Raw genomic sequence first — 72,089 nt, 5'->3', positions numbered from 1 at the left:
AAAAATTCGATTTTCAAAAGTCGGCAAAAGTCTGCACAACAAAAAATGTCAGCTGCACTATGTACCTAATCTGCAAATTTACAGACAAATCTGCAGATCTGGCTTCTCTGTTCTTCACGTTTTGGCTAGAGGAGCTAGGCCAATTAAGAACTCCTACTGGCATTTCCTCCGGAGTATACCAGCTTCTGGTTACCAGTCAGCTCAAGTGGAATCTGCCTAATGAAAATTAAGAATATTTATTTCTCGTGTTACGTGACGGGAGTGCAAATGTCCAAATATTCAAAGTATAACTGCTTCTAGGATAATGCTTATTAAGAGCAAATTCATTCCTCTTTAGCTGTGAAGTCTTATATTTGTATATTTTACTGTAAAATGTGCAGTCTGTAGATTCGCTACCTATTTCTGGAATTACTCAGCATGATGAACAGGACAAAACTTATCATCGTAACAAATTGTGTTGTAAATAAGTTATGTACAATAAACAGTTCATCACTAACAGAATATCACTTAACGGTCGCAGAAAGAATCGATTTCGGGAACCACACGAAATGCTAAAAATAAATGCTTTCGAAGGCTATTTCAACTGAACGGCATGTGTTTCGTTTTCAGTATATTAAATATTTATTACAGATGAGATCTTTTCCAGGATTCCGTGTCCCATAGGGCATTTGTCATATACTCGCGCACAGTCCACTCCATTTCGTCCGTACTTAGAAGCTAGCTTGAATTCTTCAGTCATTTCATCCGTTTCGGAGGGCCTGGAATAAGAAAGGAAATAAAGAAAATTTTCTATATTAGGTGCGTTCAGAGTTGTTTGAAGATATTATTTTGCTAAGTAGGCTGAGATTCAGAGCATATTTGATTCAGCTTTGGAATAATTGCACTTTCATGGAAACTGTCTAACGGTGTGTATCGAATGGAAGATGAATTATACTAGCAGAGTTGAGCAAATGATCAGTATTTGGCCAAATAGCGTAGATGTAGACACAGCAAGGACTTCACTTCGACAAATTATAAGTCAAGTGATTTTAGTCGGACCCTCGAATTATCTGTTTTCTGGAAGTTAGATGATATTTTTTAAATTTCTTCTTCGAATTGATAATGTCGTGCCTCTCGATAACAATTCAAATTCAACTGCAAGTTCAACTTAACCTACTGAATAGATCCGAAGCGCTATGTCATTATGGACGTGTCGAATTGTGATGGTTTGTACCGTATATCGTATCATAACTTGAAAAAACTATTTTTGTATATTTGTATTGAACATACATTAATTCTGTTGTGGCATAATCGTTATTTTCACTTAAAAGTAAATATCTCTATATTTATGCCCTATTGAGCAATTCCTTAAACGGGTATCAAGTCAATTTGCATATTTCGATTTGGTTGAAACTTTTTGCATGTCTTCAGTATCGCTTTCTATGGATGAAGAGAGCAATGCGACTCATGACGGACTTTTGATTTGTGCTGCAGGCACTTCTTTGTTACTCGAGAAGCTTAGAAACGTTATCCAAAATTCACAAGAAACCGATTGTGAACCAACTAAGTTTAATGCATTTTAGAACTTATGTCATTTATGTAGAAATGCAAACAGTTCATCTAATTTTATGTTCTATATTTGAATGGGTTCAGTTATAGCGTTCCTTCAAAAAAATGCACAGATTTAACCACAGGTTTGTCGATTACGTCACCTAACAGTTCGGTTGAAAAGTTCGTATCGTTTAATAGAAACACACATATTTTTGCCAAAATTCGTTTTTATCATTCAACATAATTGCCATCAGAGGCGATACAGCGATTATAGCGATCTTCCAACTTTTCGATACCATTTTTGTAGTACGATTTATCCTTTGCCTCAAAATAGGTCTCAGTTTCAGCGATTACCTCTTCATTGTTTCTAAATTTTTTACCAGCGAGCATTCTTTTGAGGTCTGAGAACAGGAAAAAGTCACTGGGGGCCAAATCTGGAGAATACGGTGGATGAGGGAGCAGTTCGAAGCCCAATTCGTTCAATTTCAGCATGGTTTTCATCGACTTGTGACACGGTGCATTGTCTTGATGAAACAAAACTTTTTTCTTCTTCAAATGAGGCCGTTTTTTTGAAATTTCGTCCTTCAAACGCTCTAATAACGCTATATAATAGTCACTGTTGATGGTTTTTCCCTTTTCAAGGTAGTCGATGAAAATTATACCATGCGAATCCCAAAATACAGACGCCATAACCTTACCGGCCGATTGTTGAGTTTTTCCACGCTTTGGGTTCGGTTCATCGCGTGCAGTCCACTCAGCTGACTGTCAATTGGACTCCGGAGTGAAGTGATGGAGCCATGTTTCGTCCATTGTTATATATCGACGAAAAAAATCGGTTTTATTTCGATATAACAGCTATAAACACTGCTCAGAATCATCAATTCGTTGTTGTTTTTGATCCATTGTGAGCTCACGCGGCACCCATTTTGCACAAAGCTGTCTCATATCCAAATATTCGTGAATAATATGCCCAACACGTTCCTTTGATATCTTTAGGGTGTCAGCTATCTCGATCAACTTCACTTTACAGTCATTGAAAATCATTTTGTGTTTTTTTTTTTCACGTTTTCATCGGTAACAGCCTCTTTTGGACGTCCACTGCGTTCATCGTCTTCGGTGCTCATATGACCACTACGAAATTTTGCAAACCACTTACGAATTGTTGCTTCGCCCGGTGCAGAGTCTGGATAACACTCGTCAAGCAATTTTTTGGTATCGGCGGCACTTTTTTTCATCAAAAAGTAGTGTTTCATCAACACACGAAATTCCCTTTTTTCCATTTTTTTCACAATAACAAAAGTAGCTCCACTCAAAATGCAATATCTCACAAACTAATAATCAAACAGCTGTCAAATTTATACACGTATCTTTTGAAGGTTGGTACTAACTGAAAATGGTATGGATTTAATTCTAGTGGCGCCCTCTCATAGAAACGATACGAACTTTTCAGCCGATCTGTTATCCTTTTGAAATATAATCAATCCACCGTTTCCGTATTAGTTGTGCACTGATTAATGTTTTTATTCTTGGACAAATGAAATTCACACCGATTTCATCGGTAATACATAAAATATCTCGGATAACAAGATCAATACTGGTTCGAATTATTTCCACATCAGATACTCACTTAAATATGAAATCGAAGAGTTCCCCGATCAGTCCATTGTGCTTCAGTGGAGTATCCGCCACTTCACAGATCATCCTTAGTAAACAAACCCGACTGTTGGGACTCCAAGAAGCCATCATTTTTTCCAACAAAACATACAACTGCTCTCGGCTGTGATCAACGAAATTCTCACTCAATTCACGATTTTTAAAGTAACTCTCCGGTGTCGGGTAAATGATTTTCGCCGGAATGGGATAATTCGCTTGAACATTAATGGCCAAGCTCACACTTCGCTTCAGCCGATGGTGAAATCTGACAGGCGCCACGAAAGAGAATAAGATTTTGCAAACTCCTCCGTATGGCAAAAATGAGATAAGCCGTTTCTGTCGTAGATGCACTTCCTGCCAAGGCTCGGTTTCGTTTGAACTGCACGCAGCGACATAAACTCTGTGAATTACGAGAACCATAAACGTGAACAGCAAGCAGCGATGAAACCGGTGTTGGTGAAGATTCATTTTGGTTTACTGCGTGCATAATTGATCGAACTGTCTTTTATAGATTTTCCGGAGAAATTTGACACCTTTTTGGTGCGTGAGTTTTCGGCATATTCAAAGTTTGTAAGTTTCAAACCCTGCCGTGAAAGGGTGTGGGAACGTAAAATTGGTAGTCACGACACTCGTAAAAGCGTTATTTCTAATTAACAAGATAATCCCATCTATGCCCTTGTAACGTGCTCACAATATGTCAAAACTATCGAACTATCAAAACTATCGGAGCAATTCCAGAAACTAGAAGGAGAAATAGTGTCAAAAACAAGTCGATTTTTTTTTATTTTGATCGAAACATTGCACACGTATATGGAATGGTAAACCATTTGTTTGGTACGGATGAAGAGACCGATTCAACTCAAGACAGGTATTCAGAAAGGGCGTATGTATTTTGGCATGCACTTTCTACAAATTGTGATAATTCGGAAATTGTAGATTGTACAAAAATTGTTTTCAAGACGAAATTGTAGAAAATCGATTGGACAATATGTGCAAAATATACACTGTTAGAAAAACTGGAGATGAAACTCATATGATCTCTTTCTCCACCTTCGCATTTTTTGTACCAACAGATTGTTCACATCCAAATGATACATAGGTATATCATGGACTTAAACAATACGTAGAACAATCCACTTTCACTTTAAAGCTAACACTAATTCTAAGGTCAATCTGACAAGTGAATTAGAAACAATCGTTTAATTGCACTACGAGGAAATCGAAGGCATTGAAGCAGTTATTAAATGTTCGGTTGAGAGGTTATAATCGTACTTAACCCATTATAACCCGGGTGTTTTAAAATTTGAATCAAATGAACTGATATCATCAGTACCATCATATTATGTGTTGAAGATTATAGGAAACGCAAAACCACTGTTAGAAATCTTTTCTATACGAAATTATTCCACCGCATGATATATCATACACACAAATGTTGACATCAAATTTAACATTATTTTACACATTATTTGGGATTTTTTCATAGATATAACCTTTTCAGACCCTCTGTTCATTTTTTCTCACAAGATATAAGTATTAGCGCATAATTTGACAAAAAAATAGAAAGAAATATATAACTTACTTTTGCACTGCCATTTCTAGTCGTTAGTAGGACAAAGGTCAAGGATCAAAATACAATTAAATTTTGAAAAACAAACAGCAGATTTAACACACAAAGAAGTTGCGTAGTGTAGTTTATCTGTTTTTGTTATCGTGAAGCTGTGGGGTAGTGCAGTTCCACAGTAAACATTTTTTGAAAAATAGATATTTCTGCGTATGATATATCATACGCTAGAACATAATGGGTTAATAAGCGAGTGTTTGCGAGTAAATGACAAGACTGAACACTTTGATGCATTTGAAACCATCCTATTGTCATGGCTCCAGTTCGAGAATAAGTCCAGCTGAGACTGCAAAAATGTAATGTCATCCAATTTTTTCACTAGGTAATATATTTGAAATCGTCCGCGAAAGATAGCTTTTGCCATTTTAATGAATAGTTGAAATCGTCAAGGTAGAGTAAAAATATTAATGGTCCTAAGTGACTGCCTTGAGGGACTCCAAAGTAGACTGCGAAAAGTGTTGTAATGCAGTCTCCGATTTTTACTCTAATTTTACGACCAATTAGATAAGACTGTAGCCATTTAAGTAGTGATCCGCCGAATCCAAGTCTATTGAGATCAAATATCAAATAACAAATATGTTTTTCTTTTGTCAAAAGCAGCAGAGAAATCAGTATGTATAGTGTCAACTTGTAGACGTGCTTGTAGACATCGAAAAATGAAGGATGTGTAAGATACCAAAGTATTGTTTAATTTAGCAGAACTCGTAATCGGAGAACTGAGAGTTTCGAAGCGTACAGTCATGCAAAATGATTAGTGAAAATCATAAGGGAAATCTTATGGTGCATCAAAAATCACCAAAATCTCCATTTAAAAGATTAACATGAAAAACATGCCTCTATTGTAATGTTTAAGACTCTGCAATAAGCATCTCATTCATCACTATTATAGTTTTCATTCGAACTAACTAATGAATTCCACAGTAAATTTATAAGGCTTCTTATTGAAATTCCAATTTTCGTGACTTCATAAAACGGTCTTATGATTCGCATACGATATTCTTGTGACAAAAAGCCATACTATATAATTATGTAATTCTACATATTTTTTACCTGAGTGTAAGGCTGATTTGAATACCATCTCAACCAATTTAAGAATCGCTCGTAAAAACAATCAGTTCAAGAAATTTTCTAAAAAAAAAAATCAGCGACTGAAAAAATCACTTCCGAGATTCACAAAACTCGGACCCACGAAGTTCACAAGTGATTTTTTGTGTCTGCGAAACTTAGTGAAGTATTTTCACTCACAAAAATGTCACTAAAGAGATCGAGATCTAAAGGGAGAAGATGATATTTCGATGCTGAATTTTCCTTTACGCTTCAGTTCGACACCGAAGTGAATCGTGCAAGATCTAATTATAAGACGAAGCGATAAGTTGCGCTCCTGTTACATAGATAAAAATATTTTGTGAATTTACATCTATTTTCATGCACATATTTGGAGCAGGCAATTAAACATAAAGTTACATCACAATTCTGTAGGTTTCAATGTAATTCTATCACAAAACTAATCGTTAATTGAAAGATAGAGTTATATTCATTGAAAATTCAATGCAATCCAATTTAGTTTTGCATCGATGAAGGTTTTCAATCAAAATTTTGATTTAAGCCATATCTATTCCATGTTACTATTGATTTACATGTCGTGTAAATTTCATTATTTTTTTCTGTGTACTTCTGCGTACGAAAGGATTAGTTTTTGTTCATCGGCGAATTAATCCATGTTGAATCTTCTGTTCGAGAATGATATCAGATATATTCAATGTACGAACTTTTCTCTTAAATATCACCGAACAGAATGTTCGTTGGTGAACTTTCCACAACGTATTTTTTGCCAAGTAAAATCAATTTCAGTTAGAATCGCGTTTGCATAGAATCGAACTTTTCTGCGGTGAGTTTTCTGATCGATGATTTTTTGTCTGGAAATCACTTCTAGAAAAATTCAATTGCGATTTTCAAAATTTTGATTGTTACCCAACAATAATACATACCATTTTGTTGTGAATACGACTTACTTTACTATGGGACGCATTTTCAAAATCTACCCTCTGATAGAGTGATAAGTTTTCGATCGTGAATATCTCTTGTTGTATTCAACATATCAACATAGTTTTTGCTACATGCCATCGGAAATATCAATTTATGATAAAACTACAAGGATCAGCCCCATGTGGTTGTTCGAGCCATTGATGTGGAACAAGGCAACCAAAATTTCTAATGATCTACAATCAAATAGTTCAATCAATCGTCACACTTTTGAATCCGCTATTGCACGAGAGTTTGCCTAGATTTATCTCGATTAGGAACCAACACCGAAAATTGTTTGTTTTATAGCCGACGAAATTTCACCAATATCCCAAATGTATGCAAATATATCTTTGAACATACTTGCGATACGATTTTGATAGCTTCTCTTCGTCAAGCTTGTGTTCAAGTTTTGTATGCAAGCAGTGATTTTATATCGTTAAGTTTCTCTACCATTCTGCGATTTCGGTTGAAGCGATAAATAGTTTCTCATTTTCAATAGAGTTCATCTTATATAAATTAGAAATTATTCTTACGCACTCAAAATTTCAAATCGTTTTATGGCACTTTTTGTCTTTCTGTCTAGCAACAACCTAACTCTAGCATGCTACGCGTAGGACTGAAACGTTAGCTATAATTTCGGTTCTATTTATAGATTCGCGTGCTTCCAACAGCTTCGCTTTTGCATCGATTGACCAATCAGAGCGATGCTTTCCCTTTGATATATCGCTTACCCCCTCAAAACCGTCGTCTATGGCAGGGAAATCCGATATGCCGGATATTTTTAGCAGACAAAATAGGACACTGCTCGCTACTAATCAAAATTTCAATCATTAATAATTGAAAATACGTGGCTTGATACATTCAAATCGAATCTTAGAAATATTTTCAATCAAATAATGAAATAATATTAATAATTTATACAAAATATACTGAGCTGTAAGTGTTTAAAACCTAACCACATTTCTTGAGTTTCTAATAAATATAGAAAATAAAGATGTGTTCCACATCAAAATTTTCAGTTGTATGACATAATCACAAATAATTCAAAGTTAAAGTTTTCTTAAATTTTTGGTGTCAACGAGTATCAAAGAAGAAAACTCCTGATGCCTTTCTCGTACCTGAGTTTGTAAGAAAGATTTACATATTCTACATCTCGTTCATTTTTGCCTAAACAGTTGACTAAGCAGGAAGTAAAGCAAGTGCATCAATCCGGTTGGCTCAATTCCAGAGCTCAGTTCCAGTATCAAGAGTTCAGTTCAGTATTGAATCAATTGCGGGACGATCGCAGAGCTAGTTTCCTTTCAGAGAATTGCGTCGGATTGCGTCCTCCTGCTGTTGGTCGTTTGCATTGGAGCACAATACTACGAAAAGTAGACATGTGCAAAATAAACCCTTCTAAAGGCTCCGAATTTTATCTAAAGAGCTATAAAAATTGCTTCTTTGCAAATCGAAGAAAAAGAAAACGATTATCATTTTTATTCGCATTAACGTCATCCAGTTATTTCTCTGACATTATTTTCTCGCTTTTTCAAATAGCTAACAGTGTGGCATATAAAATTGTATATTTCATTTAGAATATCTGTTTTAATATGTTAAGAACTACGTTTGACTTGTTGAAACGGCGCAAATCAACAAAAAAAAAAACGAGTTCTTTCACTTTCATGTCCATATATCCCGAACACGGCTGCTTCTGATTTCTTCTAATTTGTATTCTGATGTCTAAATGATTATTTTTTATCTAAAACTTGAAGTTTTGAAATTGTTGGTAAATTGTTCTAGCTGTAACTTCGTCATTTTTCAATTCATACTAATACTTTGGTTTACACCAAAATGTGGGCTCTAAGTTAAAGTTTAAAATACAATTGTTTCAAAAAATATTAAACCCGACTTTTTACCTTTTTTATATATATATAAAAAATAGCTATAGAATTCGCTCAAACTTTCGAAAAATTTTCCGAGGCCCGGAGGGCCGAATGTCATATACCAATCGATTCAGCTCGACGAACTGAGCAAATGTCTGTGTGTGTGTGTGTATGTGTGTGTGTCTGTATGTGTGTTGTCAACTAAGAGGTCGAGATCTCAGAGATGGCTGGACCGATTTTGATCAAACTAGTCGCAAATGAAAGGTCTCCCCGTCACCCAGAACGCTATTGAATGGTTTTGAGATCGGATGTTTACTTTTTGAGTTATACGAAGTTTTATGTCAAAATTTTCAGTTTTTTGACAGTATCTGTCACAATTGACCTTGAAAACAGAATATGTTTTCAGACTTAGATTCCGCACGGAAATAGCTATCCAACAAGCCATAGATTGTTAAAATCCGTCCATTTTTAACGGAGATATCGAATTTTTTGTGTAAGCGACTTTTCCCCCATATTCCAGCAGTAGAAGTTCTGAGCGCTGTATGGCAAAGAAAGGCTTGGGAGCAACGTAAAGCACTATTTTTCATGCTGTTACATACAATAGTTTCTAAGTACCAAAAAGACTGTGAACAGCATTATTTTTCATGACATTTTGCCTCGGACCAATTTTAGCACGGTTCGTTTTTGGCAACATAATCGTTCGAATATGACATATTGGAAAGATGGCAGTACTTCCGAATTCTGAACAATTTCATAATTATATTGATTTAAACTGCTTACAGCAATAAATGCTGGAAGAACAAAACACCCATATACCATTTGAATCAGTTCGTCGAGATCAGCAAATGCGTATGTGACAAATAATTTCACTCAATTTTGTCGTGAATACGACTTACTTTACTATGGGGTGCCTTTTCAAAATTAGCCATATGGAAGAATGGGCAGAACTTAATCGTAGATATCTCGACTTGTATTAATGGCAGCAACATAATTCTTTCACCATTTCATCAAAAATATGATCAGGAATTTAGGATAATATTTTGAATAGTGTGAGATAACCACAAACAACTCAAATATTAAGTTTTCTCAAATTTTGAAAACTACGCGGGAAACTCTACTTTTGCTTGGCTTTTTCGCGCAAGGACGACGATTTTGAGGTAGTCCGGCACATATCTTCAACAAACTGCGTATAAAAGGGGAACCGTGGTCGAAATTCGATCATTTCTTCTTGTGCGTTGGATGCAAGCAGACGTCGTGGGACCAGCAGCTTCGGAGAGTGCACCTTCTGCGTGGTTAAAAACCTCAAACGCTCAGGTCTCGTCTCTTATTTGGACTTCAGTCGTCAGGTGGAGCAGTCGGCAATGAAAGCAGACCTTTTGCGTGGTACAAAGCCTCAAACGCTTAGGTCGTGCTTACATTTGGACATCAATCGTCGGGAGCAGCGGTCGTCAATAATGAGAGCAGACCTTTTTCGTGGTGCCAAACCTCAAACGCTCAGGTCGTGCTCTCATTTGGACGTCAATCGTCAGGTGGAGCAGTCGTCAATGAAAGCAGAACTTCTGTTCTTGTTTCTAAATTTAGTTCTTGAGCTCAGGTCCAGTTCCTTATTCTAGAATTCAATTCGGTTCTTTTTAGAACCATAATAATATTCTCAAACAATTATGCGAAATTTTGCTTTACTGTACTTTATACAACCCATTTTGATGGTCGAGGCGAAAAACCGTCTTCAAGTTTCAGAGCTTAGATCCGGGTTTAGAATTCAGAGCCTGTGTGCTGAACTGGATTCAGGAAAAAGATTTCGGAACTGATTTCAGTTTCGAAATTGTAATTCTAGAACTAAAATCCAACTGAATTCTGAGTCTGTTCTAAGTTCTGAATTTAGTTCTTGAGCTCAGGTCCAGTTCCTAATTCCAGAATTCTTCAAATCGGTTCTTTTTAGAACCATAATAATACTCCTAAAGAATTATGCGAAATTTTACTGTACTGTACTCTATACGGCCTATTTTTATTATAAAGAACTATCTAGTTATTTCATTACATTTAATTGCGTTTCAGAATGTTTAATGTAACTGATCTGTAATTTAGTCTAGGCGCATCGTTTACAATTCTAGTAGTGAAAAAGGGGAAAGTTGCACAATTCACACAATCGATCAACTACCAGTTCGGATTCGGAAGTATAAAGAAAGTGTGTCAGTTTTATTCGTATTCACGACATCCAGTTATGTCTCTGACATTACACACCCGTACCGTTTTCTACAAACTCAGATTCATATGAAAATTCGTATGCTCCTAAACAAGGTTCCTGAATTATGTTTGGATCCGACTTCTGGTTCCGGAACTACAGGATGATATGTGAAACGAAATTAAAATTGTGTAACTTATTTTCCTCGTAGATGGCTGAACCGATCTAAGATCCAAATGATATCTAAGAATCATCTAAGATTTGCTGATTTGAATAGTCGACAACCAAATAAACTTATTTCAGTTTTAGTGGTATTCAGTTTTCGATTTGGAAGGCACCCAACAATTCAACTCGTACTACGATTTCTCAAAGATGTCTGATGTCTGATACTGATTTTTAAACATATTGAAACAAATGTAAACTAATCAGATGAATTTGTCTGACTTCGGCTACACCGATTTTCGAATTCCGGCTCCAGTATCGAATCGTTTCTCAAAGCTCAATCGTTTTCTCAAATAAAGCCAAATCGAATTTCAGAAAAAAATTCAAATTAAAATAAACTAAAATAATTAATTTTATTCAATGCTGACTTCCGATTCTGGAATTACAGGAGGATGAATTTTTAAAATTCAAACCGATATAGAAGATGATAATCCCGAAAAGCTTGAAAGTTGGACTCAAAACTATTGCAATTTATTCGTCATATGGCCATACGAATCGGTTTGGTTTATGCTGGTTCCTGAATACCGGCTCTGGAAGTACCTTAAATTACCGTAAATTCTAAAGTGGAGCTCACTTCGACATATCATGAAAAGTTTAATCGATTGTAACCTTTTTAGATAAAGCAATGAGTGATTAAAATCTCAAATTGCAGCTTAAAACGACGGTCATTAAAATAATGTCATGAAAACCAAAGAATATTCATGAAAAAAACACATGCGGATTGATAAAAAAAGGTATCATCTCACTGATAGGTGGATTAAGCACGTTTTTTTTTTTCTAATAATGGCTATTCGGTTGGTTTTCTAATTTCTTAAAAAGTATTCAACATTTTTGCAGTGCATGTTTTTTTTGGAGTGTCCAATCGATTTTCTTCAACTTCTTGGGCGTCATTTTTGTACAATTTATAGTTTTAGAGGTGTCACAATTTGAATAAAGTGCATGAAAAAAGGCATACGACCTTTCCAAAACATCAGCCTTGAATCGAATTGGTCTCTCTATCGCACCACCAAAAGTCAAATAAAAAGTTTGCCGTACTGAAGACCTGTGCCTAGTTTAATTCAATTCGAAGCAAGTGGCTCTTGATTTCATTTCCTTTTGGTGGATGGCTTTCTTCAGTTTATTTTACTCTTTAAGTTAATGTGTAGCGGAATGCGCGAATCGCGTTTTTGATCAATTATTCAAAAACTAGATCGATTTTCGAAAAATCAAAAACACATCAAACACAGTTTTCGAAATCAAATTCATCACAACTAAGCATTCTTAGAATTTTGAAATTTTGCTTTGCCGAGCCGTAATTGGTTTTTTTTATTCAATTATGTAATTTTTAAGGCACACTGCTTACGCTCTAAGATGCCAAGGGCTTTTTCTAATTTTAATTAACAAATAACTTAAAACTAAGATAGTATATTTAGATAATGTTCATAATTGGTTTTTGAAATGTATAAACGGTTACTGTTTTGTTCCACGGTTACTGTTTTGTTCCACGGGGATGGTTTAAGAACTAAAGGGTAGTGTTTGTAGCAGAATTTCACAAAGAATTAGAAAATGCAACTCAAAATTATAAAACTTTAGCCAAAACAACCGTAATTTGAAAATCACTAACAATAACGATTGAATTAGCATATTTCCAAAGTTTGAAGGATTCAAAAATCCATTACGTCCAGTCTTTTTTACAAGCCAATATAACGATGGATAAGCCCACTGCGCTCAATCATTGAAAAAAAAAATTTGTTTCTATGTGTACGTTTTTCTTGGTATCCATTGTGCGACGGTTCGTTCAACTGAAGCGCATTTTATGACGCTACATTTCACCGTAAGGGCTGAGACCAGTAGGTCGCGTAAAACAATGTGGCTCGCTGTGCGTATTACATTTCTTTCCATGCTCTCTCGCAAATGTGCAAAATGATTCTCGATGTGGCCGGGTGGCCAAGAAAGTTTTGATATTTTCGGTTACAAGTTTGACTACATTACATAAAATCCAATAAAGCTACCGCTTGTTTGGCAGCCTTGTTGAGCCGATTTTATTTCTCTCTCATGTTTCGTTACGTTACCAGGATACAAGAGCTGAAAAAAATGGTGCCGGAAATGGACTTGACATTACAAAACAAAAATTCACTTAATTTTTATCGGGACAAGAAATGTGTTTTTATGCACTAATCGCATCTAAATTAAATGATCTAGGCATTGTGAGGATAGATTTTTGATCCATGCTTTTGAAGGCGAGATATTCAATGAACAAGTTGCCGTTTTCAGCTATGCAATTCTTCCTTCAGAAAAAAGACTTTCCCGACCGCTAAAGTCAAACAATCATTCTGAAATTTTCACAGAATAATAATCTAAATTAATTGTCTAAGAGATTGTCAGTTGGGTTTTTTGATATTCGTCACCGTTTCTGAGAAAATCAGATTTGAAGCGTGAAAATAGCCCTTTAAAACGCCATAAAACACACTGGCCTCAGCCCTTCTGATATATGTGTTACTTCATGTCTTAAGGAATAAAAAAAAAGTTACAATAAGCTGTTACTAAAAAGTACAAATTGTCGACCAACAAATGATAGCAATTCTAGGAGTGCTGAAAGAGTAAAGCTATAATGTTGTATAATCTGTGTTCAGCAAACACGGTAAACAACGAAAAAAAAAATCAAAACGGTTATGTGCCCTAAGCACAAAATTAGGCTAACGCCTGTATGACGATAAAAAAAACTCTTAGAAGTTCAAATAGAAGTACCGTGCAGACAGTTTGAAAGTGAATTGGATCAATGGTATGAATCACCTTCCAGCTGGCTGACGTAGATCGGATTTATAAGACTATTACGAGGAACAAACATATTCCCTTCTAGTGTTTCTGTCGAATTTAGTTGGAAATCCGCTACGAACATATATTTAATTCCTCCGCTAAACAACAGATGCATTCGCTCGTAGCATTTAGGTCATGACCAAGGCACTAGTGCATTTGGAACATATCTAGTTGGTTTTATGTGTAAAATCGATTAACACCTTTCAAATAACGATATATTTGAGTATGCCGCAGAGGAATTCCATGTGAGTCAATGAAAGTTTCGAAAGCATAGTAACACTTCATGAATCGTTATCATTAAAAGTGAAAATACGTGTGTAATAGAGAAAATATTACACGAAGAAGAACTTCGATGCAACTGCAAAGTTGTGTCGTTTACTCTAGAGTTTAACTTTACTTCCGTTTTACGGTACTGCTAAGTTGTTCTATCAAGTTAATATAACTTGATACCGCACGGCTGAGTTAACGCGCGATTAGCACAAATTTGCTCGATTTATTCGAAAGACATTCTCAATGAAGTTTTTGAAACTTTACCTAATATAACACAAGTTGGGAAGGTAATCGGTCTAATTAATAATTTAGTCTATCAAAGAAAAACCCTTTCGGCACTGTTTTTTTTAAACGCAAACGAAAATGTTTTCATTAATTCCTTATAAACTGCCTTTTTAGGAAAAGTAACAAAATTTGGTTACAGGTGATCTTAACTAAAATTTAAAAAAATTGAAAGTACTCACGTAAAAATTACATCGAAGAGTTCCCCGATCAGTCCATTGTGCTTCAGCGGAGTATCCGCCACTTCGCATATCATTCTCAGTAGACAAGCTCGACTGTTCGGGCTCCAGGACCCAATCATTTTCTCCAGCAGGACATATAACTGTTCTCGGCTGCGATCAACAAAGTTCTCACTCAATCCGCGATTTTTGAAGTAACTCTCCGGTGTCGGGTAAATGATTTTCGCCGGAATGGGATAATTCGCTTGAACATTAATGGCCAAGTTCACACTTCGCTTCAGCCGATGGTGGAATCTGACAGGCGCCACGAAAGAGAATAAGATTTTGCAAACTCCTCCGTATGGCAAAAATGAGAGAAACCGTTTCTGTCTCAGGTGCACTTCCTGCCAAGGCTCGGTTTCATTTGAACTGCACGCATCGATACCAAGAAAACAAACTACAATAATAACTAAAACGATCGGTAAAATACCGGACCTCCGGTAACGTCTAGTACACATTTTGGTTCAACGATCGACTGAAAATTTTTTTGCTCTAATGTCTTTTTATATTTTTGCCCCTGCAAACAGCTTCACAGTTTTACTTTTCTTAGGAGAAAAGTAAGCTAAATTCTTGTTTATGAATTTTCGGTCTAACCAATCCTTTGCAGTGCAAGAAGATGAATACAATGTTTTCAACGGTATTAAAGAAATGAGACATGTCATGTTCCACAGTGTAACGTAATACATTGGTTTCACTTTCTGCTATTGACACCGTTAATTGGAGCAGTTTAGCACCCAAAAATACTACGTGCGTATTTGGTAAACTGATTATATTCTGCTTTGTTTGCCATAAACGTTAGACAACGGATACAGATTTCAGACCAGTTAGGGTAAGGAGTTAAATTAAGTTGTTGGGTGGAGATTGTCAGCGCAAAAAAAACAAACACAGTTTCTTTCGGTAATTTGTAATTATAAGTTAATATCATGATATTCTAGGAAACCGCTGCCTTTTATTAGAATAGCTCAATAAACGTGCAAACAATTCTCAAATGTGGTTAGATTGGAACCTCATGTAGTCATATTTTCAAAGAATTTGATGTTGGTGAATGATAACATTATAGAAACCAATGAAAAGATTCACTTGTTCCAACGTCTAAGACCTCTAATTATTGTGAGCTTCACCATTCAAAATAGGACACATTCAGTAATTCAAAGTGAAAACCAATAATTCAAAGCTCCATTAGACTAAGCGTCCAACAGATCATGAGTCAAATCAGAGTTTTCATCAAACTAGGAAACGGATTCTGAATAGCACAAGTCAAAATTCTTACAGATCAAATGTACTGCTGAACTGAAGTTAAACGGACCAAGATTCCAACAGACCAAGATTCCAACAGACCAAGAGTAAAATAGACTGATCTAGATTCCAACAAACTAAGATTTCTACACCGAGAGTGCCGAGAGTTCCAAGAGTGTCAAGAGTTCAAGGGTCCCAAGAGTCCCAAGAGTCCCAAGAGTCCCAAGAGTCCCAAGAGTCCCAAGAGTCCCAAGAGTCCCAAGAGTCTTTTCTTACTTTTTGCCAAATCTTTCTCCCTATTTTCACGCTAACACGATATCCCAAGGTTTCGCTCCAAATGTTAGTTTAAAATACTTCCTCTAATAGCAAGACACTAATTCAGTAGTTATGATGATTTTGCTCTTGTACCCATAACTACAAAAATCCTGCCAAACTACGTATTATATTGTATACATAACAACACAGTCAAATACTGTCAGCAATGTGTCGTACAGCATATGCGCTTCTGTTTCCCAACTCTTCAGCTTCTCTTGTTTAGGGTCTTCATTCCCTTGAACGCCCTATATCCAGTCGCTTTTTCACATTTTGAATAAACGAATACGATTTTTTAACTTTAACAATTTCATCTCATAGGCATTGCATTCCGCTGAAACTCTAAGTGATTTAGGACACTGCCAAGAATTTAATGGGTGGAACCCAAAACTAGAGTTTACGAAGACATTATATAATATTTTAATGTTAGTGAGTTATTAAGGGCTGAGGCCAGTAGGTCGCGTAAAATCACGTGGCTCGCTGTGTGTATTACATTTCTCTCCATGCTCTCTCGCATATTTGCAAAATGACTCCCGATGTGGCCGGGTGGCCAAGAAAGTTTTGATATTTTCGGTTACAAGTTTGACTACATCACATAATATCCAATAAAGCTATTGCTTGTTTGGCAGCCTTTTTGAGCCGATTTTACGAGGTCTGTTCAAAAAGTTCCCGGAATTTTTTAATTGCGCGCGTCTGGAGAGTCCGGTGGTCAAATTTTTTTTATTATTGTGTTGGTACATATGTCCCTAATGTATGGTGAAATTTTCAGCTGTATTCATTGTTTACATTCTGTCTTGTAGCGGCTGATGTAGACGTGTTTTTTTGAGCTCGGCGATTTTTGTTAGTTTAAACAATGGAAGAATTGAAGAGTCAAAGAATTTGTATTAAATTTTGCATGAAAAATGAAATAAAGTGTAACCAAGTGTGCGAAATGTTACAGAGAGCCTACGGTGAGTCTGCTATGAAAAAAACAAGTGTTTACGAGTGGTATAAGCGTTTCCAAGATGGCCGCGAAGACGTTGAAGACGACGAACGCTCCGATTATGGATGATCACCGAATCACTATTAGAGAAGTTGCTGATGAAGTTGGCATATCAGTTGGCTCATGCCATCATATTTTTTCAAATGTTTTGGGCATGAAACGAGTGGCAGCAAAATTCGTTCCAAAACTGCTGAATTTTGATGGTGATTTTTTGGCTAAAAACAAGACTTTAATCATGCCCCAACCTCCTTATTCACCAGATATCGCTCCGTGTGATTTTTTCCTGTTCCCAAAGTTGAAGAGACCCATGAAAGGACAGCGTTTTTCATCGATTGAAGAGATAAAGGCAGAATCGCTGAGAGTGCTACAGAGCATTAAAAAAAGTGACTATCAGGGGTGTTTCGAAGACTGGAAAAAACGCTGGCATAAGTGTATTATATCTAGGGGGGATTACTTTGAATGGGGCCATATAGATGTAGACGAATAAATAAATATTTTTTTAGAAAAATCAGAATTCCGGATGCTTCGAAGTTTTGTTCTAGTGATGATGGAGAAAAGACCCAAATTTTTCAGTTGAAACCTTGACATTCGACAAGCAAATTGCAGTGTGCAATCAATTATATGTGGTTCGAGTAGAGTCCAGCGATCGACTACAATTCAAGCAATTAGATTAAAAATTATAATCGATTACTGAATAATCGAATAATTCGAGAAATTCCACATCGGTATTCTATTAACCCATTATGTCCTAGCGTATGATATATCATACGTAAAAATCCAATCTTTCAACATAAATTTATTGTATACTAAAAATAAAATACCTAGCAACTGTTGCATTACATCGACTAAAAATACACTTCCGAATCCATTCACAGCCATGAATTTTTGACATTTTATGTTTATACAATTAGTGTATATTACTTTGTTTGGCTCAAAACCAGGAGAACAACCGGGTTATAATGAGTTGATCGAGTGATAACCTAACTAATCAACTAAAATTTATATTTATATTCGATGATTGATTTTTCCGACCTACCTACTACAGTCAAACTGTCAGACTCACGATTAACACAAGCCGATCTGTTAGAGATGCGGTGCACTGACGTATCGATGTTGCAATGCGAAGGAACCAGAAAAATAAACGATGTCTATTTTTTGGAACAGTTCCCCTATATTTAAAGACTCGAAACAAATTCCATACAATCGGTGCTAGCGGCATAGAATATTTCGTACAACTGTGCAGCGTTATTGCATACTTTCCGGTTTTTCGAGTGTTGTTGATGTGATGATTGATGATGAGAGACACCAATATCAAATTTTACACGGTTTAATCCAGTTGAATTTATTATACTGACAGATTAACATTGACACACACTGATCGAATCGGGAAACAATCAACGAGATTGATGATACTAATGTCGTCTTTCGTTGATTCCACGCGGTGCCTGGCCTGCAAGTGTTTTGCAGTGAAACTTGATAAATAGAATGATTTTGAGTACTCGAGGTTTCGTTTGAATGTATGCATATTCTTCCTACGCTTCTGTCCTGTTTAACTTTTCTCAAATTTGACATTTTATTCCACATAGTTTGTTTCATGCGCTAGAAGATTTCATAAATTATTCATTATATTTAGCTCTGCTCGATGATGCAATGCAGGAGTTTCAAAATTCAACCATAAAATGACAAGTTTCTTCGGATTTCAAGATTTCATCTTATGCTGTGTTGATGCTGCCGAGGACGAAGATTTTGATAACTGTGGATTATTATATACGAAGAATTTTTAGCAGGCTGCCACAGAAATAACAAACTGTTCGAGGACTATAAAAATTAAAGAAAAAATTTAAAATTTTGAAAACAGCACCAAACCTCACTTCTTCAAATTAGTTAATTCATCTTACGATTTGTCCATAAATATGAGTCAAATATACCATGGAAAGTTACTGATCAAATGTTAATATTAGATTTACGAGGAAAAAAAAATAACCGTCAGCAATTTTTTTCAAATCGTCCTGAAAATCTGAAAATTATCACCATTGTTTGGTTCAAAGTTCGTCACTTGAGCAGCGCAGTGATCGTGATATCAAACATGGGATCGATGGAAACATATAGAATAGAAAAAAAAGGTCAAGTAGGTATTTCCGAAATTTCATCTAATCAAACCAGTGGAACTCAAAGAACCATTGACCCATATGAGTATGGGATGGTAGCGATCATGCAAACCCACGTTTAATCGTTCCAAAATGACACTTCACTCGGAATAGAATCATGAGAAAACAATCAACTTCAGGAACCTGTCAAGCGTCTCTGCAAGAACGACGAAGGGGTGTATCATAATGTAAGAGAGACCGGGGCTAAATCGGATACTGTTTCGAAATTGAAAAAAAAAACATCCATTACACCTAGGTTGTTATCCAAGTCATCTCTATCGCGTCATCTCTAAGCGCGTTTGCAAAGTCAATCCATGAATCGAAATAATTGAAGGTTTATAAGATATTTAAGAAGTCCTGTTTAACTCCGTGTTCGGTCTAGCACCTGGCCGTAAATGCTGCTGGAAATGAATAATCGTACGTAGGTACATGCCGATTGATTGTGTGAGTTTTGCAAATTTGGTTATTTTTACTATTTTTCCTCTCTGCGTGTACAATGATTAGAAGAAAGTACTAGCAAAAACACATCCTCCCGTTTCTGTTAGTCAGTTTTAGGCCGAATTGGTCAAACGTCGAGTAATTTTACAACCGATGCCGTATGTTTTCTAATAAATGGTTTGTCAAGCTGTAAACATGTGCAAAGTTTCATTCCGATCAGAGTACGTGAATTCTGATGAGTTGCTATCCATTTCGGATCCAAAATGTGATAGGCCCTTCCTAAGGTTATAAAAATAACGTTTTTTTTTAAATAACTATTTATTGGAATATGAGTTAAAATTAAATTATTAAGATTTAAATTGGGTGTTGTTCAGCCACAAGTGGTGACTTTTCAGCCCTATTATATATATATATATATATATATATATATATATATATATATATATATATATATATATATATATATATATATATATGTATATATATTTAAATAAAGAGATGGCTTTTTGGTCAATTGGTTTCTCGTCAAAACATTTATTTTTCGTTAAAGGCCAACGTTTCGAAGGTTATACCTTCATCTTCAGGGCAACTGTAATGTTATGTATTATTTAGTCACAAAAATTTTTTCCACAAAATACAATAATTTTACAAAATGTACTCACAACGACTACAAATATTTTTCGTCAAGTGTGGTGTAACATTTATAATAGTTGATTGAAAAAAGGCTACTCTACACTAAAACACAAAAACGAGACATACGAATTCAATTTGTTTAGAAATTTTGATTCGAATTATTTGTTTTGCCAAGAACTTACACAAGCACTTCCCACGCACATCGACTTCGATTGAGCACTGAAATATTGCAAGCAGCGAATATGGAAGACAGTAGAGCAAAAATTAGAGTGAAACATATGAGAAATGATAGATAGCGAAATCGGAGGCGAGATTGACAGTTAATGTGTGAGAGAGAGCAACAGACCGGAGTATACAGTATGTATTCAAATTATGCGTGTCGGTTCTGAAGTTAATGGTTGAACTGTCAGTAAAAATATGGCACATTTCTAATATTTGTAACGCATTAGTTCTGTTTTCTTGATCGAGAATTCTGGTTTTGTTCAGATCAAAACTGTGTTCATTGTCGATCATATGAACCATCAATGCGGTTTTTTTGAACTCATCTATATTGCTCTCTGTCTTTTCGGAATCCGACAATTTGAATTTTTTATATCGTTGTATTAATGAACGATTTCCAGACAACCGTTGTTTCAGTTGCTGTGTAGTCAGACCAATGTAAGAACTATCGCAATCAATGCAGGGAATGCGATAGATCACATTGCGTCTGATAAGTTTCGGTGTCGGATCCTTCAATTTGGAGAAAAGAGATGCGTTAGTTTTCAAACATTTAAAACCTAAACGCACATTTCTCTGGTTTCGTTTTATAATTTTTGCAAGCGCCGGGGTGAGGGAATCAACGTGATCTATCGCATTCCCTGCATTGATTGCGATAGTTCTTACATTTCCTTTGATTTCATGCATTGAACTCGTCCAGGGTCATCGGTCGTTCGTAACCGGGCTTTCTTTCGATACTTTGATTGTTGTCTAATAGTCAAGATGTTCTATCCGATATACGGTGTCCACAAAGTACCGCACGATGTTTGTTTTCAACGCGACGGGATGCCGTTCTATGAAAGCGCACACTTCTGAACGGCGTTGTTTCAATGTTTTAGCTATCACGGCTAGAGTTCGACTGATAGGGCTGTCAAATTTTGTCTGCTAACTCATGGGTTACTATGATTGATGCGGGATGTTTAGTTTCGTAGCGATGAAAAATCGGCAATTTTTTTCAACTTTTTCAAATGTAAATGTTATGATGATTGGTCCATAGAATGGTGTCGACTAAGTGCTATCATCTTCTGCGTCAGTAGCAGAATGAGAGAATGCGAATGGGTTTGTATGTAATTATTTATTTGAAACGAAAAAAATAGGAATCATTAAAATAGATCAAGTATTTCGGGTTCACGTCCTATTGCTGAAGAGTATTTGAACCCCTTTAATATGATTACAAATCCAATTATTTTAGTACACTTTTTTTGAAAACAACTGTCTTATTCATAGATTAGCATTTCTCATATCATCCTAAAATAATTCGACGTATAAAGCAAAATAGGTTCAATAAGTAAGAGCAACTGTTTGGGTGTAATTGGCTGGTTTCGAAGACTGAATATTTACACTAGAGTATTTGTAAGATAGGAAAATCTAAATCGTATATACAAAATGAAAAAACAAACTAAATACGCGTCGTTTGCTTATTATTTGCAAGGAATTGCAAGTCTTTATGTAATATTCGAATCCATTTGATGCAAACATTGCATTGAGGCGGGGCTGGTCGATGGAACGGAACGGTGATCGGAGTTTGGTTGAGTTGACACCTCCCTGAGTTCCTGACTAAAGTTACTTGCGTGTATAAACAAACATCTTTTTTCTGTGAACCGCTACCAGGCAGTGTGACTTTAGATAGGTAAAACAAATACACACATCATTATTTCTACTGTCCACCAAGTGAAAGACTATATAATTTTTTGTCATTCAGGGTTTTGGAAGTGATCCTACATGAATAAAATCAAATGTTAAATCAAGATCTAATTGACCAAATTTGAATTTCTGCTACATTGAGTTAGAGAATGAATGGCAGTGGAGACACAATAAATTTTCATATAACATAACCCAGCGAAGGGATTGATAAATATTTATGAGCGGAATCAGATATCAAGGGCGAGACTATATATAAGCATAAGACATAGACTAAAATAGAATATTTGATAAAACCGATTAGCTACACAAATAATTATGGGTTTATTTAACTATCCAAAAAACAGCTAGCCGCAAGATCTATACATTGCTACGCCTACAGGTAACTTTTTAAATCATTTGCATGTGAGAAAAAATAAAGATTAAACAGTATACTCACGACTCAGAACGTTATAAATATTAATATATTTTCCATGTTACAAAGGAAAATCTTATATATATAAAGTCCTCCTGTTTGATTTTATTTTTGTTTGGTAACAAAATTGAAATTTTTAGAGTTATATAGTTCGCAGAAACGAACCGAGAGTAGTCATAATTGTTGCCACAGATTACTCCAATAAAATTATAATCATTGTAAACCTGATCATGTTTGTTTTTAGTCTGAAATGCTTATTCGTTTTTAATCTAATGTCTTTCAAAACCTTTGCTAAATATTCGAAAAATCATTTCCCCACCGTTAAGACTATCTGGCTGATTGGTATGACAACTTTTTTTTTTATTTATAACAATTTTTATTCAGGCCAATTTGCGTATAGCTTTACGTTGCCGATTTACCCATGTTTTTGTTACACAATATAATTTTTTTATTGTTGGATCTCGTTGTCACCCTTCTTCTAGGGGGAGAGGAGCTTCCATTACCTTCTAGCGAAGATTGGAGGTCATTTTGTCCGTTGCTTATATCATCCATTGCTACATCGTTGGAATTGTGAGTGGTTTCCGTTTCCTTGTTTTCATTGTTGATCGCAGTCTTGGGTTCATTTGCAGTTGCTGTAGATGCGCTTTGTACATTGATTGCAGTTGAAAGTTGGTTAGATGGTGAAGGTGCTTTTGAAACAGGAGCACTGCATTCACTAGTCTCCGTTGTTGGGTGGTTGTCCTTGTTTTTGTTTGTTTTGTTTGTTTTCGCAGTTTCAGTGCAAGGTTTGCCGTAGTGTGCAGGTTGTTCACAAAACTGACATGTAACCAATTGATTTTCATACGTAATCAACGTTTTACACGGATGTATCCCGTCTTGACCACAAATGATGTAAGATGGAATTGCTTTACGTAGTTGCATACGTACCACTCGCACGCCATTCCGGATACCCGGGAAAAAATTCCGCCATACTTCCTTTTCGATGGAAAGAACTTAACCGTACTGCGACATACATTCCCGAACATACCCCTCGCTGATCTGCGGGGGAAGGTCATGCACGCGTACTTCTATGGCATTGTCCACCATGTACACAGGGATTTTATATTTAATATTGTCATGATCAATACTGTGCACCCCGTTATTAACCGAAGCAAATGCAATTGCATCTTTTTCACGTTTAAACATAATGTACACACAGTTCGACGCCTTGTTGAATTGAATCTCACTTACATCATTAACGTTTAGATGCATTCGTTCCTTAAGCAAGATTTCAATTTCGGATGCTGCAGGTCTAACTTTGCAGCGCTTGAAATCAATACAAATTGAATTTGGCCTTGTAGGCCAAGTTTCAGGCTTTGTTAAATCGTATTTGCCCATTTCGTACACTCTATTGTTCACTGCTCTGTATTGTCTTTATTTCTGTCGTCGCGACCGTAAGAAATTTTCGACTGTGTCGCTTGCGATGCGAGCACGAACTGGTATGACAACTTGAAGAATATATATAATTTGTTACACTGGCGGTTCTTTGTGTTGGATGGCCAAGCCGGTGCTAGTGTCTACTGCCCTGAAATGAAACCAGAGCAATCTTGTCTGTAAATCTGCAGATTGCGTACATAGTGCTGCAGACATTTTTACTTGTGCAGACTTTTGCAGACTTTTGAAAATCGAGTTTTTCGCTGACTTCCGTCAAAATGTACAGACTTTTGAATTTTGATTACTTGCGATAATAAACAATTTTTGAACTGACACCGAAGTGCTCAGTTTATAAAACTCGTTATACATACACCAGATCATACTGATATTACTGGAAATTCTTTGGATTGACCTATTAACTAGAAATGAGCTAACCAGTGACCAGTTTTATTGGTCTCGGAACTGACTTATCATTGTCTGTTAGCTAGATTCATCATTTTTATCAAATACGAATCCTTACATAACACATGGGCTGAAAAGTCCCGGGCCTAACAAGAAAAACACGAGGTTTTTGGTTCAAAATTAACTTTATTCATCAACGTAATCTCCATCAAGAGCAACGCAATTATTCCAGCGCCGCTCTATCATTTCAATTCCACTTTTGCCGAACGATTTATGAAATTTAATTTCATAGAGATCCAACTTCTAGGTCCAAATTACAGAAAAATCTTCTCCACTTTGTGAAAAACTGTTTCAATTCCAAAATTTTGTTAGTTGACTTTTATACTAACTTGTCTCCACCGGTTTTCGGTTCTGGGAGTAGCGGCCAAAATTCCAGTACATAACGTTTACTGCCATGCAATTTCTGTCACACATGTCTAAGAACTTTTAAATGAACATTAATAGAGTACAACAAACCACTAAACTTGTGATGATATATTTTGAGAGGTGGTCCGAGATACCTTCTTATTCTGATTAGTGTAGAATGGGAAACATCTTCTAAATGTGTAGGTCATACTAGTGGATGACCATACAACCATCAATGCACGCTAATACTTTCCATCCATCCCCCTCTAGGTACGTGTCTGGTCAAAACCTTTCCAACCGATTGTAGTGCTTTCGGACTCGTTTTGGACGAGGTTCACTAGTTGCTGTCCACTTTGATGACGATCGTTTTGATTTCGGAGTGAAGTGATCAATCCATGTTTCATCCAGTGTCACTTATCGATGCATAAATTCCGGTTTGTTACGTTTAAATATGGCCAAACGCTGCTCAGAATAATCAACACGTTCTCGTTTTTGGTCAACAGTGAGCAAACGCGGCACTCACTTTAAGTAGAGCTTTCTTATTGTCAAATGCTCATGCAATATAAAGCCAATATCTTTACGATGTTAGTTAGCTAACGCATTTTCACTTTTCGAAAATTCAAAACGATTTTGTGGATTTTTTATGTTTTCTGGGGTTAACGCCTCATTCGGACGTCCACTGCATCGTCGGTGTCTCTACGACCACGGTTGAGGTCAGTAAACCACCGTTTTATTGTTGTTTCCGATGGAGCGGAGTCTTCAGAACACTTTTCAAGCCATCGCTTCGCTTGAACCGTAATTTCTTCCCATTACGAATCTGTGTAAAATTAAAACACGAAATTGTTTTTGATCCATTGTTCTGAAAATAACACAACTAGCGTCACTTTTAGCACAATAACTCACAAACTAATGGATAGAATATCATGAAATTTTTTGAGTTGTTTTGAAATCTAAAATCAACTCAGAAATCTAATTGAGTTGTGATATAAAGACTGTCCCAGAAAGTATGGACGCACTTTGATTTCGCTGTAAATAATTCACAAGTGTTAGATATTCAAATTTTATTCGATATACTGATAATATTAGACTGCAACAACAGAATATTATTCTCAACATTTGCTACATAGCCATTGTAGACTATCTGGCGCACCTTCTTGCGAACGTTCCTCATTAAATTCCGTACAGACTTCTTGACGACAAGTTTTGACACTTTTTCCCAATCTTTTTCAAACTGTTGAATGGTTTCGGCAGCCGAGACATGATTCCTAAGATGTGCCTTCGTTAATGCCCAAAATTCCTCAATTGATCGAAGTTGTGGGCAATTTGGTGGATTCATGTCTTTTGGGACGAAAGTGACATTTTTGGTAGTATACCATTCTACCGTTGATTTCGAGTAGTGGCAAGAAGCAAGATCTCGCCAGAAGACAACAGGATCCTTGTGGTTTCGAATCATGGGTAGAAGTCGTTCCATGATGTATATTTCACTGTTCATTGAAGCAGTGGTGATGAAGGGTTTCTTACCGCAGCTACAAATTGCTTACCAGATCATAGCTTACTTACCAAATTTTTCGACTTCAATCGATGTCTCGGACTGGTTTAACACTTGCCCTTCTTGCACGATATAATATTGTGGTTCCGGCAAGGATTTGTAATCGAATTCCACGACGTTGTTCTGTTGAAAGTCCACGCATTTCGAAACATACTAAGGAAAACGAATAAACAACTGCACAAGTGATTAGAGAAGAGTGTTAGCAACAGGAGGCAACCAGAAAAATTGACAGATTCTGAACCATTGCAAAATGGCAGCGGTTTTTGGTTGCGTCCATACTTTCTGGGACAGTCTTTAATTACCTATATTCCTACACATAGTTCCTTCTTTCACTTCGTCTAATTCAGAAAATGATAAGAAGAAGCATCAATACGAAAATTTTCGAATAACAGAATAAGACAGAAAGTACTAACAGAATAATCGAAGGGTTCTACATGTGCTAAGAGGATTTAGATATCAAAATTACTGGTGTTTGATTCACTTCAATTTAAAGAAACGAGGTAAGTCAAGGAAGTGCATTCCGATGCGGAATTTGACCTTCTGTTTCAAAAGACTTCGTAACCGACTCGTAAGTGTACAGGACTATTGCATGACCTGTGCTATTATCGTACGGACTCCAAGAATGGTGTGTTGTGTGTTAGAATCGGCTCAGCTATCTCTGAGAAATTTATAAACCTAAATAAATCATTCTCTTTTTTATCAGATTGTCCATAGGTTTATGGATTTCTTTCAAATTTCAGACTGAAATAAAACCAAATATTTTAGTTCCTTTTAAACAAGAAAGTCTTTAATAGCAAATACGTACAAAATATAAAACAAAACTGGTACAACAAAAACTGACTGCTCTAGATAGTTTGTTTTTTTTTCTCGATGAGTTACAGAATCTCAATTCTCAGTATGATATGTTTTAGGTTTTTTTCCCCTTTCGGACACAATGATGACTGGATGCATGCAAATAAAGATCAAGCTGTAGAACTGGGCACACTACACAAAAACATAACAAAATATTTATGCATTATTATCTATACAGCGCTATCCGAGACCAAATGTACGGATGCCCCCGAAATGATGTGGACCAAGGGTCCTGAAATCTACTGTGTGGTCAACCCCGTGTTCGTGAGGTGACCACCGCTTTCCAAACAATCGAAAAGAATATCAATCAATTTTTGAGCAAAATTTGGTTTGGGGTCACGAACAGTTCGAACTGCCTTCGGTAATCGGGCTCGAACCATTCTAGGTTGAATGGAAGATGAGAATATTGATTCTAACTGCGCGGTATTTTGAGCGTCCTATTGTAATTTAAGTAATTTGGTTTAGGAATGGAAATGGAACTGGTGAAACGTTTAGACATGAAGGGATTATTTGGGATTGCTGGGTTATTACTTTTTTTTTTTTGGAATGCATGTTTTTTGGGAAGGGATTATGGGCGATGTTCGGTGGATGGTCAGATTGACGGCTGCTTCGTCTAATCGATGGTCAGCTGTCTGAAGGTTCCGTCCATACCGAACAGCTCATCGGCGGTCTTGGGGGCGCCCGGTCTGAGTGATTCGTTGGCCTTGCTGGGTTCCTGTTCCTTGAACCAGGCGGTGTATTCGGCCAACTTGCCGCGCCATTGCTCGTTCAGGTCCTTGATCGCTCCGGCATCGCCGCCGTACTCGGTCGGCAGCATCGACTTCGGTACAAACTTGTACAGATCTTCCATGCTGCTGTGGATGTGGATACGCTCACGGATCTTCTCCTTCAGGAAGGGTTTGACAAAGTTGACAATGGTATCGACGATCGGCGAAACATTGACTACGTGCACTTCCTTCAGTTTAACTGGATAGGCCTCCTGAACACAGATGAGGAACTTCTTGACCAGTGTGGGAGTGAATTTGGCGAAGTGCGTTGGGGTGGCCACGCTGGCATCCAGGATGTAAACATCGCCGGCAACACCGACCGATTCCTCGGCAAGCCGAATATCACCGATCATCAGCGTTAGCTTCATCGATTCGATGACGTTCGGGGTGGTGATGTCCTTGTCGGTACCGCGGAGCATCACCACACGGCAACCGGCTGGGGTCAGTCCTGGTAGCGGTGGCATGTGACTACAGGAAGAAATGAAACTGGTTAGTATTGCTATCAGCCGGAATCTCACACAAATCAGCACACTTACACTACGTTCAGAATCTCGGCCATCTCCGGACGGTTCACGTCACGGTCGGTGAAGAACTCCGGCACGGCATTACGCATGGTGTAGTACATGTCCAGCTTCTGCTTGACGCGTTCGATGCTGAACTTGCAACCCCGCAGGAAGGTACGCAGACGTGCATCGTCCATATCCTTTGGCAGATGCGGCTGCTTGCCGAGCCATTCACGGATGATTCCGATGTCGCGCTCAATGTCGGCAGGATTCGCTGGCTCGCGCAGCTCCTCCTTGATCTTGGCGCTCAGTTCTCCGGATGGTTGGACGAGAGTCATCTGCAAATGTGAATCGGAAATTAGTTGTTAGGAAATAATGCACTATATTTTTCAAAACCTACTGTAATAACACTAAATAAAACAGAAGGAATCTACTAAGCGCACCTCAATTTAAAACCACAACCAAAGGTGAGCGGTCTTTCGTGATGCCAGGTGGCACGGGTAGGCTAGATATAGTATAAAAGCGAATTGCTTGCTGACTGTAACGAAACACTCTAAGATTGGCTTGCATTTCAGTGCAGAGCTTGTTTCAATGAAACATTTCGCAACCAAATTCGTTTTGCAGCAGCAGGTATCGCCGTGAGCTGTGAGATTATTTCGTCAGTTCAGACCATGGACGTTGTTGAGTCACTTGTGTTCAACAGTTGATTGAAGCCGCTAGTTGTAACAGTTCTTCGACTTCGAAAGAAAACATAAAACAAGCGGAGATCATCACAGTAACCATCGGAGCGGGCGACGGCGACGTCAAGGCCGATGGAAAGTCAAGTGTTGGCTAAATTTGTGTACTTTTTGTAAACAAGTTTGCTTTTTCTCATGCTGTTCGAGCCCCTTACCTTGACTACAGTTTGAAGAGGGACATAATGCTATTCCGTTAAGGGTGGTGGGATGGAAAATTGTTGCTTTGGCATGATTTCTTTGTTCGTGCCGATGCAGGAACCGTGATTGAAGCGTGAAAAACGTCCAACAAAAGGGTCCAATAAGGGTTTGATTTTTCTATTCATGATTAATCAGATATGATTTCGATGGTGGGAAGGAAAAGTGACGTAATTCGATAGGCTCGAAAAAAAGGGTGACACCTGACACTGTCATACTGACAAATTAATAATTTGTATCGCAAAATAACCAGGATATAAAAAACTTGTTCCGATGTGCGTTTCCAAAAAAAGAATCGTCTGCCAACGACTCTGGTAGGTGTAGCGAAATGCTAATTCAAAAACTCTGCCTATTAGTTCATGACCATCAAACCGGTTCCAACGAATCTGTCTACCAGCAAGAGTAATCCGCTGGTGGTTCGCGTTCATTCACTGATCTTATGCATTGTTGACTTTCCACAACACCAACCAGCCTGCGAACGGTGCGATGTGTCATTGGCATTGAATGATCTCGAGTGGGATATCGAAAAAAAAAAATGTATGATTGCGAACGGTTTTGTCAAGGCCAGAGGCGGTGTCGCAATCGTAGACGAAGGCTAACAGAAAACTTAATTTCACTCAAGAAACCAACTGTTGCCGGAGAGGAGTTCGTTTTTGGTCGGTAATTATTCCCTTAATTTCACAGGTTTTGTTTATGGTACTTATTCATGTAGACAATGAAAGCTTCACGTCGTGTTGTCCTCGGATGATTTATGTTGCTTTGTAGAAACCGGTTACCGCCGAAGTGGATGTTATTTTTTCGAGACTTAAGCTCTGGTGGTTTAACATTGGTAGGATCACAATGATTTTCATGGGTTATCATGAGGGTTAGTTCGTTTATTTCACGGGAAACTATAAAGAACATCATTTTGTTACTCAATGGCTTACAGCAAAATAAAAGCAGTAATCGTTGATTGCTGCCAAATCGTAGTGGGCAACGCACGTTAATAGGAATAGCCCACTTGGATCAAACTACTATGAACTCTACTAAATAGTACTCAAGTTGCTACAAAAATAAAGTTATACAATTCGCTTATGAACTACACTCAGATTAAAAATATAAGAAATTTCATAATATTACTTGGCGGTTTCTAGCCACAAGAATATCGTGTGTGAAGGTCGTTATATGAAATTTTGAAAGTTGGAACTTAAATGGAAAACCTTATGGAATTATTTGAATATTTCACAAAATTATCATGCAAAACATAAAATGTCTCATAGCAAAAAAATATTAAATATACCGGTGAAGGAAACCCACATATGAGACAATTAATAAGTACACAGATCGAAAAAGTCTTGTGATTTTACGTCTTATAAGATGCACATAAATGGAGCGTCGTGTTTCACACAAATTTCATATTCAAGAGCATGTGAAATTGTGTGATTTGCAAATTACGTTAGCAACAGCGCGACTTGAACCGAGATACATTAAATCATAAAGTACGTCAGTGAATTAACTGAGCCACAGAAGCACATATCTGCATGATGAATAATTGATACATAGAAATCCATACAGCGGCAATTGCAAATAGCAATCGGATCCTGTAAAATTATGTACTAATGGAATATTCCATCATTTGACACGGTAAGTGCACAGAAAAAAGTAATTAAATTTACACGACATGTACTTCCATGATACTTTCAAATAGACATCAATTGAATAAAAAGTTTGATTGAAAACCATCATCGATAAAAAATTACATTAGAATATCTTGATTTTTCAATGAATTGTACAACAAATTTTAATTAACGCTTAGTTTTCTTTTAAAGTATATTGAAAAGTATAGATCTGAGAGTAAATTTATATTAAATTTCGTGCTCCAAATATGTGCATGAAAATAGATGTAAATATTTTCATCTGTGTAGTTATAAATTGTATAGTTTGCAGAATTATGTCACCAGTAAAATTCAAAAATCAAATGAATTTTCTGTGTATTATTTATTATTAATGTTACTTTATTTCATCCCGGTTTTTTAACCATTAATGGTCATTCACCAAGAGAAAATTTAATAAGAACGTGATTAGTAAAATGACTGAATTTTACAAGAATCATTTCAACATGTGTCAAACATACCCGCCTTTCAAACAGATGTGTAAATTTACATGTTTTAATATTTTAAAATACGTCAGAATGCATTAAATAAGGCCATCTCATTGACAGAGTCGCCAAATTATTAGTAGAGTCAAGAAATTATTTGACCGATTGCTCGAATTTTGATATACGAAAATCAAATATCAAATACAAAATATTTACTCTATGAAGCTATACCATAGAAAAGAGTAGTTCGAAAATTGTTATTGAAATTATAGCGAACAGAGACAGCAGATCTCACTCTAATAAAAGGTTTTTATGCATGAGATGACCTGGAGCTGGAGCTAAGATGACTACCGGAGCCGTTACCCTATGTGTTAGATTTACTGTAAAAATGAGTCATTTTGACTGTCGTCTCAGAAGACTTAAAATTACGCGATTTATTCTAGCTTAAAAATTACATTAATCTCGTTTCAAATAAAAATAAACAATTTTTAATTTTAGTCAGTCAAAGATTCACTGAAAATATAAATTCATATCAATTTTTCTAAGCGAGTGTGTACACACCTGTAAAAAGTCGTGTAAATGTACGTCTTTTTATATGCATATAAAAGGAGCATCGTAATCCGCTTAAATTTACAATTCAAAGCATGTTCAAAGATAAGTAACATCATTAACATCACAGTTAATTTAGCTGAACTTTACATCGATATAGACACAAAAAATATTTTTACATGTAAATGGATGTAATATTGTGTTATCATAGAAGAAATTATGGACGGCTTAATAAACGAGCAAAGATGTTTTTCAAAGAATAGTCACACTAAAAACTATTCGTATGGATGTTTTTTTTTTAATGTTTGTTCCGAATGTAATGTAACTTCGGATTTGTAGTTTGGCACGCTATCTGAGTAGTTGTTACAATTAGTTACATTAATTGTTTTTCTGTGAATAGAAAAAAAAAAACTTACGCAGAAAAAATCATGAATTTTACAGGATACAAACGATACAATTCATAACTACTTAACTTTTCAAAAAACGCATTATTCCACTCGAACAGAATTTTACAGGTTCCGAGTGTAATTTACACTCTGCTACCAAATAAAATACCGTATATGTTAGATCTATATGTATCAATTATTCATTAAGGAGCAAGACTCCTTGCAAGCGTAAGAGTGATGTCAACAATGTGTGCGTAAAAACAAATTCCGGCGCTTCTTTTCCTGATTTTAATCAATAAATCTTCCATATGGTTGAAAAATAAACCAATCGGATCATTCTGCTTAAAATTACAATTCAAGAAAAGCGAAAATCTTAGTCTTAAACTCTTCCGCTTTCCTTAAAACTGCTCGAGAAAAAATATTTCAGTTTCAGCTTACTTCCACTGACACATTTGATTAGCAACAAACACATTCCTATATGGATTTCCTCTTGCAGAAATTATTGCGATATAAAGATTTACGTACCTTCTCTAAGTAAACCCGCAAAATAGGAACCTTTAATTTAACACGCGAAAGGCAATGGATATGGAATGTTGTCGTAAAACTATTTATTTTTCCGGCAAACTGCTTTTGTAACAGAAAATATTTAGTTGTGTTTGTTTTGTGTAGCGCAATCTAATACAAATCCATTGAAGCAGTGTTGCTAACTTTTTTATTAGGGATTTGAAATCTACATTCATAAAATGTAAGCAATTTTCCATCAAACGTTGGTGAAAAATTTATCAAAACTGATATTTCATCCAAAAAGTCTGGCTTAACGTTCGTTTGAGAATAAATTATTGTTAAAAAAGATTCCTTGAAACTCAATCGTGCAAGCCACTTTGATAAACTGGTTGCACTGCATATGTGAATACATAGATCTATGACATACGTACCAAATAAAATGTACGTAATACACAAATTACCAGCACAAGTTAACTTGGTTTACTCTTGATCCTTAAGCAGATATTGGCTTCTCTGGTGCAGTTCATTAACTGACGTACATTGTGATGAATGTTTCACGGCTCAAATCGCGCTGCTGCTATCGATCCTATGGTTATTATTTCATTCGATTTCAAGCTATGTAATTTTCAAATCACACAATTGTACATGTTCTTGAATATAAATTTGTGTGAAAGACGACGCTCCATTTATGTGTATCTTACAAGATGTAAAATTACAAGATTTTTTCGAGCTGTGTATGAACAGCGAAACGGTCCAGCGAAAACTAGATGTTGCGGTAAAACTGTTGAGTTCTGAACAGTTCTTTAAAGTGAATTGTTCCGTTTGTTTCTACTGAATGGAAAATGACTAACTGCTGACTAAAGCTGATCCACATATGACTCAATTCATAAAAATGTTATTCGTAAAAAGATTGAATTTGACAAGATTGATTTAAATTTGTCTCAAACGTACCCCGCCTTTCAAGCAGACGCGTAAACTAAGGAGTTTAAATACTTTAAAGTATGTCACAATGTAGTAAATATGTGCTGGCTCTACTGTCAAAATAAGTCATTTTTGACGTTCGTATATGTCGGTCTCAGAAGACGTGTAATTATATTATTTTCTCTAGGCGTGTATTTTGCTTATGCAAACCGTTTTTTCATATTTGCAGTCGATGGTCAATTTTAGTGAATTTCATACTTATTCAGACCAAAACTTCATAAATTTTTCTTCAAACTTATTATTGACTTACTTTAAGAATGTAAGGTAAAATGCTAGAATAACATCGTAGGCATAAAATTAACTTATTTTGTTGATTGGCTCTACACACATGGATTGTCTACCCAAATCTCGGCAAAACTGCCGAGAGATTGAAAAACGAGTGTTCGGCAATCAGCTCCGCATACCTCAAAACAATTGCTATTCTCGGTACGACTGGCTCTCATTCGAATTTACAGTTGTAAGCGATAATTTGCATTTACCGTGATATTCGGTTTCATGTGGATAGTTAATTACCGACATTTTCGTCGTTTGTGGAAAAAGAAATGATCAAAATTATGGGTATTTGTGCACTCTTAAAACCAATTCTCGAGTTCGGTATAGTAAAATGTCGAGACATATGAGGGAACACGCAATTTTTCTGATTGCTTGGTATTAAAATTACGTTTTCCGAAGGTTTATTGGTTTTCGGCACAGTGCAACTTTTTGCTGAGATTTGGTAAAATCTTGGACTCAACTCATCAGTGATTAAAAACTATTTCGAAATCAGTATAAGCAAAGCTACTGGTATTTGGTACATTTCTTTCGAAAATACTGCTCTTTCTAACATAATTCAGTTTTGAACTAAATCCAAATCTCTACTTCAATCACTCGTCAAATTTTGGTTCTCTGCAAGCTGTTTACCGAGATTCCGGTAAATTGATATCTTCGATATGAATACATCTATGCAATATTCATTATTTAATCGATTTTTCTGTCGATTGACAGAGGTATCAACGTAAAACCATATTGATTTATCCGCTTGAAACGGTGCGCAAAAACATTTAAACCCTTTAACATGAACTAGACACAGGAATACATTAAAATTTATGCAGGGGCCCGGGCGCCTCCCGAAATCAAAAACAGATATATAATTATTTAGAATGGCATCTAAGGCATGTGTTGCAGAAATAACAAGACAGTAAATGTAAAGAAATGTAATACAATAACAGATCCAGTGTAAAACTTTAAAGTGTCTGTTAAAAACACTCGTAAAAGGCCATCGAGAATTAGGTACATAAGCAGTCTTCAGTAACATTATTTTTTCACCTTGGGCCCCTCCCAAAAGGAAATCCTGGGTACGGGCCTGCACGTTGCTGCTAAGTTTCGATTATTCTGGAAGAGGATATTTTACCCAATCCGCTATCTAGTTCGTATATGGCGCCATCCGACTTTCGATTATACTTTCACTTCAGCTGAGATTATCGAAAAGTAGATCGATTTCGTCGATTTTAATCAAAAGTCGAAGTTTTTATTTCAATCGGCATTCATGAATTGCCAGAAAATAGAGAAATAGTAGTGGCGGACCTAGAATATTAGTAATTGACTTAGAATATTACGTAATTCAAATTTGAAACCATGCAGACCTGAGCAGATATGGGCTTCTGTGGTTCAGTCGATTAACTGACGTGCTTTGTGATCTGATGGTTCTTGGTTCAAGTCGCGCTGTTGCTATCGATCTTTCATTTTTTATTTCATTCGATTTCAAACCAAGTAACTTTCAAATCCCTCAATTTTACACGTTTTTGATTAGAAATTTGTGTGAAAGACGACGCAAATCTTATAGGATGAAAAATCAAAAGATTTTTTCGAAGAGTGATGTTTTCTTTTTTTGAATGTATTTGCTTATTGAAAGCAAATGTAAGTGACCAGAGTTCCATGTTCAGTCAACAACACATGAGGGACAAAGGATTCAACATAGTGTTTCGTTTTTCTCGTTTTCGTTTCCCTGCCAATTTTTATTAGAGTTTTGAGCGAAGATCTTATATTGTGTGGTATCTTTATTCAAGTTGAGCTTTGAGAATCGATTATGACAAATCCAAAGGTGATTTGGAGTGTAGCTACATACGTAAATTTATCGTACTTCAAGCACTAGTTTCGGACAAGTTTAACAGATTTCCGACTTGTTCAAGAAAAACAGCATAACCAACAGGCAATATTTCAGTTTGGTCTTCTCACCAGGAAGTTACATTTAACTTAGTTCCCAAAGCACTTCCGTTGCCAATCTTTTCCATCCAGATAAACACTAAAACCACCACAGTTCAATTGTTGGAGCAGTGCACCAAACACAAATCACCCAAAGTAAGACAAAAAGATTTCACCCGGAATGCAAAAACGGTTCTGGCACACACACCAACATATCCGTTGGACTCAGCCCTAAATATGTAGATGTTTCCAATCCGACTGACCGGTTCTGGTCGGTCGGGTCAGTAAGACGCCACATTTCGGTCGAGATCCTCCAGATCCGAGCACGGGGCTTCTGGTGCGGCAGGGAACGTATGAACGTTTATGTTTTTCCAAGTTACTCCATTCAAACATGAAGATTTACGATTCATCCCACCCTAGATTATCCGACCGGTTGTCGGCGAGGACATGAAGCAAAGAAAGCAACATCCGACGGAGATCACGCTGGGGTTGCATCGTTGATGTGGCAGCAAATAATCGCTTTCGTTATCTGACATGACATGTTTCGGGCGAGGATTTGGATGTTTTTCTTTCTATATGATTATACATGCCAGTAATTTGTGGGTGACAATCGGATCACTAGATTGAAACACTCAAAATCAACTTGCATTGTGAATGAACAGATTTTTAATCTTCTTTAATACATATTATGTCTGAATATTAGGTATACATTTGTTTCATATCCGGTAAACGAAAATGAGAAACCCTTTAATATCAATGTAGGAGTGAGGCTTCAGTTTACACCTAAAAATGGCGTAATCTTGAATGTAATAAATTTTCGTAATTCTGGGTGCACAGAATGTTCCGTTCTTTCACTCGTCGAACCATTCACGAACATTCAATGGTATTAGTTCTGCATGAATGCGAGAACAAATACCCAGTCCAACCGTAATTCGAACGGTAATTCGTTGAACACAGAGCTGTGAATGCTTCATGCATGTGCGCTGATTACCTCTCGGTTAATTAACCATCGACACCTTCATTCATAGGTGCAATCAGCAGCAGCACCCTGTTGTTATTAATGGAAGTCAGTTCCGATCAACGCGATCGAGATTAGCTGCAATCATTGAGCTGGAATCGTCGCCGCACAACGGTCAGGAGGGAGTTTTGCGTAATATCCAACAAACAACATCACCGCCGAGTGCGGATTCATTGTCTAATGATAGTACTTTACGTTGAGAAGCCGGAATAGGAATACCGGTTACGTCTATTTTAAAGTGAAATTTGCTCTACGTTCGAGCATGGAATGGAAAAGTACAGGTTTTTTTTTTATATTTTTTGTAGGAAGTTGTAACGTCGACAATGACTAAAGTTCATTAGCTTATGATTAACCTGTAAAACACTTAACGTTCATCACATTTAAGTGATAATAGTGACGAAGAATATAAGATAATAGGTGTTACATAAACCCAGAAAACATTTGGGTCACCAGTTCAGTAACGAGATCCATAGAAAATTATTTTGTTATTTAAAATTCAAATAAGTTCCCAGTAAGGAGGCAACGATCGGTCATAAACGATTGAAAAACCGGGAAAGGTTTTGTTAAGTTTTTCAGTTTTCTTGATGATTCAAAACTGTGAGTTATGATAACACCAGCAGATCATGGAGCAATTTATAACTAGTTCAAGACCAGATATTGGGTTGCCTTTTGACGATGTTCCTGGTGAATAGTACAAGGATTTCAGTAGGTTTCTTGCAGGTTAACTAAATAATAGGAGCTGTCAATTAGTCTAATTTCTAGACTCTTATCGCTATCGCTCAAATCGAAAGATGAAAGATAACGACCATAAAGACGATTTACGTAATTGGTGATTTTAATGGCAACTAAGCAGGCGTTGCGATCGATAATGTAGAATATTATTATTCGTATTTGTTTTGAATTCACCTGTCTTTTGCAAGGCTACCAGCAACTCTCTCCTTTTCAGGCAATCCTAAAGAATGCATTCCTAGTTAAAAAGTCTTTCTCAAGACTATACTACTAAATCGCTATTTTCGAAGGCTCTCTGGAATCGGATCTTTCTCATCTTTCTCTTTTCTGATGCTAAAGATAATAGAAAACGAAAGGACTCTCCTTTCGTTAATCCAAAGGCTTCTAATAACATATACGATACTTTTTCCAAAATCGGAGTGTAGTGGCAAGGAACAACATGTAGTTCAGGAAAAACAACAACAATCTCTATTGAATGTGATCATTGTCGAAAAATGTAACGTATTTTAAATGGAAGAATACAATTTCGGTTGAATATCGATACTACTTGACTAGACATGAAGAGGAACTGAGAGGACAACGGAGGTATTTTGGTCACAACATAGTTTGGCTCAGCGCTCATATTTCTGGTTGTAATCAAAATGAAGTACATAATATCACCTTATATATTAAAGAATGCCAAAATCTTTTAAATTTTGAGACACAATGCACTTCATTTAAATTACCAGAGTAGTCAAAATACCCCTGTTTTTTTTTTCTTTTAAAGAATGTTCAAAAAACCGAAGTCATTTTTGACATCCACTCATCAAGACGATTGACGTGCTTGGATGTACGTATTCAAACATTAATCAATTTAATTATGACAGCATTTGTCAAGGCTAATAACCATACAGTGCCTGTTTTACTAGTGAACAAAACGTGTTGTAAGCCCACTGCACTCAATCAGTGTAAATAGCCCGTATTTCTATGTGCCGGTTTTGCACGATATGCTTTGTGCGATCATTCGTTCAATTTAATCAATTGATTTTCGCCTGCCTTAGTTTGACACTGAATTTCACCGTAATGCTCGTTCATACCAAACAGTTTAGAAAACCTCAATTTTGAGTAATTTGTGGTTATCTCATATCGTTGCAAATTTTATCATAAATTACTGAACATATTACCGATGCTAGGAGTGTATCTAAAAGAAGCTATCCACATACATTTGTGTTGTACGCAGGTTTTTGTGATGATTTTTTATGCTCAGATCACAGCATGCTGTGCGTTTGTCTGTCAGCTTTTGTTTGTTTACTTGTTTGTGAGGTTGAAATTCTGCGTTTTGAAAATGTCGCGTATTGGAAAGGAAGTGAAAATTAAGGTTCTGGACACATGGCTAAGTGAGAAGGGTATTACTAAGCGAAAATTGGCGAAGCGGTTTGGAATTCATCATGCCAGTGGTAAAAACATAATTAATAAGTTTGGGGAACATTATTCTTAGGATGAGCTACCAGGAAGAGGCAGAAAACCCGGTTCTTCCAACCCGAAACTGGACCAGATGGTGGGTTTCTCTAATCATGAAGAATAATTGTCAATGTCAATACGTGATTTGGCCAAAAAACAGGAACGAGTGTCGGAATGATCCAGCGTATTAAGAGGCGAAATCACCTAAAGACCTACAAGAAGAAGAAAATCTCGAAACAAAGTGTAGAACAGAAGAAGCGAACAGCAACAATGGCCCGGAAATTGTATTCGCGTCTTTTGCAGTATCCGGATGCATGCGTTTTGATGGACGATGAGAATTATGTAAAGGAGGACTCAAAAACCCTTCCAGGTCCACAATACTTCACTGTCGTCGTTGGGGAGGATGTGAGCGATGCGGACAGGTCGATTCAAGTGGAGAAATTCGGACGAAAGGTACTGGTATGGCAAGCAATATGCTCCTGTGGTTTGAAGTCAACCATTTTTTACACTACCGGAACTATAAATGCAGAAATTTATCGATCTGAGTATTTCCAGAAGGGATTGCTGCCTTTATATAAGAAGCATAGTACACCTCCACTGTTTTGGTCGGATTTAGCTTCGGCACATTATGCCAAAACCACTTTTAATTGACTTGCGGAAAAGGGTATAAATTTCGTTGAGAAAAATATCAATCCACCAAATTGCCCTCAGCTTTGACCCATCGAACGTTACTGGGCAATCGTGAAGAGGGTCTTCAAGAAGACTGGTAAGGCAGCTGGGAACATGCAGGAGTTCAAATAAATTTGGACTCAAGCGTTTAAAAAATGCGATGCAACACTTGTACGGAGCTTGATGACGAGCGTTCGATCGAAAGTTCCAGAAATTCGTGAAGGAATAACTTAAATTTCATCCGGTTTTCATTATGCTCAAGTTTAACTTCGTACAGTAAAGGATCAATTTTTAGTTTGAATAAAATATCGTTTTTTATCATAATTTGAAAGAAAAAATTATGAATAGCTTATATTCGATACACTCCTTAAAACAAGAGATATTCATGATTAAGTTCTAAGTGAATTTTGAAAGGGTGAAGTAAAACATATTCACGTCAAAATATTGCTTGTAAAAATCGGACACGAATTTTGCAATCCGAAAATCGTCTAAAAACTTTTTTTTTTGCTAGAACCGGACATAAAAAAGCTTGAACTCAAAAACCGGACTAAAACGGCCGGTTCTTTCGGAACAAATTCGGTTCTTGTATTCAAAGATTCCTCTGCGGACGATGCAAGATTTGTTATGTTTGCTTCCCACAGCGACAGTCATCCAATAAATCTTTTGGTTTATCCTCCGGAATTTATCTTCTAGACATAGAAAAATCATTCGGCAGTGTTTGTCACAAAGAAGTTTTCTCGTCAAATCTCTCGGACTTTGGTTCGAAATTCATTTGAAAACTTCACCGAATGCGGCAAAAATACATTTATTTATGTTTCCGCATCAGTCCAGAGTTTGCATTTTTTAAGCAGCAATAATCCTGTCATCAAATTTGGAATTGGCATGGTCTGATATGCATATTAAAATGTACGTAATGTAATCAAGGCATCCCTTTCTACCCAATACCGGTTAAGCAGCAGTGTAAAAAGTGAAAACGCTATTTGTCTTTACGCAAAATCATCCTAGTAGGCATCGTAGTCTCACAACCGCCGATTCTAACAAATTTCGTATGGATTGAAGATCAAAGCGAAAAGTTTATCGTTTGCTACAGTGATCAGATCGGATCGCACTTCACATCGACAACTCAGTGCGAAAGCATTAAAACGCGCATTTTTTGTTTCATTTTCTGTAGAGTACACGAAAAGCGCGAGCATCTTGTAGCAAATTAACACGTAAAAGCCAACAGACCGCGAAGCCTGGCCCGGTATGAATCGAAATGGGTCTCGCGGTCTGTGTGCCAGTGGAGCGGGAAAGTGCACCGGAACGCGGAGCTGGCAGAGCAGTAAATGTACTCTCTGCTTCTGCTGATGATCACGTTTTTTTCGCGTTCATGCGCGCAACGTCGGCGGTGCTATCGTAAAAGCTTTTCTATTTGGTTACCTCCCCATCGTCTTCCTAGCCACCGGTGCCGCTGCCGTCTCCCCGTCCATCGTACCACAACGCCGCTGGAAACCGTATTTATGAGCTCCCAAAGCAATCATGGTCTAATTATCCTGCAACGGTGTCCGCCCGCTTCGGACCACTCAAAAGTACGTACGGCGGTAGCAAAAGCAGAAGCGTCTTCTTCGATGCACTTTTCCGTAGTTGAAGCCTTATAATGATGGTGATTACTTGGAAATCATTACTCCATTGCACGGACGGCGAAGGAAAGCGCTATGAAAACCCTTTTATGTCCACGCTCCGTACTTTTGATGGGGAATATGCGGCAGTGATTCAGTTTCGTCTCAATAAGGTTTGGTTTTTCTGCACTTTGAACAAAAACTGTAGGACGGAGCAGAGCTGATAATTAGATGCATAGGGTGATTAGGACGAACTATAGCGTGAATGTTGGTTTATATTTCAAGCATTGACCTATGATCCGGTCATTTCCTGTGCCAGGCTCTCACTATATTGATCTCGGGGTGGAATGTTGTGTGAAGATGAAACAAGTGGGATTTAATTGATGCTTCACCACGCTACTCAAGATGATCACGATATATTTACTAATACTATGTTGGAGAAAATAATTGACTACCGAAAGGAGATAATTATCTCAGTGTTGTAAACAAGTGTTTATGAAAAAGCTGAAGTTTTTAGTTTGAAATTGATTCCTTCACTGTTGAGCAGAAAACGCTCAGATCTTAGTTCCAGTTAACCAGTTAACTAAGATCAACGGTGCGATTGACTTGTCCGGTGGTTCCACAGACCGATAAATCGTAACCGATCCGATGATTTACTTGTTCCTTATTTTGAAAAAAGGAAACATAAATGGTAACATCTTACTCAAGATGTTGCTTCGTAACTTAATGGCTCCAGGAAAGAAAAATAAGTAAGTCGTTACATTTTATTAGTACCAAATGAAATATATGCAATCCTCTCAGATCTTGGCGTTCTTCAATTGTATTACTCTGGATGAAGCACAACTCAGGAGGCAATTAGATTGAACGGAACACCGCACACGTTCTGACTTTGCACGGCCGATGCGTGGTTCAAAATGGTCTTATATCGCTTGGAAGTTTTCAAGCCAAATGACAAGAAGTTAGATCTAGTTTGGAAACGGTCAGACTTTTTTTTTATTGAATACTATAATTGCTTTTGTCTGGGTCCCGGCTCATTGCTCCATTCCAGGCAATGAAAAAGCCGATAGTTTAGCCAAACGTGGTGCTATTGAGGGAGAAATTTATGAGAGACCGATTGCTTTCAACGAATTCTATAGCGCGACTCGCCAAAGAACACTTGCCAGCTGGCAATCTTCTTGGGATAAAGATGATCTGGGTCGGTGGATGCACTCAATTATTCCTAAAATATCGACAAAAGCATGGTTCAGGGGACTGGATGTGAGGAGGAATTTTATTCGTATGATGTCCAGACTCATGTCCAATCACTACACGTTAGACGCACATCTCCTTCGAATTGGGCTCTCTGAGACTAATCATTGTGCTTGTGGAGAAGGTTATCGGGATATTGATCATGTCGTTTGGACATGCGTGGAGTATCGTGATGTCAGATCTCAACTAATAAATTCTTTGCGTACCCAAGGTAGACTATCCAATGTCCCAGTTCGAGACATTCTTGCTTGTCGTGACCTTCCATACATGAAACTTCTTTATCTCTTCATAAAGATCATTGGAGTTTCAATTTAATAAAGGACCCTTTTAAGACTTAGTTCTGATTCCAGCTGCGACCATTAGTTCAACCAATAGCTAAATTAGAATAGAAATTATGTAATGATACAAACAAACTCGAAATACTTTATGAAATTATCAACAAAATATCTGAAAATAACAGCTTATTTTATAATTAATAGAAGTTAATCGTTTGGTTCAAATAATATTTCCGAGTAGATTTCATCAATAATGGCGAATTACCTAAGATGATATTTACGTAATAAGAGGAATATGTTTTAATAAATTTAAATCGTTGTGACTATTTTAGAATTATATTAGGATAAGAATTTTATGTAAAAGTGATGCTACGGCGAAGAAAAACTTGTGTAAACTGCCTTAAGAAATAAACGTATTTATGAAAAAAAAAATTGCTTTTGAAGATACCACTTGTTTTAAGATGAGCGATGGAACGTTGCTCTGGAGCGAAATGTTTGTATTCAGTGTTGAAATATTTCTGCTTCCATTCTTTTTTACTATTCAACGTGTTTAAAGTCTGCGGGAACAGGTTCGATTTTAGCAACTTTAATTCAGATTCTCAACAAAAGTAGTTTGCATTTTGTACGAACTAACGATAGCACAGTAGTCTACACACTAAAATTCAATTCCGTTGTTCGGTAATTTTTTTTATGAAAACTTTCGGTAATCAATAGAAATTACCGATATTTCGGTACATGAACGTTTTACAACATTTTACAAAAATTATGCAAATTTTTACCGGACGATCAGTTTTCATTACAGAATTCTGTAAATAGATGTACATTTCATACGGTAAATCTGAATAGTCGCCGAGTACGGTAAAACCCATACCGTCCGTATGGTAGAATAATCTTCCCATAACCGAACTTCTGTAAATACTGATTGTAGTGAAAACTAACTGTAAAACAGTTGATAAAATATTCAGGAAGTGTCTTTTTATTAATTAAATGAAAAAAATCTTGTAGAGTTCATCGAATGGATTGAGGGGCAGGTGTTAAAGTTTTTAAAACATTAGAACCACAAAAATCTTTTTGTTTACTTATAGGCAGAAAATAATTTTGTATCATTTGTCCACTTACTGCCTACACAAATCGATCGAGGGTAATTTCTGGTGGACTCGACGGATTGTGCAGTGTTTTGGAAGGTGCTCATAATTTTTTAGGGTTTTTGGGTTTGTACAGAAAAGCACGCTTAACGGTTCAAATTGAACTGTTAGGCGGAGATGGCAGTTCAAGTTAAACTGCTTTAAGCACTGATGAGCCGAAGGCGAAACGTGAAGAAAGTGGAAGAAGTGTTAGGTAAATATCCCTACCGGGCGAAAGTTTCGTTCACAGTGACAATTCTTATAATTTCTTCTTCAAACTCGCCAATATAAGTCAACCAAAATCGTCCTCCAATTCGTCATATTTTAGATGAATTGGTGATTACCAAGCTTCTTCGGAAGTCGCTTAGTTTGCTTTCATTTTCATTGCCGCATTGCTAACTATTGTTGTTTGCCGAATCCTTCCCGTTCCGATTTATGATAGAAACTTTCGAGCGTTGATTTCCTGGTTGAATTCATACCGAAGTCTTAGCATCCTTTTTCGGCAGAGTGGCGCTAGTGTCGATGTTCTAAAGCTTGTAGCAACATAAACTTGTTAGTGACGAGAAGTTGGATAAACTCCTGAATTATGTCTGTTTGCAATCCGGAATGCTATGTTACATAATGATGTCTTATAACAAGCAAAAATAATTCGAAAACTTGTAATCCTTCTACTTTTCGTTAGTTAATACTATTACGAAGCGGTATAAACGTCAAGGCGAAGGTACGAGGTCGTTCCAGTTCCAACTTGACATTTGCAGTTAACGATGTGATGTTTTTTTTGCGCCTGATCCCGATACGAAAAAGTTTCTTAACGAAAGAGATAAGTGCATCTTGCATTCCGAACCAGTTATGAAGGATTGAAGCACATGTTTTTATTCGCATTCAACTGCTTGAAACACAGATAAAGAGATTCCGAACTATTTTCAAAATTCGCAATCCCACCAATAGGTTGATAATGTTCCTTTTCTGAGATCGTTCGTAAACGGTTTCATCAGAATTATCTAACTTCTACAGGAAAAAAAAACCTTTCACCTCTGAGTACGGTTTCCCAGGAGAATGTTTCACACACTCTCACTTTCTGTTTTTCCAGCAAGCAATCTTCAAACACCCACCGGCAAACCGTCTAGCATTAAGCGAAACGGGAATATAAAATATTCATAAGCCGCTTTTCCACAGAAGAGTCTTTTCATTTGGCTCATTTTTTCGCCCAACCCAGGGCCCAGTGTCTCCCACCGGGGGGTGCAGGGAACCTGCATCATTTATCCGTCACGATCCATTTGGGTAAATGTTTGAATTGTGGTACTTTAGGATGTGGTAACACTGCTCTGATGAAGCAACGTGACCTCGCTGACCTCAAGGTCGGCACCGTATGGCACCCTTACTATTCGCGTATTTTCTGTCGACAGTGACAAAAACGAGACTAGCTAATTTATGTGCTAAGCAGCATTAAATGAAATGGCTTGTCTGTCACATAAGCACTCGATTATGATTTGCGTAAGTCAGTTTTTTCTTTAACTTGCACCGTTTCAGTGTGCACATCGAACAAGCCAAGTCATTCTAGCCGGGCTTGATGGCTACGGATTTGTGTTGTTTTTTACGACGGCGGAGAATGAATTAATGGTATAATGCAAACAAATGGTTTAAGGCGCTGTTGAACAACGAAGTTTTAACAAAAGTTGTAGCTTTTTTGTAATTAGCCTTTTCTCTCGAGAACTCGACACCTTAGAACAAATTTTGCTACAAGTTTTTTTGTCTTTACGCCGATCTATCCTGATTTCATTTAATTGAATGGAAAATAGTTCCACAAATCACATTTCGAAAATAAGCTAATCCTCTGATTTACTCACATCATATTTGAAGGGTTTACAAGGAATGGAACTTAAACCAGGTGGGTAATGTTAGAGACATAACTGGTTTAACGAGAATACGAATAAGACTGACACGCTTTCTTTCGATGTTAAACAATACTGAGTGCAATTTCCTCAGAGTCAAAGCTTTTGCTAAAAAGTATGGACAACAGATTCTATCGCTGTTGTCTGGTGAACTTAAAGCTATAAAGTGGCCGAGTCGCAGATCTGTGCGCGTCAAATTAATACTGAAACTAGTTGAATTAATCCGAAAGATTGGCTCAAGTGATACGCTCCTTGTCCCCCTGCTCACTAGGAGATTTGTGCATCTGAGCAATGGAAGAGATCTCTCAAAATGTTCACGCCATCGCACGTTTATATTCAAAATGGTGAGCAAAACAAGATCAAAGATAGAACCAACAGAATGTTTTGTTCGAGATTCGCCTATTCCAATGGAATCAAATATCAAATAATTCTTCGGGATCAATTTTGAGTTCTTAAAAGCACTAAACTATTGATTTTTTTTTCATGTGTAGCTTAAAGTATTTTCCTCGAATGTGAAGCTTTTGTCCAACAGCGTTTTCAATGAAATGATATATTGATGAAAAAATTACTCGGTGGAGCGCCTAGCTTTAAAACTTAAAAATTTTCAGGAAAGGTGCTTAAAGGGCGAGTCAAAAATTATTGCAACACTAGTCTAGTTTCTCTTCAGGATGTCTACTTTTTTGGAAATCTCAAGAATCCTTCAATATTTCCTACGAGCAGATGAAAGTGAACTGCTAGCCTAGAGCTTTACGAAAACTACACATAATGTCCCTTAAAAATCTCTCCTTTATCCACCTATTGCTGTGATTGTTTATTTTTTCTCTTGTCATTCGAATAGTCTCACTAGAGAATTTGTTTCATTGGGATGGATCTAACAAAAACTGGTATATTCATTTGGGGTTACAGACTCACAAAAGCGTTGCTTATTCGAAAAGATTCATGAAACCGAAATTTGTACCAATAATACATTTAAAATTGATTATTCTATAGAGAAAGGTAAAAATTATGGTGACAGTACTCGATTTTCGTTATATAACTAAGCTTTCTTCTCGATCTATTTCTCGTTGGGAGTGACGAAATGTTAAGACTGAGTTCAAGATAACTTCCAGTGTCGTAACACAAAACCGAATCAAACTTCCAAAACCAATTTATCTGCAATTGTTGCAAAAGAGAGCAAGCTGATATACCTTATGATCAAAAAAGAACCGGAATTTTTATTTTAAAATTCCCGCGCTTGTCCAAACGGTAAACTTTTTTCTCTCAACGTTGGCAACACTTTTATACACATTCTGTCAAATTTTGACGCATACCGTACGATTAGTTTTTGTTTGCGTCTATACAAAGAAGTTGAAAAATTTTCGTGTGGCGATTTTTATTATGGATGAAAATTTAGAATAACGTGCGTGCATCAAATTTTGTGTTGCAAATGGATTTAAGTGTTCCGAAACGTTGAAAATTTTAGAAAAGGTCTTTGGTGAATCGTGTCTATGAAAAACACAGGCATACGAGTGGTATAAACGCTTCAAAGGTGGTCGTACAAGCTTGGATCATGATGAGATCCCTGGCCGCCCAACACCATCTGTTACTGAAGAAAACATTGAATCGGCGAAGCAAATCGTGTTGCAAAATCGTTTTATACCGATTAGAGAGATTGCTGTGTTGTTGGGCATCTCTTGTGGATCAGCCGAACACATTTTAACTGATGTTTTGGGTTTGAAACGCGTCGCTTCTCGGCTGGTGCCAAAAAAGCTGAATTTCATTCAAAAACAGCGTCGTGTTGATGTGGCCAAAGAGATGATTTCATGACCCCACATTCATCGAATGCATCATAACTGGTGATGAGGTGTGGATCTATGAATATGACGTCGAAACCGCACAACAATCGACCGAATGGCGCTTCGAAGGCGAGCCGTTGTTCTAAATTTTCATCCATCATAAAAATCGCAACACGAAAATTTTTCAACTTCCTTGTATAGACGCTAAACAAAAACTAATCGTACGATATGCGTCAAAATTTGACAGAATGTGTATAAAAGTGTTGCCAACGTTGAGAGAATAAAAGTTTACCGATTGGACAAGCGCGGGAATTTTAAAATGAAAATTTCGGTTCTTCTTTTATCCTAAGGTACATACTCAAATTTTGAAATATTGTTCCAATTTATAAGTTTGAGTAATCGCAACTCAAACCATGAGCTATGTTCAAAGATCGTGTAGGGATGTCGTAATATCGATCTAATAATCGAGTAATCGATTAATATATCTTGGTTTTTATTCGACTAATCGATTATTACATCGATATAGTGGCATCCCTACACGCTCTTTGAATGTAACTCATGGTTTCATTTGCAGGGTTTGGATGAATGAAGCAGTGAAGAAGAGTATACATGCTTCACTGTGTATGATATTCATGAATATACCTGCTTTATGAATCATGTCGCTTTTGAGGAAGCGTGAGCCTTGTTGCTTTATTGAAGTGGCTGTCCATGCACGAGAATAGAAGAGAGCGAACAATATTCACCCCTACTACTGTTTCTCCTTCTCTCGGTAAGAGAGAAGCTCTAGCCCCATAATTCACTGCAAGCAAATTAGCTTCACGGTGCAAGATAGTGATGAAGATTGAATATTCAGTTTTCGCTAGCAGACTGATGACTGGCTCTTAACTGTCGCATGTTTCTTCGAGGTCCGAACGCGATTCACATTTATACAGAATTGCACATACAGGTGTGCACAGCCACCGCTCGAGCGTTTATTAGAGTAAAGGTTTTGCTGTAATGGTAACATGTGTTTCTTACAGCTCTCGAAGCTCATAGCAATATACAATGAAAATTCAATGAAAAAATGTTCAACGCGGAATACTGATTAAAAAACTTATTTTTTATCCTACTGGTTGATTACCTATCATGCACTACTACGATTAAACCCAATTAAACACTATTCAGCAGGAATTTGATTTACACAAGTAACAAGAGTTCAGGAGCTAGTTTCTCTCTAACAGCCAGCAAACGAAGCGTTTGTTTGTTTGCAGTATTTGGTGAGATCACCAGATCGCCATTGCGAATTGCTTCGCTCCTGTTACTTCTGTTTACAATAATCAAGTATAACTAAGAATTCTTACCCTCTACTAACTTGACACGAGTTGAATAAGTGATATGCACCAGTTTTCATGGCATAAAGTCATCATTAACAGCCGTTCGCGTCGGAGAGCCAGTCATCAGCCTGTTAGCGAAAACTGAATATATAATCTTCATCACTTACTAGCCCCGTGAAGATCGTTAGCATGCAATGAATTGTTTGTGAGAAGAACGACGTTCAGGACCACGAGAGAGCAAACTATATTCACGGCTTCTGTGCTTCATGAAGACACTAATACCAGCACACTATACCATCTGTGCATATGTGGAATATTAGGTTTTGCACGATGACGACACAAATGAACTGCCGATGAATCAAGTTCATCTTTGACAGTTGCCGTGTACTTGTTTTGTTTTGCGACTGCAAGTTAAAAATTGAAAAAAATGACGAAAAAGTGCCTGCTAAAAACGTATTCCACAGTGAAAATGACTACAAAGATTGTCCTGTATGTGTTTCAAGAATCAAGGAGCGATATATGTATGAATCTGTTGAGTGTGAGGCGACTTGCAACTTTTACATTCGAACGATGAACTTGTGATGAACTTTTGAACTGTAAACAAGTACACGTCGACTGTCAAAAAAAGTTCATTCTGTTCATTTATGTGAGGTTATGTCATGTTCGTGCAAAACCTAATATTTGCTTCCACTAGCATTTTGTTTGTGTGGTTCTTTTTGGCTGGAAAGGCGTCCTCTTTGTGAGCGGTGGAATTGTTCGCTCACAATGCAATGGAAACTATATATTCATTCACCAGTGAATGAATATTCCAAACCCTGTTCATTTGCGATTACTCAAATTCATAAACTGGAACAATATGTCAAAATTTGAGTAGGGATTGGAGTAAAATTTTATTCGATTAGTTTGAAACTAACATTCGATTACTAAACAAATCGAATAGTTTGAAACGTTCAATAACAATAATCGAATAATTATTCGAGTAATCGATGAATAACCCGGATAATCGATTAAAATTTCGAATCGAATAGTTCGAAAATTATACTCGATTATTGAATAACATGATGGAATGGGAAGCTTGAGTTATTTTTTCTTCTTGTTCTGAATTTATCTTCGATTTGATTTCTAGTGGAAAGTTTTTCCAATTTACACACGCTCTTGTTGTTTAACACATAACTTGGAATCAGAGTTTCGAAAACTCGGTGAATGATTTTTAATCGGATGTTAAATCACTTTTCGGTAGTTTTTCCTGTTATTAGTGTTTAAAAAGATCAATTTTTCATCTCCTACCCGATTTGCATGCTTCGAATACTGTGCATATACATAACTGACAACAGACTAACCGCAACCTTATGACCCAGTAATCGATTCAGAATGCATCTCCCGTCACAGCAGCAAAAGCCAGTGTAAAAAGCATTGTCTCCACCCCATATCCGTATTTACCGTTATCCGTGCGTTCCGGCCGGAGTACCATCAAACGCGACAAATTCCGATTCGGGTGAAGCGTGCTCGAAATTTAATTTCCTGCATCGACGCTTCGTCAGAGGCCGAGAGCCTTTCCTAACTTGTTCAACTTTTCCGGTCACGGTTTTCTAGCCAATCAAATTATTAACTAACAAGCGCCGTTCGTTGCTGGTATCGTTTGATAGCATTGACTTCCTAACACATCGCTGTCATTGTCTGTGGTACAACCGAAGCACCGATGGGTTGGTGCTTAGTCCGACGAACCACAGAAAACAGAGAACGCCGGGCTTCGGCGTTCTCCTATCGGCAAACATTCTATTAATAGTGAAATATAAATACATAGGATCGGTTATGGATCCGCATACTTGGATCAAACTAATTGGAAGCAAATAACTTATTCATTGGTAAGCCCGGGAAGTCCGAGCACACGCGTGAACGAATATTGCGCACTAAAAAGCTTGATCCCAGCCAGAAGGGGCGTTTGACAAGCTTCGTTAGATGCCATTGGAATGACGCGATGAGTTCGATTAGTTTGCGGATTGGATGTGGTTCGGGATTTCACTCGTTCGCTTGGAATCAATCAGATTAGAACGGAAGGGGATGTTGAAATGTTGGCACGTAGCCAATCGGATGTTGGTTTGTAGGGTATAGGATGTTTGGTGGACAGTGCCAGCAGGATGTTTCTCTCTCAGGAAGAATTATGCAATTTGAAACCGTTTCGGAATTTTGGCAGCACATTGTTTTAAAGTTTTTCTCACTGGTTTTTAACGAAAACCCATGTTGAAGCGGTATGTCATTTTTCAAATTTGTCTCCGGGTTGAGCGAGACAAGATAGTACTAGTCCAAACCCCGGTTCATGAAAAAAGTTCACCAATGAATATTATAGACTACGAGGCGTTCCCGTGAAATTGACTAAAAGCAATTCTCTTGTCTGTAGTTTCAACTGCTTATTTTCTCGTTCGTACAAGTAGGCACTGATGCTCGCGTTTCCACGCTTGAATGCACGATGGTAGAACATTTTCAAGCCACATATTGAACAAGTCTTTTGGGAAACGCTCTGCACAGAGAAGCATCGTTAGCGTTATGTTAGTTCAAGCTGGCAATTTCCATCGACTGTATCTACAATCGTATTTGATTTGTACCCTCCTACTCCTCCTCCCCGTTATCATCGTCATCATCATCATCATCTACGTCCCACCAACTCGACTAGAAATTGACGCGACGGCCCTGAAAACGATCTGCCCCGTTTCGGTGCAATTTTCTCTCCCTATGTGGAAAACCGCTAATTGAAATGAAATTGCGAAAATAATCATTTTTCCCCCGCGTGCGCCTTTCCGATTCCGTTCGATCGTTTATACCCCACGCCGCCAATTGATTGTACTCTTTTTTCTCCATTTGGTGCTCCGCTCCGCTTGGTGAAAGCTTCCCGCACGACAATCAAAGTTGCCAAGGGAAACCGTAGAAAGTCAAGCGCCTGCATGCTCTGTCCCGGCGCTATCAGCTCCAATCGACCAGATGATGGATTATTACATATATATTTTTTTGTTGTATCAGTTTATTGAGGGGTAGGTTAGATCAGACCAATCGGGAATTGGAAGCCATCGTAACCGATATTATTAGTGGTTAGGGAGCAAATTAGTGTTTCATTAGCCTTTCCCTTGGCAGCGTTTTAACCCACTGCCACTGATTGTTAAACCTAATATTAAGTTCTTATGGTGAAGATTTGGGTTAATGACAATGACAATTAAACGAACGAAAGCAATTTCGGACCGGACTAGGACTGGGTTAGCATTCAGACAGCGGCGTTGGTTTAGTTTTGGCTGTTGGTTTGCGGAAGACGTTTTTTTTTGGTATTGTGGCTGGGCGGGACGGGACGGAGACGGTTACCATGCAGTTGGTGGACATTTTAGTAGCACTGGTAAGAGATCGCAAACTCACATACCTTCCACTTGAGATTCGTGGTGGAGAAATTATCCTCCTTGTGGATGGTTGGTGCCATGGCGGTGCCGGAGCTGACAGTGATTCTGAGGGTGAGGGAGATAAGCTCGTGTGACGATGTTCGGTCTGCACCGTGCTAGAATAGAAGTTTGAGAGATTTCATGAAGTTTTTCGCTTATTTCCAGGCTCGGTTGGTATGTGGCTGCGATGGTTACAGCATTAACTCTGGCGTTCAGATTGCGAGGCGGTAACCTAAGAAAACATTGCTTTGCGATGGTGGATTGCTGAAACCTAACCGGAACGTAATTTAATTAGAGATTTGAGCTGGATTTACTTGAGTTGTAATTGATAGCACATAGGATTTGCTCCTCTTCTTATTTATAGTACTTTTTTAATAAACTTGTACGTTGAAGCTGAATGGGAAAATGAGCAAATCCGTTAGAATTTGAATTCGGAGACGAGCAGGGAGCTTCCTTTTTCAGAAACTTCTGTATCCTGGAAAGTTACAATTTCTCCGTATAAATAGTTCAAGTATTTTTCCCTAATGAATTTCAAGATTGTCAGAAACGTCTCTATACGTTTTAAAAGCCTGTTCGCACTATACCGGGACGACCGGGACGGGACCATCCGGGACGTTTTTCTTCGCACCGTCGGCGCTAGAAAAAACACGGCAAGGAATATCGGTGGCAACCAAATGGATTATATCCCGGATCCGGGATTCCAATACATACACAAGCCGGCAGCTCAGTCATCGCCGATGAGGGAAAAAAAAAGTCCCGGATGGTCCCGCCCCGGTCGTCCCGGTATAGTACGAACAGGCTCTAAATTCATTTATAATAATAGACTATAGACTATTTCGAACTGTTCATGTATTCATGTATTTTACAAAAGATGGCGTCACCAGTATTAGTACAATAGTGTGAATTGCATGTCTTATTGGAAGCATGGGCATTCGTGCACAATATTGCATCATTACATATCGAAAATCAATTAAAGTGCATCTTCGCTTTTTCAGATAATGAGTGATGACCTCAATATTTAGGTAAATGTGAGATTGCTCAAAGTGTTGTCATGGCAACTTAGGCAATGCTCACTATCTATTTTTTTTACGATCAAGTCAAAGTTCGAGTAGATAACGACCTAATTTTGGGTAGCGCATAGAAGAGCTCGACAATGAGCGATTTCTCCTCAAAAACTAAGTAAACTTGATTTTAATATGCAGAAAATTTTTCTTTTTTGACAGGACCCAAAGGAACTGTGTCCGACGAGCACGCTTAGTGCGATTATTGTATTATTTGTAGAGAAATCCAGGTGAATTTCGGCTGCCATATTTTTAATAGTTCGAAATTCTATCGATTTGATTCATGAAGAGCTCATATAATATGACAAATTAACTTTACTTCAGAGCTCATTTGGAAGCATAGGAAACTAGATTCGTACAAAAACTGGTAGAAAATTCACTTTCTGGAACTTCAGAAGCAACCACAAATGCCAAAGAACCTCAAGGAGTTTGGTTGGTTTCATCTAGAAATACCGAACTTTAATTAGTTTTATCCGAACAAAGTTGCTTTTGTTTTATTTCCAAAATTCGTAACAGCATACAGATTTCATACAAAATACAGGTTTATTCCGATTTTTTAAATTCAATACAGATTCATAGAAATTTCCCAAAAAATAGAAAAGAACAATCTAAACTTTCTCGTCTGAGCTCTCTTTGGTATAAAAGTATTTGGATAAAAATTTCGTAATCAATGCACGAATCACAAATTGATCTTAAAATCTTACAATTGTGTAGATTCGACGATCAGCACTGAATCGTAGCGATATTAATATTTGGAACTTGCTCGAACGAACTGAGAACCCTCTCAGCAGGCGTCTCTATTTTGTTGGTCGTTGAGCGCTTATTGAACGACATACTGCACGAAATATTCGTTCAGTTTGCTGGAACGGTTTGTTTTTGTTTTTTCTCTTGCAAAAATAGTGTGAAATCTATATATAAATATATCTATTCATAAAATCATATATAAAGAAGATTTGTTGTTATTCTACGTGAAGTAGAAGTATTGTACAGGTATGTAGTGTTAGTTTAAAAAAATAAGTAAAAAAAACTTCAGAAATTGTGCAATAAAACTAGTTCAACGGGGCTCCAACTCCTCATATTAAAATGGCTCAACAATGGACCTCTGTCTGCCGGGTTTGTTGAACGAAAAAAAATGGCATTCGGTTCAACGGTCTGTTTCAAAATCGGCAAACGAAGGTCCCGTGTTGGCCTCCCGTTGAACGATTGATTGAACGTTCATTGGACCAATGATCCAACGTATTGGACCAATGAAGGACCACCGTTGAACGTTGTCGTCTAAGAGGGAAGCGAAACGTTATTGTCAGACTAGGAAATGAATATGACCTAAGATTACACGTTAAGCGCTGAAACCTCACGTCTACTTGTAGAGTCAAAATTTTAAAAGTATATGGAATTGAAGTTTTGTTTTGTTGATTCCAATTGGTGATTAAAATTACAATTCTGTATAAAATGTTCAAAACGACGTATGTTACAATGAGAGATTCTCTTTGTTTACTTTCTCTTTCGATTATTGCGAAATATTCCTGCATTTTTCGGTCATTTCTTCAGTGCAGATTAAAAGATGATAGCTTTAGTTGTTATTATCGATAGACAATTGGAGTGAAGGATTGCTAAGAGTACCGTAATAATCGAAAGAGAAAGTAAACAAAGAGAATCTCTCATTGTAACATACGTCGTTTTGAACATTTTATACAGAATTATTGAATTTTATTGTTTTTGAATGGCATGGAAAAGTGTGCTCATTGAATTTATCATTCTAAAACATCACTTTATTGTTAAAATTTAGATTTAATTGTGATTACAGATTTCCTAATAGAAAATCTAGCATCTCTGATCTGGGCATGCGAAGGTCTTCGATTAAATGTCGATACAACACATCATACATGGAACCAGAAAATTACTCAATTTTGAATACACGAAATAATGTAGAATGTAGAATTAGTGATTTTAAAACCAAAGATAAGTGAAGAGAAAAATCATAGATCTGGTAACGAACTAAACATTAACAAAATGCTGGCATCACTTGCATTTGTATTTGTGTGCGAGCGACTTCTCGAATATTCGGATTTGTTTGCTTGTAAAGTATCACTTTTGTAGCAAAAAAATAAGATTCTCCATGAGTTTTGCTCAAATTCAGTGAAAAAACGACAAAGTATTGGTAATTCATTTCACGTCTCTTTCAAATATCGTATACTTATTATTTGGTATCAATATTTCTCAATGATGATAAACAACGAGCAACAAGGCAATTGTAAACAATCAGATTGGAACCGATTTTGACAGATTAATTAGAATCAAAACAATGTCTCAACTGATCTCTGATTGTAGGATCACTAGGTCAAATCATATGAAATAGAACCAACAATTCAATGCACTTTCTCATATCAAGTATATTACTAGTGATTCCTTCATAAAATTTAATTTTTTGTAAACGTTCTTCGAACGAATCGAAAACAAATGAGTAGGAGATGAAAATAAAAAAAATAACGCTATTTTCAAACTACTGTACCGACAACAGCGATGCCAGATGTAAGGAAATCTCCGTTGATCTACGGATTCCATAAAATGCTATAAATTTACGGATCTGCAGATAAAATCTTAATAAATCAGACATTTTCAAAAAAAAATCTATTTTCCCAGAAATTTAGAGATTTGACTATCCAGGCAGTTCTTGATTCAGATATCATCTGGAAGTTTTGGTACGAATTATGACGAGAGGAATTTTTAACTCATATTGTATTCATAATCAGAAATCCGGTTTCTTTCCTATGGAAAGATCTCAATCTCTTTTCAAAACGAGGTAAACGGAAGTTACTTGGTGTTATAGATATTAGACAGCTGAATTATCTAAGCGGAGAGTGGAGGCTTTCGGAAAACTGGAATGGTTTTGATAGCTTTTGCGGCACCCTGTGTTTTGATATTTATTCAGGCTTTCAAAACTCTCTTATGATTTCCGTTACAGTTTCTGTGATAGCCCAAACGGACAAGTTATCTGAGGTATCTTGCAATGGTTTATGCAGATCAATAGCTTTGGGTCCAGTAACTGAAACCACGCCATCATCTGTCAATTGTCTTAGTGTACATGGGATTACTAGACAGCTGTCAACGTCGTTCACGTAAAAATTATAGAGGAGCGGACTGAGACATGAGCCTTGCGGGAGACTCATGTAGCTAATTCTTAATGTTGCCAAAACACCATGTGAAAAATTCTTGCGTTTCTCTGAAAAAAGGTTGTGCAAATAATCATTTATAACCGCTGGGAGTCCATGTTGGTGGAGTTTGTCTGAAAGAACATCAATGGAAACTGAATCAAATGCTCCTTTTATGTCTAAAAGTAAAGATGCCTTTTTGTTGTTTTTGAGCGAAGGCAATTTGGATGTTCTACGTCTATAAGGTTCTACTTACAATCTTATCATTTTGACATAATGAATGTTTTCCTAAGATTGTAAATTGTCCCTTTAAAGGTAAGAGCTATGTCATACAAAAGTCATACAAAAGAGTAGTGCGAAAATTAGAGGCGAAGGTTAATCATCCAGTAAAAACCTCAAACCGACTAATATGTTCTGAACAGTAGAAATTCAGCAGAAAAATGGGATCCAACTCGACAATGATCTCGGCACCTGCCCATATAGGATGCGGGCAAAATGACAGTTTAGACAAAAAGCATTATTCGATTAGGCCATCTCATAGATTAGAGTCTCCATGGTATTTTGCGGATCGTTCGACTCTCAATCAACGAATTGTGATGGAATCGAATACAATATCTTCATTTTGGCTCTAAGAAACAATATCACAGGAAACATAATGAGAAAATTGTGCGATACGGCTGTTATGCATCTATTTTTGTCTTACTCTTAGAGTCAATGGATCGAGCAGAGACAGGTTTGAGTATATGAGATGATTTGTGGAGCAGAAATAAATGAGTTATATAACCATTGTTGCACAAAATTGCTGGCATTTCCGTGCTATAACTGTTTTTTTTTCATATTGAAAAAAGAAGTTATTCTTTCTGCAAATGATGCTTACTTGGTTCTAAGATTGCCATGATTTCATTTGACACCGACACCGTAATGAAATATACATCCAAAATTAGATACGGAGTGGTTACTTCAGTAATAATTAGAGTTACGTCGAAACATTCAAGCTAGTTCGGTACAACATTGTATTACACGGGAATCGTATTTAATCCAGCTAATGGTTCTACTACACTGCAAAACCAGTTTACTATATCTTGAGGTGAAATAGCTCATTGTTGAGCTTTTCTATGAGCTACCCAAAATTAGGTATAGAAAATTGTGGGTACCACCCGAATTTTAGGTTAATAGCTGATTACTCTTTTTGACTACTCATATAGAGAAGTAACTAAATCATAATCTACTCAAACTTTGACTTGATTGTAAAAATCAAAGTATGCGAGCATCGCTAAAATTTCCATGACAACACTTTGGGTTAATTTTGGGTAGGTTTCTACCCAAGATTAGGTGGCGGTTGGTAAGAGTGTAGGCTGCCATAAAGTTGGTCCGTACTAGAGAAATGTTAATATTGATTGAGTCGATAATTTGTGAACAACATTTACTGAACTACAACTTGTGCGTGCGAATGAGAGTGATACCAGACTAAAGTCTAGTTGCGCTTCAAACTGACTGGGTCAGCTACATATTACATAATACCTAACTATATAATTACCATTTTTCAATTATTTTTGTGTTTATTTTAACTGAACTAGAATATAATAAATATTTACGAATATGCACTAATCTTTCTCTTTCGAGAGAGAGTAATAACAGAGAAAGAAATTTTAGATTTCAGGTTGTCGGATGGTTCCAACTCTAGGTTGTTACTCAAACACCGGCTTTTAGCCGGTGCCCCAGCATTTGGCCGGACAATGTTGGAAAGATAAATTCGGAAACCTTTACGGTATCAAACTGTATCCGTTTGTCAAACGATCACACGCAAACCTGCTACACACAAAATGATTATTTGCGAGTTTCAGCAGAAACAGCATAAACTACTAGTTGGAGTTTCAGCAACTGACAACTATCAAAATTCCCCAGAAAAATCAATATATAATGATCTTCTTTGCTGAAAATTGCAGTGATCCAATGCAGAAATTTTTGACGACAGCATTTTACTAAAATTTCAGTAAATACGATGTAATTAATGAACGCCTTGGCATTCATTGCTTACAACTGCATTTACAGCAAACGATTTTTTTACTGAATTGGTTAAAGCAAATAATTTTGCTCAAAAGAAATACATAAAATTTGGTACGTAGATTGAGATTTGGTATCTCTCAGATTTTAGTAGTGCAAAACAGAACGAAGGTTTTATTTTCCGATGCAGAACTTGAACTACTGTTTCGTATAATATGGTGGACTTTTTGGTAATTGTTCTACGAAATTTATTTTGTATTACCGACCAACTTTTCGAAATCTTCACCTTCATTGGAAAACGAATACACTTTTCTAAATTCTTTGATATCGTCAAAGTTCTGTAGGTGTTACTTTCTTCAGGCTGGATCTGAGGAGAGTAACAACATTTCATCCGTGAGTTTTTATGTTCCGAAGAAATATGAAAAACTTGTACTTGAAAAACTTCATCTCACAAGCGATGAACGTGAGAAAGTGAAGGAAAACATTTGAAGTGTTTTTTTTAATAATTAAATTTTAAACATTTCCTAAGACTAGTAGCTTCCATTCTGAATTGTTGGATCGTGCTCAGAATGTAAGGCACTTATCCCAGAAGTCAGTTGTCGAATGTACGAGTGATGAGCATTATTTGTGTGAATAGATCCGTTTCTAAGTAAGTAGTTCTGGGTTCTATAAAACCTTTGTCAAGAAAGGTTCCAGAATTAGTTAAAACTGGTGCACTACGCCATATCGATTTCTGAATACACAATCCCAGTTATAATCCCAGAAAACCGGCAGTCAATAAGTGGATTCCTTAAGTTATTTGAGAAAAACATCAACTCAAATAAACAAGCGGAAATTCGATTTCTTCAGAGCCGCTATTCGCACCTACACACTGGAAACAATTTTACTTAGCATAAACTGAAAAGTTTTTTCGTGTTCACTTCGACCCCATCCGATGTTCAACGCAACAAAGTTACTGTCTGCCTGTCAGCAGCCCCTAAACCATCTTCGCTGTGTGTATTTGCGTTTGTATGTATGTACACATAGTAAGCTTTCCGATGGCAAACAATTCACACCCACACAGGCGGCTGCTACAACCCACGACGCTGTGGGCCCTTTTTGGACACGTTGTGTGTCGGTGTCGCGTGCACCGAGAGGAAAAGTCAACCACCAGCACACCCCCTTAGTCATTCCGGGCAAATCTCACACATTCTATTTTCGCCATTCCTCACTTGCTTGTTTGCTACCACCGCCACCGACTGGAGTGGGTGGGGGAGACACTTATGCAGCAGTTGCAGAAAAATAATCGTGACTTTCGTAACTCATGCCTACTTGTCGAGCCCGAATGGTTAGATGTAACCGGTTTTCGTGTGCAGAAAAAAACAACAAGAAAAACTAACAGACGTAGAGTGAGTTTGTCGTTCTCGTTATACAGCAGAACAGTTTTCCCAGCAAAAACGGTGTAAATCACTCCTCATAGTCCTTATGCAACAGTAGCCACAATTTTCCAGCGGCGTTTCATTTTCCACAGATCACTGAATAAACTAGTTCTTCGTGAGATTCACTGTAGCCAGAAACGATAGTTGCTAAAAGTACATCAAACACAAACACTTCAGATCCATCATACCTTGATTTGGTTTAGTAGTTTCGAAAACTGGAACAGGAAATATCACTTTTTTTGGTATAACTTTTTTTTCGGCAAGGCAAGGTGCCCCTTTGGAACTACTCCGGACTTTCCGGCTAGCTTTGGATGTATCACAGAACAGACGAAGTCTGGACGCGCTGTACTCGGAGAAGATCCAAACTGGTTCGCTTGGAAGTTGACGTGTGGAAAATTGGTTCTGTTGGTTGGAGTTAAGGTTGATCGTTGAAGATGGTTCGCCGCACTGGTAGACCACTTAAACTGAACTGAACGATGCCGAGGATGGAACTGGAGGTAATATTTAAGGAACACACCACTATATACACGATCGCACGGTGGTGCGATCAGGTGAGAGCGAGAGCGACTGCTTCTCAGACGACGAAGTAAACAACGAACCCCACATAGACATCTCGCGTGGCTCACCGGTACATAAGCACCGTCAGTCAAGTTTTGGTTGTGCAGCGGCGGTCATAATTTTCCTCCTTCTTTCCCCTACCGATCGGACCGCGGACACTCGAAACAGCACGCAGCTTTTCCGTTCGTTCGTTCGTTCGCATGGCATGGTTATGCTTTATTTTCTTCTTTGCGGTGCACTACGACATAGGTATGCAGTTGGATTAAGAAAATCTTCGGGTGCAAATCTTCAGCGATCACCAGTGTGTAACGATCGTGTGCAGTACACACACGCAAACGCAAACGCATAGGTAAGTCACGCTGCCCGACCCCGCTGGTACATAACTTCAACGTGTGCCGCCGAGAGCGCGCACTGGCAGCTGGCCGAAATTGATGGCAAAGTGGCATGATAACATGCGAATTTCATGAGCACGTACATTATTACGGGTGTATTTCAAGAGACCCAGTTCGACGGCTAGCAACTGACCGGCTGACCGGTTAGGAAACATGGTGCTCCTTTACGAGATCTACCAAAAACGGCAGCAACCGTTGTCTAATTTCCGAATTGCCTCATTCGCCTGAGTCAATCCGACACGTAACGGCTATGTCTCGGCTCATGGAAGGATTGTACAATTTCATCGTATTTCATTCAACTGGTAGAAAATTCTTATCGGCAGGACCATCTTTTGTACAAGTTCATAAAAATTCTTTTGATGTCGAATTTGATGATTTTTTGTACTCGCTAGTTATTGAAGTTTGAAGTTATAATTGATGCAGAATCCGAATTCAATCAAACGACTCCTTTGCAGATAATAGGGATTTTACTCCTGGCTAATACGTACTAAATTGTGTGCAATTTTTGTCGTAAATACGACTTACTTCACTAATCGCGAATATCTTTTGTTGTATTTAAGGAAGGGGTAGAGGCTAAATGATTAAAAAAACCGTTTTTAATCCACCTTGTGGTGTAATGAAGCCTTTCTCGTATTACTTATATTTTCAAAAATATCACTAGAAGATTCTGCGAAGAATTTTTTTTCAATCTTGAATAAAATAAGAAACTTTTTTTGGGTGCAAACTAACATAACCTTTTTAATTTGTAATCAGTTATGTCAAGTTAATAATATTTTTTCTTTTTTTTAGGGATGGGTATCGAGAGGTAAAGTATCGATACTTGATATCGCGATACCGTTTTGTAATTTCAGGTATCGGTATCGATACTATAAGAAGAAGTATCGATACTTATTATCGGTATCGGTATCGATCGAAAATGCAAGCTAGGCCGATTTTGATTGAACTAGTCTTCAAATAATGACTTCCCCAAAGATCCAAAACGCTGTTGATTGGTTTTGAGATCCTTTGTTCACCTTTTGAGTTACAGACAATTTCAGTTATTTGAGAATATCTTTTGCAATTGATCAAGAACTCTTTTTTATATTTCAATACCTCGCGAGAATACCTTTCCAACGAGATATAGATGAGTTTTATCAAACAAGTTCGCGCTTGCGGAGTTATTAAAAACGGTATCATCTCACTTCTTAGTTGATTGAGTCTGTTTCTTCTATGAAAACCAAAATTCGTTATCCAAACTGGATAAGAACACTCATTGAAAGTGAAAGTGAAAGACGTCAAACGACAACTTTTGTCGCACATTATCATACTGGCTAATGAAAATAGGCGTACGGATGGTACTGAGGTCCCCAATACTGAAGTATTTTTTTGCTAATTGATATTAATGAGGAACCTGATGGCAAATCGATTCCCATGTATGCAGAGGGTTGCAAGTTCTTGGTACCGGGTTTCTGTTAAAAAAAACTTCATTCAAATTATATGTTTTAATAGTTAGGTCGATTATTTTAAATTATATGCTCTTACAGAACTTCGATACATACTTACATCAGAAATCATTCGAACAATGGGAATGATCTTACTAAGAGTAGTATACTTTTCTTTGGACATTTCTTTGGTTGCCAGACAGAATGGGCGCTTTTGGTGTCGCTGGTTGTTCTTTGATTGACTATTAGAGTGGGATCTAGATAATGTTTACTTTAAGCTAGTATCGACAGCTATCGACCATGAAAATATCGATACCACGCGATACCACTTTGCACGGTATCGATCCTAAAAAATCGATACTTTAGGCTTAAGTATCGATACCTTGAAGTATCGCAGTATCGATACCCATCCCTATTTCTTTTGCATCGTCGCACTAAATGATTAAACACACTTTATCCTATAGTTCTGGAACCGGAAGTCGGACCCGGATGTAATTAAACAGCAACCTATGAGACTATAGGAACTTTTATTTGAGCCTGGTTGTGGAAATCGATCATATCAAATATGAGAAAATTGAGTGAGTCTCGTTTGAAACATTTTTGACAACCTTTTTCCGGTACTTCTGGAACCGGGAATTGGGAACCAGTATAGTCGAAGTTGGTTCGTAACGTACAAATTGAATCAGTTTTAAACAGTTTTTTTTGCATCGGGTTGGAGATCCAAGGTGTTTTAGTGGGTAGTTTCAATCAACAGTTGGATAGTCCTGTGGAGAGTCCCACACTCCGTGCGTAAATGCATTTCACTTTGTAAAAAAAAACATACATTGCTTAGCTCGATGATCTGTGTCGAATGATATAGTACACTTAGCCCTTTGGCAAATTTTTCAAGTGATTGCATGAACTTTCTCCGTGAGAAAGGCAGTAAGTGTACTTTTATAGAAAAGCATCGTTATCATGATCATGTAATAATACTTACAAGTAGGTGCAAATTGAATGAAAAAATTAGTAATAGGGGAAGATGGGGTAAAACGCACCCCCGAGGCATAATGCACCATTTGCTTTTCTCAAAAGTTACCAATTTTTTTCACTGAAATTTTAATGAAACCGAAAGTCCGCCATAACAACAGATTACTATAAAATTTTAGTAGCGATGGTTCAATCATATCTGGAAAAATAAAAAAAAACAATTATGTCTCTGTTATAAGTAATTTTTTATGTTCGTTCCATAGCAATTTCCTAGGGTGAGGAAGACGATTTTGATTATGTAACCAGTGAACGTCTTTGCCAATCATTCGGGTTTTTAAAGTTAGTTCTAATACAGACGATGTATTTGAAATTTTATAGAAAAATCGTCAAATTTATCGTCTCATATTTTTTGGGGCAAAACGATTCGAATTGTGTGAGGCAAAATGCTCAAGAATTCACTCACAAAAATTATCCATAAGTTATCAATTTAATGAATAATAGTGAACAATCTTCCACTTGGCAAATATTTCGTCAACGAAGTCTAAAGCTTTCTTTAAATTAGAAGAAGAAACTTATGAGGGTGCATATTGCATATGATATAGCTATATTTCCTTAGGGGGTGCGTTTTACCCCATCTACCCCTATACATTTTTTCACCTGAAAATATAGATTTTAATGTGGCAACCTTGCACACTATGCTAAATTGAACACGCTTCGAACGGAGCAAAGCCGCACGTACCGTCGCGTACTAGACATTACTATTTCGACACACATTGCCCAATAAATTCGGAACCGGAAGTCGGATCTGGATGAAATTGCACAGTATCATTAAAGAGCTCTGAATCAAACCGTTGCTGAGAAATCGAGGTGAGTTTCGTTTTTGGAGATTTTATTCACTATTATCGGTGCTTTCGGAAGCGGAAACCGGGAACTAGTAGTCCCAAAGTAATTTTATATATTCACTAACTAACAAGATTTGCCAACAAGATAAATCTACCAGTAAGTTTTATAAAAATGTGCACCTCGTTTCGCCATCGCTCGTGAAAAAAATACTTATGAAATTGAAAATTTGTACTTCGTACTGTCCGGTTCCGCACTGTAATACCGGAACCGGAAGTCGGATCTAGATGAACTTTTTGGGGACTTTTCAAAGAATTTTAAGACCTTTCATTTGCTTCTTAGTTTGTGAAAATCGGTTAAGCCACCTTCGAGAAAATTGAGTGCGCAGTTTTTAATAAACTTGCTAATATTTCCATGTAATTCCGGAACCGGAAGTCGGATCCAAATAAAATTCAAGAAAATTGTATGAGGTCATAAGACCTTTCATTTGAATCTTAGTTTGTGAAAATCGGTTCAGCCATCTCTGAGAAAATTGAGTGACATCATTTGCCACATACACACACACACACACATTTTGTGGTCTCGATGAACTGAGCTCTCCGGGCCTCGGTTGTAAAGTCGCAAGGCAAAACATCATGTTTGCTATTTTTTCAGAACAATCGTCTAAACAAATAAACTCAAACGTTTTGCATAATACAAAGTATCATTCGAACAACATTTTGTATTATTTTTTTGTGGAAAAATATTGATAAATAAGTCTGTGAAAAGGTATTTTTGAGAACGCTTCTTAAAAATCATGATTTGCGGTGTCCAATGTATCTCAGCGCAGACTTATCATAAAATAACAAATCAATAATAGAATAGATGTTTTTTTAGACCTTAACGTTTCTGTTTGATTTTTCAATTATGTTTTTTGAATTTCAGGTGGTTGTTTAAAGTAAAAACTACGATTTTTCACAAAAAAATCCACCATTTGGTAGCTGTTAAACCTTCCCAAAGTAACAAACAACGAAAACGGAAAACTTCGGGGTCTGTTTTTCTATATGTAGAAAGTATGTGAAAAATTTGAAAAAAATGGAGACAGTAGTTTTTGAATTACGATGGACACGGACTTTTAAAATCTGCTTTCGAGAAAATCACGTTTAATGATTTTTGTATATAAAATCGTTTAACATTTCCAAAACATATTTTTTCCTTTGTATTTTGTTATAATGAAACATTTAAAGGATTTTTTATCAAATTTTTAAGTCAATCGAAACAGAAATCTTGGGACTGGGCGCCGAGCTCTTACTTCTTCGCAGTATAAGATAAGCAAAGCTAAAGGCCCATAACTTGCTGAGTTTTGTTCCGATCGGCTTGAAAATTGCACCGAATATTCTTGAAATGTATTACTATAATAAAATACTAAGAAATAAATAAAGGATTTTTTGAAATTATTAGGCCCTACCCGCCCCTTAACGCAGCAACACGATTTTTGTCGTGAATACGACTTACTTTACTATGGGGTGCCTTTTCAAAATTTACTCTCTGAGAGAGTGATAAGTTTTTGATCGTGAATATCTCTTGTTGTATCTAACGAATCAACATAATTTTTGCTACATGCCATCGGAAATATGATCACAATTCTATGATAAAATTTTCAGTTGTGTGACATAATCTCAAATAGTTCAAAATTAAACTTTTCTGAAATGTTTGGTATAAACGAGTATCAAAGAGGATAATTCATAAATTCTCGTATTTCGAAAGCTCATAGCTCAGTGATCTTTGAAAGGATTTATATAATCAAACTATCAATATAATCGAAATTTTTCAACTTAAACGTGTATAGCAAAAGCATTGAAGTATTTCCTTAGTACACTATTGAAAAACCTGTCTCGTTTGACCCATGTCAACAACAGCCAATCAGAACGCGTTCTGAGGAAGAGAACAAAATATCTGCTGCTGTACAACAAATCGTTCGAGAAAAATGTTCCGAAAAGTGGTGAAAATCTTAGTGAGTTCCTCAATTTGGTCCTTCTGAATGCTAGAAACGAATCCCTACAGCATATTGATAGTTTCTTCCAATAAATTATGCAAATCCGAAATGAAATAATCGACATTAAAATTCTGTATGCGGCTATTTTTATAGCCGTTAGGACCGTCCATTAGTGAAAAAGCTACAAACGAAATCACGTAAAAGAAAGCTCCTAACAAAATTTGAATCAGTTTGGATTCTATCACCAATGCGAGCAGATGTATTTTGTGCCGTTTGCAAAGCTAGTTTCGCTTCCGACAAGAGCGATTACGTCACAGCTGCCAGTCATTTGCATTGGCGAAAAAGCAACGGTAGAGAGCATTACAGGCTCTAAAAGTTTTCTAAAGAACTATTAGGATTTCTTGCTCGCAAATCGAAGGGAAATATCCTCAGTTTAGTGTAAATCTAAAACTGTTTGATTTGATTTTTGCACTTTTCGTTGTGTGAAATTCACAGTAATCTAGATCAAGCGAAGCCTTCTTTGTTTTTGCGAAAAATGTGGAAAAGGGGAATGCTTGCATAATTCATACAATTGATCAACTAATTGATATTCGGAAGTGTTAAGGAACATGTCAGTTGTTTTCGTATTCACGACATCCAGTTATGTCTTTGACATTACCCACCCGCCTTTTTTTCCAATAAGTTCAATTTACTGAGCACCGTTTCCACATGAAAAGGATATACATTTTACTGTTGTCTTTTCAATAATACTTGAAATGCATAGCACACAACTATGCGTATATGGTAATTGTTTTTGCTACAGATACAGTTCGTAGGTGGTGAAAATTCCCAACGGGGACCGACCGTATTGACTAAGCAGGCTTTGTTTGCAAATTTATTTACATGCTGATGTCTGCTTGCAGCTGACAAAACGCAATCTCATGTGATGTTACGAAGTTGTAGTGTTTTGGGATTGAAGTTCAAATGTTTCATTTGCTGCGTTCGGATAAAGCAATTTAGGTTATGTTTACGAGCGTTGCTCTCTTGCTATGTGCGGGAGTGCTTTGCTAATGGGGTAGTATAAAGCCAACAAAGGCTATTTCGGTTGATATGTCACTGCTTTTTGATTTATGTCGACATTTTAGTGAAACAGTTTTGTTTTATGAAATATTAAACAACTTGGAGATTCTGAATTATATAAGCGAGCAACAAGAAAACTAAGAACATGTGTGTCTTACTATGTTATTTCGTTTTTAAAATACTTCCGATTTTCTGTGAGACACCCGATCTAATTCTAAATTCTTCGATTTTCCTCGACTACTCGGGAGGGTGGTTCAGAGTACGAAGCGCTAGTCTCACAAGTCAGTTGTCGTATGGTCGACTCTCGAACTGGAGGTTTTCTTAGTTTTCCGAGATGGAAAAATTTAACAATAATTAATAGTTAAAAGCGTAGTTATACATAAACTGCTAAATTGTTTTTCTCTTGTCCGCTGCAAAACATCACAATGTTGTCAGATGCATATTATTTTGATTTCGATGACGATACTATAGTTGTAATGTTTTAAATTGTATAGACATTTAAATCGGATCATTACCAAAATCTACACAATAGAACCATCCCATCGGCGATAATTCAACTGATTAAGTTATTTGCATTTTTTTTCTGATAACTGTGAAAACATTTTCAGATTTTTATCTTTATCAAGCACGCAAACAATTGTTGAGAGATACTTCGGCGAAAGCATTGGCTCCACTAGTGATGAGAAAGACAGTGTTTAACTTCTAATCACTTTGTAAGTTACAATGTCACGCATGCTTGACACGCGACCCATATATTGTTACTTTCTAACAGATTACGTTGTAAACATCTGACGCTCTCACTACGCAACTATTGGATTAGCCTGAAAGATTTTTGTGTTTGACAATAAAGCTATAAATGATGAGACTGTGTGTGAAAAACATAAGTTTATACTAAAACAAACAATAAAAATGTGTTTCGGTATAACAAATCGATCGTCTGAAGGCAAAAGGCCTAACAGCAAATAACAGTTTCTTTTTGTTCACTTTTTCTTTTGCGAATCATCTAACTAATTTTATATTTCACGCTTAACTCCTCGTATAACTTTTAAGTCAAATCCACAAGATTTAGTTTAATATTAAAAACTCTGTGAAACTATATGACTTTGGAATATTTGAAAGAGAAAGCAAAAAAATAGAGGCTTTCATTTTCACACAGGCCCTTTGATGGTGGGACGATCGACAAGTAAATAAAATACTATATAGATAAAATCAGTTTCTGTCAAATGAATTTGTAGGAAATCGATTGGGCACTATTAGAACGGTATACACTGAAAAAAGTCAATTACTTAGTCTAGGCATAAAAAATTAACAGAAAAATTTCAAATAATAAACGTCGCTATTTTAAGAAAGTTTCATACGAAATAACCATAGCTTGTTCGCAATAAAATCTAGACGCCCTAAAACGCATATATCTTCAACAATGCGTGAATGAATTCACTTACTGATGAACGTATGACTGTGCATTGTGTAAAACCAATTTTTGTGATGCTACAAGCTTTTAGATCGAAGATGGCATCGAAAAAAGAGCATGTGCGAAAAGCAATGGCGTGCAGCGGAATGAAAATTAGGATCTGTCAGTAAAAAAACCTGTTTTAATGCACCTAGTTGTGTAACAATGCCTTTCTCATATTACTCATAATATCATAAATATTACAGTGCAATTCGAAAAAACAACTGTTCATTGAATAGAAAGAGGAAAGTTTGTTCGGACCTCTTAATATAGGACTGTTGAGTTACCCTGTAGTTCCGGAACCGGAAGTAGTATCCACAACAAATTCAGATATTCCGTATGAAACTGTAAAACTTTTCCTTTGAACTTATAAGTTTGTGAAAATCTATTTGGCCATTTTGAAGAAAAGTGAGCTTGACATCACTACACCACCGGCACGGTATTATTGAACTACCGGCTGTAAAAATTGCATCTACATCGCGAAGATTAGAAGACATTCGTAACCGTTTCGTTTTCTTAATAGCGTGTACGAAATAGAACAAAGCACAGAACGTTTTCGTTGTGTTTTCTTCTTCACTCATTCTTCGAAACTCATCGCCCTGTACCTGCGGAACCGGAAGTCAGATCCGGATGAAATTTCACAGTAGCTTTTTTGGAGTTTTTCTTCACGAATTTTAGTGCTTCCCGAATAGGAAAAGTGTGGACAAACTAACAAATTCTGCAAACAAGAAGCATTTACCAGACAGTTTTATGGGATTTGTACATGTTTTTGACCATCGTTTGTGAAAGAACACTCTTGAGATTGGTCATTTTCCACTCATCACGCTCTAGTTCCGAAACCAGAACTCGAATCCGAATTAAATGTACCAGATTTTTTTAGAAAACTCTTAGACCATTATAAAAACCGGTTAAGCCGTTTCTGAGAAAAACGAGTGCACATTTTTTTTCTAATTTTCTTACATTACCATGTAGCTCCGAAACCGAAAGTCGGAACCAAATGAAAATTAATATCAGTTATGGGACCATAAGACCTTACATCTGAATCTAAGCTTGTGAAAAACGGTTAAGCCATCTCCGAGAAAGTGAGTGCATATTTTTGTTACATACATACACACATACACACACAGCCATTTGCTCTGTTCGTCGAGCTGATTCGAATGGTATATGTCATTCAGCCCTCCGGACCTAGGTTTTCATACTGATTGCATAGCCTTTTTGTTGGAAAAAGGCAAAAAGTGGGTGGGTAATGCCAGCGACATAACTGGATGACGAGAATACGAATACAACTTCACTCTTCGAATTATACATGAAATTGTTTACTGTTTTGTGTGAATTTTGCAAGGTTTTATTTTTATACTTCCAAAATTGTAACAATATATGTATACTAAAGTATGACGAATTATTAACTTATTCTAACACACAATTTAATAAGACAGCGCTTCTTGAGTTTGACTCTTTAATACTACATACACGTTTGGGAACAGGTAGGAAGATTGGGAGTAAAACACAAACGGATCCCAGGAACCACCCAAAGGACGCAAAAATGAAGCAAATATTGTCGAAGGTACCAGATCTTTTGGTACGTACTGCGGCTAGAAAAATAAAAATTTCTCCAAATATCGTGCATACTTCCAGGCACCGGCAAAGTATCAAGTTCTTCAAGGTGAAAACATTACCGAACTGGTATGATGTATCGCGAATACTACCAAGCAACGGTACGACGTAGAGGAGCATTGCAGGAATTGGAAAAACTTAGAATTAGAACTAGAATTAGAAATTAGAAAATATTCGGTTTGGCAGGAAATATGCATCTGTGGTCGAGCAAGCCAAAGCTTCATCACTACCGAAAACGCTAAGCAAGATAATATACCGTGAAGAAGTAAGGGCTGAATTAAACTCAAAATTTAAAAATTTGGTCATGCAGACTAATTAGTTTCAAGACGACTAATAATGCACAATTAAATAGTTGTCAAAGAGTAAGATAACTAAGTGCTCACAAATTCCTATCTCATGCCTCCCCATGTGTCTATGATGACATTTGGTAAATAGAACGGCGACGACTGGGTGCTATAGTCTTCTGCGTTAGTAGCAGAAAGAGAGGGTGCGAGTTGGTTTGTATGTAATAATTCATTTAAACGTAGAAATTAATGAAAATCCTTCAATTAGGACAAGTATTTCGTTTTGACAAGAATGACTGTTCGGGTATACATACATATTTCATTCTTATTGTAAGTGTTTTATGCAGGAGTGTCTATAGAAAAAATATTCAGAAGTATGTAATATCATACTATGTTCTAAGGGTGTAATTGACTGGTTCAGAAGATTGAAGATTTGGAAGGTTTCGGTAAAAAATGTGACTTTGAATACAAACTCGAGTATTGGTAAGTTAATTATTCATGCAAAACTGATTGCAAGGGATCGAAAGTCTTTCTGTAATGTTTGAATCCATTTGATACAAACATTTAATTTAAACGGGGCTGGTCGATGAAACACACACACATACACACTAATAATACACAATTGAATGGATAAAAAATGCATTTTGGATGAAATTAACAGCAAATTTGTTTTATTCCAAATTCAATATGTCTATATTCTAGCATTCAGAATACAATATATCATAAGCATCTCTATTATATGATTCTGATTCAATTTATTTGATGGTAGAACAACGGAATTGAAATTCCTAATCAATAATGAAATAAGATATAGTAACTAATATGGATGCCAACCCGATACTGTAATATCAAGAAAATATCAAGTATCGCTTTGACAGCGCCGAAACATCAAGACAAGATATGATGGTAAAAATTGTTATTAATTTCATCTTTGTTTGCTATTTACATCAACCCTGGCTGCTGCCCTTTTTCCGATGCCACTCTGTTTTGGCCGGGTCTGGTAAAGAAGGAGGCAAATCTTCCAAACTTCCCATAAACAATTAATATATCTCGAAATATATTCTAAGAATGGTCGACAAATAAAAGTATCAAATAAGTTTAATTCATTTGAAAACCGATTGAAATCCACAATTGGTTGTTACATTTTATGAACCTCACAGCCCGAAACTTTTTC

General features: G+C 36.9%; 1 protein-coding gene across 2 annotated transcripts; it reads right to left on the bottom strand.

The window, feature by feature from the left end:
• Positions 1–27,251: 27,251 nt before the first annotated feature.
• Positions 27,252–60,864, bottom strand: LOC131427625 (alpha-tocopherol transfer protein-like). 2 transcript variants are annotated; one of them, XM_058590994.1, is made up of 4 exons: positions 60,545–60,864; positions 52,709–52,840; positions 28,648–28,952; positions 27,252–28,579 (listed from the first exon to the last, which is right to left on the bottom strand). In XM_058590994.1, exons 2-4 carry the CDS (start codon positions 52,763–52,765, stop codon positions 27,958–27,960), a joined length of 984 nt encoding a protein of 327 aa, XP_058446977.1. In that variant the 5' UTR covers positions 52,766–52,840; positions 60,545–60,864; the 3' UTR covers positions 27,252–27,957. The 2 variants fall into 2 exon arrangements, with proteins under 2 accessions (XP_058446977.1, XP_058446978.1); XM_058590995.1 differs by lacking the exon at positions 52,709–52,840.
• Between the last annotated feature and the right edge of the window lie 11,225 nt (positions 60,865–72,089).

Source organism: Malaya genurostris, chromosome 2, assembly GCF_030247185.1.
Source record: "Malaya genurostris strain Urasoe2022 chromosome 2, Malgen_1.1, whole genome shotgun sequence".
Taxonomy (NCBI): Eukaryota; Metazoa; Arthropoda; class Insecta; order Diptera; family Culicidae; genus Malaya; species Malaya genurostris.
The sequence above is the reverse complement of the archived record's forward strand: the minus strand, read 5'-3'. Positions and strand labels throughout refer to the sequence as shown.

What these genes read in the sequence shown, in the direction of transcription:
- LOC131427625 (XM_058590994.1), bottom strand. Translation starts at nt 52,765, where the DNA reads ATGGCACCAACCATCCACAAGGAGGATAATTTCTCCACCACGAATCTC. An exon ending in CCACGAATCTCAAGTGGAAG is followed by an intron (nt 28,953 to 52,708) that starts GTATGTGAGTTT and finishes TCACATTTGCAG; the next exon opens with ATGACTCTCGTCCAACCATC. An exon ending in GCCGAGATTCTGAACGTAGT is followed by an intron (nt 28,580 to 28,647) that starts GTAAGTGTGCTG and finishes TTCTTCCTGTAG; the next exon opens with TCACATGCCACCGCTACCAG.